General features: G+C 38.1%; 1 long non-coding RNA gene and 1 pseudogene across 1 annotated transcript; both read right to left on the bottom strand.

Annotated features, from left to right (window-relative positions):
* Positions 1–32,261: 32,261 nt before the first annotated feature.
* On the bottom strand, positions 32,262–69,644 carry LOC129525457 (uncharacterized). The gene is made up of 3 exons (XR_008669768.2): positions 69,571–69,644; positions 63,174–63,355; positions 32,262–32,467 (listed from the first exon to the last, which is right to left on the bottom strand). It is a non-coding gene; the product is annotated as an uncharacterized lncRNA (long non-coding RNA).
* LOC109025357 (origin recognition complex subunit 3-like) lies at positions 52,327–54,559 on the bottom strand (annotated as a pseudogene).
* Positions 69,645–72,089: the final 2,445 nt, after the last annotated feature.

The raw sequence follows: 72,089 nt of genomic DNA, 5'->3' as shown, positions 1-72,089 counted from the left end.
GTGAGAATGATAGTAGTACTGACTTCATAGTATTGTAGTGAAGATTAAATGAATGAATATATGTAAAATGCTTAGTATAGTGCCTGACACATAGTAAGCACTATATTAGTGTTACTTATTATTAACCTTATTATTCATGAAAGATTAGTGATCATTATAAATAATAGTTACATTAGTAGAGTACTTACCATGTGCCAGCTAATATGCTAGCAGTTTCTGTTAAATCCCCTCGGTAGCCCTTGAGGCAGGAATTATTGTTATACCACGTTTACAGCTGAGGAAGCAAGGCTTAGAGAGGTAAATAACTGTGCAGAGGCACACCCGTAGCACATGAATCCCGATCCTGGCTAGTGGACTAACACCAGAATCTATGCGTATGAGTGGAGCAAGGTGGAGATGGGATAAAATGTCAGCCATTTGCTGCATTCATAGCCTCTACCTCCCTCCAGAGACTACAGTGGTTTTTTTGTTTGTTTGTTTGTTTGTTTTCTTTTGAGATGGAGTCTTCCTCTGTCTCCCAGGCTACAGTGCAGTGGCGCGATCTCGGCTCACTGCAACCTCCACCTCTTGGGTTCAAGCGATTCTCCTGTCTCAGCCTCCTGAGTAGCTGGGATGACAGGCACCCGCCACCACACCTGGCTAATTTTTGTATTTTTAGTAGAGACAGGGTTTCACCGTGTTGGCCAGGCTGGTCTCGAACTCCTGACATCAGGTGATCCGCCTGCCTTGGCCTCCCAAAGTGCTAGATTACAGGCCTGAGCCACTGCGCCCAGCCGAGACTACAGTCTTCATCCCGAGTCAAGTTCATTGCATCCTGAGTCCAGCTCCCTATACCTGAAGAATTTCTATGTGTCTATATGTTGTCTCAGGGGTCATCCAGGAGGCTTTTCATCCAGGAAGCATTCCCTAATCTGCTTAGACCTAAGTTAGTTGGATCTCCAGAACACAATTCTTCCCTTCTTTACAGCACTAATTCCAGGGCTCTTGATTGTCCCCTTATTTGCCTTTCTCCTTCTCCAAATTTTGAGATCCTGCCAGGCTAGAATCAGATTTCATTCATCCTTGTTTTTCTGGCACTGAGCTCAGAGTCAGGCATAGGTGAGAAGTATGATAAACTTTATTATACAAATGAATTACTTACTTAATCTTTATGATGACACCAGAAGGTAGGTTTTATTTTGCCTACTTATATATAAAGAAACAGAGTCCTAGGTGGGTTAAAAAAACTCAACTAAACTCACACAGTTAATAGTCACTTTTCAGTGGAACTAAGACCATCTCCCAACAGCATTATATTTATCTTTGGGCTAAGGTGAAAAAAATACATATCTTAAGGTGGATTAGATACGTATCTAGAAGGCTGCAGCCCTATCTCTCCTCCATGATTGAATTATACCGTAAGTTTTCTGAGCTCTGAACACTCAGAAAACCCTGAGGAGCAGTATGTGGTCAGAGACCACACAGACAGTAGAATGGGAATGTTTTTGATAAAGGCATCAAGTAAATTCAGAAAGGGTTCACCATAATTTAAAATATAAATCTTTTCTCAAATTCACTCATCACAAAGTATCCATTATAAATCTGAATGTTCTCTTACCTTCAGGGAATGGTCCAGCATAAAAATAAAATTGCCATAGAGAATTGGGTTTCAAACGGCTGACAATGGTGTCATATTTGCTGACCTGAAACAGCTAGAGGCAGGAAGAGTAAAAACCTCGGTCTTACTGAGCTCTGTGGGTCCCATCCAGGGAAACGAAATGCCAAGAACATATTCTAAACACGGATGTATGTTCATCAATAAAAGACAAGGTTAAGTGCCAAGAACTAAGTAAAGACCGGGGTGGTACCAGTGCAAAGAAGGCCCTCAGTGTTCACAGGTAATGATGGAAGAGTTCCCCAACTCATCCACCTTGATGGAACCTTGCGTGTGTATTGGGGAGTGTTAATATACAAGGCCTTTTGGGAGTACTTTAAGGTACAAGCTGGAACACACAGAACAAACAGGGCACCGAATTAAGATGTTTCAAATGCTGTTTTCTTTAATCCTCACAATATTCCTATGACAGGTGCATTATTTTCATTTTACAAATAAGGAAGTTGAGTCTCAGAGACGTCACCAGCTTGTACACAATGAAGCAAGAATATGGTCCCATCTGTGCCCTACCTATATCCTCATTGTCCTAAAACAACAAATAAGTAAACCAATAAAACTAAGAGTCCTAGCTTTGAGAGGGCTAAACCCCCTAAAAACGACCAAAGGTTTTCAAATGTGGAGTAGGTGCTTCCCACAGAGAGCAGTTTCAGCAGCAGTGGGACCTAGTTTGGGCTGTCAGGATAAAATTCACTTCACTCTGGTCTCTGTTGTCTCTGTCTCTCTGTCTCTCCCAACCCTTCTACTCCTCTCCACAAAGAGCACATTTTTCAGTTTGCCAAAGATAACTTCTCACTTTCTATAACTGGAAAAGAAAAAGACTGAATATGAGTAAGTGAAGCTTTTTAAATGCAAGATTATTAAATACTAGCTTTTTAAAATGAGGTATTGATGCTATGTTAATATGTCGTTTCTCATAATGGCTTGATGATGGCACTAATTCAAGTTGCTTCCTGTTGAGGACTAAGTTTATCAATCAGCCAAAAAGCAGCTATTTCTAGAGTATGTCGAAGTCGTTAAGCTGAATGTAATGTTTAGAGCCATGGTGGTTTGGAATGAGGGGCCTCCTGGGAGTTCTAGAAAGACAGGTAGTCAGAAGACCTGGCCTTGAGTCCTAGTTCCTCTCCTGAAGAATTCAAACCTAAAATTTGGAATGGATAAGATAAAGGATATAAAAAGTGTGTTGTAAACTAAAAAGTGAAGGGAATTTATGGAGCGATTATGTTGCAGCTCTCAGTGGCCCAAGTCATGGCCACTGATAAAATGAACCTTATTCTGTAAATCAATTGACCTCCCCATTGGTGAAAGATAGTTTTTCATAAAAATCATTAAGTTCCTTCTTTTTCCAGCTGATAGTTTCATGTACATTTTTAAAAGTCAGACTACCTCTACCTAATCTGCAATATTCACTCATTCCTTTTTTCTTTCCATCCTAAATCTACCTCACAAAATGCAGAGCTGTATTATTAACAAGGTTAATTATAGGACTAGAGTGGGTGAGCTCCACAGAATAGAAGTGAATGGAATGGTTAATCATGTTAGCTCCAAGTTTGCATTATTGATGCATTTCACTGTCCTCCTAGTCACACCCTGTGTCAACTGAGCCCTGATGTGGATAGGTGGGGCTGGAGAAGTGGAAAGATAGGGAGAAATTGAGGGAGAAAGAGAATGGGGTAGGGCTGGAGTGAGTAAGATAAAGTTCTTAACTTGTAAGTAGCTGCTCACAGATTGGAGAAGACAACATAGTTGCCCAGAATAAAATAAAATAAGTGGCTCCAAAAATAAAACAAGTCCTGCACTACTCTAAGCAATCTGCTTCTCTTTCTGAAACCGGTGTAATAGCCCATCCCTGGGCATCCCTTCCAGCGCATATCCTGCCTTGGCCAAAAGGTCAGATCATTGTTTTGTTTCAGTACTATTTTCAACAGGAAACAAGCGCCATGTCAAAATTAGATAATTCAAGGCGAGTTTAATAAGGAAAATATTTAAAATTATGGGGAGGAATACTGTGCAGCATCCCAGGCTAAGGACAGCCAAGATGTTACTATCCTTAATCCTGGAGTAAGGAGGAAGAGAAACATTACTGGGACCAGGCAGGAGAAAGCAGCGTTGGTGTAAAGATCCTATTAGAAGGATCAGTAATGTTGGTGGAAAGATAAGACCTGTCCAAGATGGCCTGTAGGAAGAGAGCCTGAGAATAAGTAACACAACTTCTCTCTCTCTCTCCCTTATTTCCTGCCAGGGCATCCATGGGCAAAACTAACCAGAAACCAGGGCATAGTGGAGACTGGTGGGTAGCCAACAAAGGCCAGTCACCTGGGCAGAGAGCAAAGTGGAAAGGGATAGAGTGAGTCTGCAAGGACAAGCAAAAGATATCTAGGACAGACATTTATGCTGGAAACACGAAGAAATGAAATTGTTTCCACTCTAGGGGGAGCTTCAATGAAGAGTTTGAAGAAAAGAAAGCCATAAAAGGGCTCCCAACCCTGAGAATGTTGGTAGGAATTTATTTCCATTTTTCTGTTCCCTCATCAGCCCTTTCCTGAGGGCCTCGTCTTTGACAAGCAGACTTGAGCCCTAAGAACCCTGGACAGTGGGGATGTGTAACAAGACACAATCCTTACTGTCTATGAACTCAATCTGATTCCATCAAAACACACGTCAGTAGTGAACTACAATACACAAAGCCCCCAGATCTGTGTTTCAACTGAAACTTCTTCTCAAGTATCTGAACACCAAGCTCATAAAGCACAATTAGATCTGTCCATCTTTGCATGTATTTCAATGGTAACTGGTTTGGACAGCAGCCTATGTTCATTAGGCTTAGAAACTTTCCATGTCAGTTAATTTGATTAATATCAGAGAAAACTCAATTAGATGTGTCAACTTTTTGCATATGACATTTAATATCTATTAAAATGATGTCACCTCCATCAGCCAGGGGCCCTTATTTTCAGTTTCTTCACACTGTCAACTTGAGAATGCTAAACACCCAAAACACCAGAAATGAAAAATGCATTCCTGTCATTCTTTCTCCACATTTCTTAAAGCCAGTCTAACATAATGACTTGAAAACAGTTTTCATGTTGATTTGTTCCTTACTCCCATTTTCCTAGAGAACCATACTTGAAAGAAGAATATACAAAGCTGAAGGCTAATTTTCCAAATAGTACTAAAGGGAAAGACAAGAAAGGAGAAGATTCATAGGTAGGGAGAATAATTCGGTTAGAAGGTTTTTGTGGGGCATATTCATATATCTGACTCTCATTTCCAAACTACTATACAACTTCTAAGGTAAAATGAGCCTGTAAACTCCACACACACACACACACACACACACACACACACACACACAATGATTGCAGAACTTAATCAAATAAAAAAATGTAAAACTCTATGTACTAGTGGAATCTCTCCATAATAGAAGCTTTACAGCTCTAGATGAATTTACTATAGGATATGTACTACACATGGAAATGTAACAGCATCATTTCAAAGCAGAAATGTTTATAAATCTTTGTATTTAATGTCTGTGTTTACTTTGCTATTCCACAATGAGTTCTAATTCTTGTGCCTATTCCACAATTTAAATTCTATTAGAAAACTCAAATAATTGGCTCTTAAGAAAGTATGTATCAGATTCATTTGGAAGATTTTTTTTCAAAATACACACACTTAAATCCTGATACAGTAAATTGAGGTGGGCACTTAGAGTCTCTATTTTGAAACATATACACAGGTAATTTTAATGGACACTGCCAGATAAGAAAGAATGCACTAGAATGTCCCCACATATTCCATGCTAAAATACCGCCTAATATTCCATGCTATTTCATACTTCTGGGCATATTTTTTCATGCTCTTTGTGAATATGTTTCCATTGAATGTTTGCCTGGCAAATATCTAATATTTTCCTGAAGTCTAAAAACTTTTTTGAGTAGTTTTCTAACAGCAAAAGACAATTTACTACTCCATCCTCTGCATTTTTCCATACTTTTAATATTTCTACTATCTTTTCATTTTGTTATGTGAGTGTTACTTTTCTTTCTACCAACCTGTCTATGAGTTTCTTGAAGGCAGGAAATGAGTCCTATCTTTGTAACCCAAGAGACAATGTCTAGTACATGCTTAATAAATGCTTCTTGAATACGGTTGAATTGAGCGAGTACTGACTATATTTAGATTATCTATTTCTTCTTTGGCTTGGTTACTCATAGTTAATCTCCATTCAAGGATTATTTATGTAATGCTTATGAATTTAGAATTATTTATGAATTTATGTGGTTCAGTCTAATTATAGCAATATATTATTAAAAGAAAAAGAAAGCAAGAAGTCCCCCAACCAAAAGCAAAACTCATTCTAATTTTACTAACATCTACAAGACAGTAAATGAAATTCAGTTGAACCAATGGCATGACTTGCAGATTTTTTTCTCCTCTCACTATCTCATACTTGCTGCCATCTGAGCCTTTTTTTCCTCCCCATCCTTCACTTTCCCTGGCACCCTAACCAACTGGGGTCATCTCTTTTCCTTCCTTTCCTCCTTTTTTTACTACCACTGGTTCTCTCTCTGTTCCTTTGCTCCTCTCAAATTTAAGAAGCCAGATGTCATCCTTGCCCTCAGCGTTGTCTTTCCAAAAACTGAGACAGTACCTCTGTGGTCTCTATTCCATACTTTGGTCTGTGACTTTGGACAAACTAATAATTCTCCCTTTGCCTGATTTTTCATAAAGAGATAGTCCTCTGAGACTTTTCATTTTCGAGGCTTGTTTATAATTTCAAAATTTTTTAAATGTTCAAATAGGGTTATAAAATTTGTGACATATTTTGAATATTTATGTTTTATGAATGAAGCCATTTAAGACAGAAATGTAAATGGGTTCCAAGGATGATTGTAGAATTCATAAAAATCCTCATTCGTGCAGTGTGTTCTGACAGTAGCACACACGTTGAATGTCACTTTTTTAAAAAAATACATCTGGTGTATTGTACATCCCTGTGTCTGAATGTCTAATGTCATCTAGAGAGAACATCAAAAAGCCTTCATTTTGAGATCATTTGCAGAAGAACAACTCACACCAAATTTTCCTCATGACCCTAACTCACTGCTGCTAATAAAGATCATGGAGGAAAATACATGTGAAAACATTTTGTGTCAAATCTGGATTCAAATCGTGGCTCTTTGACTTATTAGTTTTTTTTTTTGTTTTTTTTTTTTTTTTTGTCTTTAGCTGAGGATTGAGCTTTCACTTCCAAAGAGGGTTCTCTTACCTTTGAAAAGATAGAGTTACGTTTTCATTCCCTGAAGGATTACTGTTTCCAAAGAAAAAAGCATGGATGGAATACTGACAGGAGTGCCTGACCAGAACAAGAAAGTAAATACCAGAGGGTCATCTGAAAAGGCCTGGAGTCAGATGACTTATTTCCAGTGACAGACAGGTTACTCACTGGCTATATGACTTCAGACAAGTTACTTAGCCTCTCTGAGACTCGTTTTTCTCATCTGTTAAGTGAGCATTATAAAAGAATGCATTTCACATGGCTGTTATGAGGATTAAGTGGGAGGTTATGCATGAGCTTATTAACTCAGTAGCTGTGTAGATTAAATATTGAAAGAGAGAGAGAGAGTGTATGTATGTATATTTAACACCATCTGTGGATCTGCCCTTGCTTGGAGACCTGGCACACTTAGAACGAGTGAAAGAATGATAAAAGGGTTAGGGAAGGGTTTGGCAGTGACAACCAATTGAGGATTAGCTAGACAAGACTCCAGTATTACCATATGAGTTGTACTGTAAGGTGTTCAGTAAGGACGATAATGATGTCACCTTTGTCTGTTTACTAGTATAACCCAAGCACCTGAAAGAGTGCCTAGCACATATTAGTGCTCAATATTTTCTGAATTCCCCAATGCTAACTAATGTGCCATCTTGCATACAGGTCTTCAATGAATGTTGCAGAATCAAAGAATAATAGTAGCTGTAACTAACACTTACCAAGCTTTTATTATGTATAGTTTCCTCTTCTAAGCTCTTTATGTGTATAATCTCTTTTAGTTTTTACATTCACACTGTGAGGTAGGCAGCTTTATTATTCCCATTTTGTAGATAAAAGAAATTAGATACAGTTAAGTCACTTACATATTTACACCGTTAAAAACTGGTGAGGCCAGGAGTTGACCTCAGCTACTGGGAACCAGAAGAAATGGGACTTGGAAATTCTGTCCAGCCTCTCTTCTTCTAGTTTAAAGCTTAATAATATCTATAAAAAAAAGTAACGATTTTGAAATAGGAATAAGGTTCAATTTGCTCATCTACAATTAGAGATCATAACACTTATCCTCCCTATCAAAAAGAATTATTTTGAACATCAATTAAGTTAATGTGAACTACTATAAAATATATTATATTTTGCATTCTCTATACTGTAATATAACTAAAAGAACATCGAGTTGGGAGCTCACAGACATTCAAATGTTGGCCCTTTTTATTAGTCTTATGGCCTTGGGCAAGTCATTCTGCATTGCCTTTCTTATCTGTAAAATAAGAAAAATTATATGACTTTTGGGGTTACGATAATCACAAATGAGTTTAAAATGTGAAATAAGCCAAAAAACCATTGCTAAGCACATATAGGGTAGGCAAGAACTAAATGCCATCTCTTTTTATGTGGAGTGGTTTGATGGTCGGTGCCAATGATTAATTAATCAGTGAATGCTTTAGTTTTTTTTTTTAATGTAACAGGACTGTGATTAACATTTCTTGAGTACCTATTAGGTGCACATCTCATATAGAAAAACTCAAGAAATATGGCTCCTTTACATTTTGACTCCCCACTCCTTTTTTAAACCACTTTATTTATATATGATTGACATATAAAAAGCTGTACATATATAATTTATACATCTGGAAAAGTTTGGAGATAAATATTTGCCTGTGAAATCATTACCATCATTAGGGCATAAGTATATCCATTACCTCCACAAGTTTCCTCTTGCCTGCTTTATTATAATTATTGTTTTTGTTGTTTGTTTTTGGGGTAAGAACACTTTAACATAAGACCCTCTTGGCATATTTTAAGTATGCAATACAATATTGTTAGCTATAGACACTTTACTGTATACTAGACCTCCAGAATTTATATCTTGCATAACTGAACCTTTATATCCTTTAACCATTACTTCCCCACATTCTCCTGTCCCCAGCCACTGACAATGGTATTCTACTCTCCGCCTCTATGAATTTGACTATTTTAGATTCTATATATGAGTTTATATATCTGTTTTTGTCTTACATTATTTTACATAATGCCCTCCAGGTTCACCCATATTGTAGTAAATGATAGAATTTTCTTCTACTTCAAGGTCAGTTAATATTTCATTGTGTGTTTATACCACGACTTCTTTATCCATTCAGCCATCAGTGGATATTTAGGTTATTTTCATATCTTGGCTATTGTGAGTAGTGCTGCAATGAACAGGAACGTGCATATACGTCTTCAATATCCTAACTTTAATTTCTTTGTACATATACCCAGAGATGAGACTGCTGGATCATACGATAGCTCTATGTTTAATTTTTTGAGGAACCTTCATTCTATTTTCCGTAATGACTGTACCAATTTACATTCCTACCAACAGTGTACAAAGTTTCTCTTTTCTCCACATCTTCATCAACACTTATTATCTTTCATTTTTTTAGTAATAGCCATCCTAGCATGTATGAGGTGATATCTCGTTATGGTTTTGATTTGTATTTCCCTAATGATTAGTAATGTTGAGCATTTCTTTCTGTATTTGTTGGCCATTTGTACATCATCTTTTCAGAAATGTCTGTTCAGGTCCCTAGTCCATTTTTTAATTGAATGATTTAATGTTTGTGTGTGTGTGTGTGTGATGTGTATGTGTGCATATTTTGCTGTTCAATTATATGAGTTTCTTGTATATTTTGGATTTTAAAGCATTGATGAAAGAATAAATCAGACACAAATAAATGGAAAGATATCCGATGTTAATGAATTGGAAGATTCCATATTGTTAAAATGTCCATACTACCCAAAGCAATCCATAGATTGAATGAAATTGTCATCAAAATTTCAATGGCATTTTTTACAGGAGTAGAAAAAAATTAAAATTAATATTGACCGTAAAAGACTCTGAACAGCCAAAGCAGTCTTCAGCAAGAAGAATAAAGATGAAAGCATCACACTACCTGATTTCAAAATATACTACAAAGGTATAGTAATCAAAACTGTAAGCTACTAATATAAAAACTGACACATAGACTAATGGAATAGAAAGGAGAACCCTGAAATAAGCCCCAGTAGATACAGTCAACTAATTTTCAAAAAAGAGTGTCAAGAATACAAAATAGGAGAAGATAGTCTCTTAATAAATGGTGCCAGGAAAAGTGCACATCCACCTGTAAAAGAATGAAATTAGGCCTTTTACTTACACCATACACAAAAATCAACTCAAAATGTATTACAGACTTAAATGTAAAATCTGAAATCATAAAACTTCTGGAAGTAAACATGGGGAAAATACCCTTGATATTGGTCCCAGAAATGCTTTTTTTAAAATACGGCACCAATAGCACAGGCAACAAAAGCAAAAGATAAACAACTGGTATTATATCAAACTAAACAGTTTCTGCACAGCAAAGAAAAGGATCATAAAATGAAGAGGCACCCTACAGAATGGGAGAAAAATTTTGTAAGCCACACATCTAATAAGGGGTTAATACTTACTTCCTTAGGATACCTTGGAAGACCTGTCTCTTCTGCCTCCTCAGTGTAGTATGCTCCCTGTGACCTCATCTAAGCAGCCCTCTGATTGCTTTCTGCCTCATGATTTGTAAAAGCAGCATATGCTTCCAGACTTCTGTTTTAATGAATATTTATGGCATAACTCACAGTGGTGTGAGGCACACAATAGCTCCTTTTTGCATTGTTAAAAGATCTTGAATTTTGTGTACAGTAGGGGCAGTATTAGTGTCTATTTTCCCTGGTTGCCATTAAGAAAACGTACACTGTAAAGTTTAGTGGAGTGAGACTCCAGGGACTGATTCACTCAACACAGAAACACCTTTGCGAAGGCTTGTTTTTGTCTTTCAGTTTCACATTTTGCTCCAAGAAAGTGCTGATCCCATTTGACTTAAATATTAACTTTAGAACATTTTAGCAACTCATTAAATCTTTTTCTCACTTCACTTGCAGGTGGAGTTCATTATAATCAAACTAAAGGGAGTCCTACACTAAATACACACACACACTAACACTCTCCTTGCAAGAAGCATGTGATAGAATTTGTATTCTGTGTGTAGACTACTGGTTCTCAAAACAGGGAAATTTTCCCTTCCTCAACCCCAGGGACATTTCGTGATGTCTGGACATTTTTGGCCATTACAATTCAGAGAGTGCTACTGGAATACAATGGGTAAAGGCCGGTGATGGTACTAAAAACCCTCCAATGCATAGGAATATCCTTTACAACAGAGTACTATTCAGCCCCATTTGTCAATAGTGCTAACGTTGAGAAAAACTGGTATAGACTAAAGAGAAATTGTTTTATCAATGACACTGCTTCTAAGGCTATGTATGGGCCACCCCTGAAGAAAACTATTGTCAACCCTCCACCAATTTATTTTGTAACCACGAGGAGCCAATGACTGATGTTTAATGTTTTTTTAATACATAGAGGACTAAGTTTGAATGCTAGTGCCACCATATTTTAGCTATGTGACCTTGGATAGGTAATTCACTTGTCTGATCCTCAGTTTTCTCACTTGCAAAATGACTTAAACACTTTTTCTTTAATGATAATACCTACCTTGGAGGTCTGTTACACAGATTGAATGAAATAATGTATTTATAGCTGTAAAAGTATCTGGTACATAGTAGGTTTCCAACAATTACAATTACTATGTCTTTATAATTATTATATAAACTGAAAAGATCACTGAGACCTTTAATAAAATTGCCCTACTCACTGCATGTATTAAGTCCCCATAAAGACTCAGGGATGCTCTCTACAAGTGGACAACATGCAAGCACAGAGTATTATATTAGCACCCCAAAGGGGCACATAACCTTACTAAGAGTAGGAGAAAGACTTTCTTAAGGCAAAGATGCTTGAGCTTAAATTTTTATGATTCTAAGTGAGTCATCCAATATAGTCTTAAAAAATCTCTTCACTTATTCTACTTTCTCACTGATCTCAGTCATTTATTCCTTCAACAAACTGTTACCATTAGCAATTGCACTGATGGTTTAATTAAAATTTGAACATTCCATCCAGTTTCAGCCACCTGCTGTCTTTTATATCCACTCATATTTCAAAAGCACAGAGTGTTTCTTTTTTTTTTTTTTTAAGTTGGCCATATCTGTTGTGCTTGGGAAAAGAAGCCCAGAAAGGCTGTGATGATAGAGCTTGGTGAATGTCCATTGATCAAGGTTTATGGTACATATGTGACTTTCACAACCCAGAAAGTATAGGGCCAGAAAGGTATCTTTAATTGCAGCAGTTACAGGGAAATATCTACTTGAAGGTATTAACCATTAGTGGCACAAGGTCAATTATCTCATTACTTATGAATCTATTTGGGTTCCTTTTTAGCAACTGAATAGATATTTAGATCAATGTATTCTTAGCCTGTAGTTTCCAATTCTTTATAAAAATTGTTGAACTAACATTGGAGTGGTGACTTATTTTAAAATGGAAAATGGTATCTCATTGATGTGGTCACTAAATAATGATATTCCTGATTTACATCTATTTTAGAAAATTAAAAGAAGAGATGAGAATTCAAACTGCCACAGAACACAAAAGTGTTTGGCAAGATTAAGTTTGGTAATGACTCCAGGGTTTCTCACTAAAGTTGGAGTTATTACTGCTATGCCTTCCTTGACTTGTATTCAGCTATGGATTTGTGGAAGACACATTCATTGTATATATATATCTGTTTCTCATGCTTTCCTGTGAATTCCTTAGGGGCAGAAACAGAATTTTAATCATCATTGTGTATCCCATGTTTGACACTATGCCTGACATACAACAGGCATTCGATAACTATTTATTGAAAAAATGATATGTTTATGGACCTATATTAAAACCCAGGACACTGAAGACACTGTCATTCTTTATCCAGACTCCTCTTCAGGACTGAGGGACTTACTCCCTTAGAATACTGGGAGTGTGGCTGGCAGATGGCCCCCACATTCCAACTTCCCACAGGGATTGCCTGGGTTCAAGAGAGTCACCTCTCCCAAGGCCCTGACCCCTTCCCTGGGCAGCTGTATCCAGTGGTGGGTCCACATATGGGTACAACAATCTGGCCCTCCTGACTTAATAGGGGCAATTCTGAAGGGCTATCCCAATTTCAGATCTCTTGGTGGAGAAGGTAGGCCTTTGTTTTGAAGCATGGCAGGCTTCTCCCTCTCCTTCATAGGGCTCCCTTCCTTTCCTTTTCATGGATATTGATCCCCAGGGTATTCCTTAAAACACCTCCTGCAGGCTAATATCCACCTAAGAGTCTTCATCCAGCAGAACACTCAACAGGCAACAGGGTAAGAGCCAATTCAACAATGCAAATAAACACATATTGATTAACTCATATACACAGTCACTTTCCACCCCCTATCTCGCTTAATCCTGGTAACCCCCTGTGGTGTTAGGTATTGCTGTTCTTATCTCACAGAGGAGAAACGTCTGCTATGAAATATTAAGTGACTTTGTCAAAGGTCACAACGTTAAAAAAGGGGATCTTTGGGACTTAAATTACGTTTTTTCTGACACCAAAACACCAAGCCATTGTACTTTTGACTATAATGTTTGATGTTAAATGCACTGAGAGTTCTCTTTTTTGACTAACAGAATAATAGAAACCTGAAGTTACTTAATGAGTTTCACATCTTTAGGGTAATGTGTAATATTCCTCCCAACAAGTAAGCTTATTATAACAGAGTTGTGTAAAGTAAGCTGCATGTAAGTGCACATGACTGACCTGCACTTCAGAGAGTATTTACCGTGTGGAAATGTATATTTCAATACTTGCAAAGGTTCCTTGACCCAGAAATTTGACAAAGAGATTTGTTCATTCATCCAACAAGAATTTGTGAGCATCCACAATTTTTCAGTCACAATTCTAAGCAGTAATGACTAAATATGCAGTAAGATGAACAAGGCCCTCTGCTGTCATGGGCCTTACTGTCTGGTGATGCAACAGATAATAGATTAGCAACCATATTATTAAAGGTAGTTAAAGAATATGATACATGCTACAAAAAAAAAATAGAGTATCGTAACAGACAGAAACTGAAGGCGAGAAGCAAATACTTTATAAGGATGCTCAGGGGTGGCCTCTCTGGGGAGATTCTATTTAAGAAAAGTACTGAGAAATAAGAACAAACTGTCCCTTTGGAGAGCCTGGAGAAAGGGTTGCAGACATGAAAAACAAGTGCAAATACCTTGAGAAAAGGAAGAAATGTGGCCTGTGAGTGTGACCAGAGTACACACTTTGTACCCTTACTCTTTAATTTTTTTTGTCTTTTTGTTGGTATATAGTAGATATACACATTTTGAGGGTATATGTGATAGTTTAATACATTCATATAATTTATAAAATCAAATAGTGTAATCAGGATATCTATCCTCATAAATATTTGTCTTCTCTTCATGCTAGAAATATTTGAATGATTCTCTCCTAGCTATTTTGAAATAAACTATAGTCACCCTACTGATCTATCAAACACTAGGTCTCATTTCTTCTGTCACACTGTACTTTTGTACCGATTAGTCAACTTATTTTTATTGCTCCTTCCCCGCCTCTGGTAACCATGAATCCACTGTCTTCAAGAGGCCCACTTTTTTAGTTCTCACATGTGAGTGACAACATTCAATAATTATCTTGCTGTTCTTGGCTTATTTCACTTAATATAATGATCTCCAGTTCCATCATTTTACTGCAAATGGCAGGATTTCATTCTTTATGATGGCTGAAAAACATTCCATTGTGTACATATACCACATTTTATTAATCCATTTATTCATCGATGAGCATTTAGGGTTGACTTCATATTTTGGCTCTTGTGATTAGTGCTGCATGAGGGTGCAAGTATCTCTTCCATGTATTGATTTCTTTTCTTTTGGATATATATCCAGCAGTGGAATGGCTGGATCATATGATGATTCCATTGTTAGCTTTTTGAGGGACCTCCATATAGTTCTTCACAGCGGCTTTGCTAATCTATATTTCCACCAACAATGCAGAAGAGTTCCCCTTTCTCTACATTCTTGGCAGCATGCATTATTTCCTATCTTTTTCATAAAAGCCATTCTAACTGGGATGAGAAGACACCTCATTGCAGTTTTGATCTGCATTACTCTGATGATCAGTGGTGTTGACAATTTTTTTTTCTTTTTTTTCTGAGATGAAGCCTCGCTCTGTCACCCAAAGTTTGTCAGGTTGGAGTGCAGTGATGTTATCTCTGCTCTTTGCAGCCTCCACCCCTCAGACTCAAGCTATCCTCCTGCCTCAACCTCTCGAGTAGCTGGGACTACAGGCATATGCCACCACACCTGGCTAATTTTTTTATTTTTAGTAGAGATGGGGTTTTGCCATGTTGGCCAGGCTGGTCTTGAACTCCTGACCTCGGGGGATCCACCCACCTTGGCTTCCCAAATTGCTGGGATTACAGGCATGAGCCACCGCACCCAGCCTGACCATTTTTTAATGTATAATATATGTTGGCCATTTGTATATCTTCTTTTGAGAAATGTCTATTGAGATCTTTTGCCCATTTTTAATCTGATTGTTTTATTTATTTATTTATTGCTATTAAGTAGTGTGGGCTCTTTATATATTCTAGATATTAATCCCTTGTCAGACAGTTTGCAAGTATTTTCTCCTGTTCTATGTATTGTTCTTTCACTTCATTGATTGTTTCTTTGGCTGTACAGAAGCTTTTTAGCTTGATAAAATATCATTTGTCTATTTTTGCTTTGATTGTCTGTGTTTTTGAGGTTTTACACAAATATCTTTGTCCAGACCAGTTTCTTGTAGCATTTCCTCAATGTTTTCTTTTCGTAGTTTCATAGTTTCAGGTCTTAGATTTAAGTTTTTAATTTATTTTGTTTTTATTTTTGTGTATAGTGAGAGATAAGCAAGTTGTTTCATTCTTCTTCATATGGTTATTCAGTTTTCCCAGCACCATTTATTGAAGAGACTGTTCTTTTCTCAATGTATGTTCTTGGTGCCTTTGTCAAAAATGAGGTTCTGTAAATGTGTGGATCTGAGTTTTCTTCTGTTCCATTGGTCTATGTGTCTGCTTTTATGCCGGTACCATGCTGATTTGGTTACTATAGCTTTGTAGCATATTTTGAAGTCAGGTGTGTGATGTATCCAGCTGTGTTCATTTTGCTCAGGGTTGATTTGACTATTTATTCTCTTCTTTGGCTTTATTCACAACAGTTATCCCATCTGGCATTATGTATTTATTTGTTTATTATCCATTTTCCTCACTGAAGTGTAAGTGCCTTTAGGCAGGGACATTTTTATTCACTGCTGGAGAAGAGTGTCTGTCACAGAAGTGTTACTCAATCATATGCTGAAGGAATACACAGAAAAGAGGCCCATGAATTGGGGTCCTCAGTGAGCGAGGTGAAGAGCGGGTCATGGTAGGCAATAGGCAGAGTATAGATTATGTTGGTGTGTAAATCACACTATTAAGTTGGACTTTATTCTAAAGGTCATCTTGAAGGGTTTTATGTGGCACAGTGATTCAATATAAATTATGGTTTCAAAACACTAGCTACTTTGTAAGAAGATAAATAAAATAAATCAGGTACTTTGTACATAGCACATGGAAGATGAGCAAGAGTGAAAACAGGAAAACAAGTTAGGAAGTTCTTAAAGTAATGCAGCAAGAGAGGAGGAGAGCATGGACTAGAAAAGTGGCTAAAAGGAAGACAAAGAGGATTGGAGGGGCTTGGGGTCTATTTCAGAGACAACAACAGGACCTCATGATGGACTGAGTTGGAGACGGGGAGGAAAGAAAGAGAGAAACTAAGAATTATCCTTTAGTTTTTGGCCTGAACAACCTAATAAATTATAATCTTGTTTATCAGACAAGACTGAAGGAACAATCATTTTGTATGAGGAAGTGAAAAGCTCTGTTTTAACCTTTGGGATTTTAGGGACTATCAGATATTTAAATGAAGATGGTCTATAGGCCTTGAACATAAAAGCCTGGAAGAGAAAGAGATCTGGGATTCAGTTATATATGCATGTGTGATTACTAAACCTGTAGATGGTACTTAAAATCATGGAACCAAATGAGATTATTTAGAGAACGAGGTAAAGAAGGCCTAGACTCATTCTCACAAACTCAAATGGAGTAAATACCCAGGTGACTATTTCAGCCTCTTCTCTAAGCAGGTGACTTAAGCAGATGTGGAAGACAACTTAATGGGTGATCCAAACGCCAAAGGTTCACAACAAAAAGTAGAGAACCACTGACCTACATTAACACGTGAAGGAATAAGAGCTGGCTAGGGAGGATAAGGACATGAGAAAGGTATTGGACAATTTAGAAAAATTATAGGACCAAAAGGTTAGAGGCCAAAAGATTAGCATGGCAGGCACATCTATGCCATGATGTCACTTTGGTGGTTTGTTCTTTCTCTCTGTTGATGTAAGCACTCAGGTTTACGTCAATTGCAAGTCTTTATTAATTAATATCGATAAATGTCTGTGCCTACAAGATCCTTTAAGTGCCTGATAGTAAGTACTCAAAACTACCAAAGGGCTTTCTATCTCTTTGTTTGCCTAGCATCAAAATCTTCCCTGACCCTACTCTCTGTCCTGATATGAATGTTCTGTACCCTGTTGCCATTTCTAGCAAGTTCTCCTGATTGAGTTTCCATGCTTTTCTATGGGAGCGAGCATGGCACACTCCTCTTTGTGGGAAGAACAACTTCGTTGAGGTTCTAGCTGCAAAATAGTCCCCAGCATGCAATACCATGTTATTTCCCGTGTAGTGTAATTTACTACTCTTTGTGTATTAGCATCTCCAGGACAACCCTATTTAATCTCTTTAGTCTACATATCACCTGACACAGCAAACAGCTGGGTAGGTGCTAAATAAGTACTTGTCGAGTCATTAAAGGATTTATGCTTTTGTCTCACACATCTACCTCCACCTCACACATTAACTTAAAAAGAGCTAAAGGTGATTTTTGAAGAAATCCAAACAAAGTGTGAGCTATAAATTAAAAAATATTCATCCCCTTAACAATACTATAGACATTCATATTGTTTTCCATGTTTTTTCTTTGAATAATCTAAAAAATGTAATTGTAATGTATGACTCATCTATATGTTAACACTATTTGACCTTACAAAACAGTGCATTCTTTGAATATGTCTAGACCTACTACTGATAATTCACTCCATTTATTTATATAGGATTATTAAATAAATATTTTTAAAAACAGACACTTTATAAACATCTTAGTCCCTTTGAAGGTTATAATTGTTAATCATTGATCATTCCTTCTGGCAGGAAATCCAGGATGCTGGTACATGGCATAGAAAGTAAGCTACTCGGGTAATTCAATGTCTAAGGAATTAAGGCTAAGATCTATCCCTGTCTCTGCCCCTACTACAGAGCTCAACTAATAGCAGTTGCTTAATAAGTATTTCTAAGTGAATGAATGGAGAGACAGTCTCATAAGAGCTTCAGGTCCTGCTAGCAGTGAGAGAGAATGTAGAGCTGAGAATCCAGGTATATCTGTGTGGGAGTGTGTGCATGTGTGTCATCAGGAGGAGGATGGCACCAAATCAAAGGGAACAGAAGGTACTGTCATAGCCAAGAATAAGAAAGCAGATTGGTTCCACATTTTGGCTATTATGAATAATGCTGCAATGAATATGGAAATGCTAGTATTTCTTCAATATACTAATTTCACTTCCTTTGAATACCTACATATCGAGAAGTGGGATTTCTGGATCTTATGGTAGTTCTATTTTTCATTTTTTAAGGAGCTTCCGTATTGTTTTCTACAGTGGCTGTACTAATTTACATTACCACTGCTGGTGCACAGTTTTCTTTCTCTCCACATCCTCATCAATACTTGTTTTTTTTTTTTTTTGTCTTTTTAAATAATAGCTATTCTCACTCGTGTGACATGATATTTCATTGTGGTTTAATTTTATTTTCCTAATGATTAGTAATATTGAGCATTTTTCATATACCTGTTGATCACTTTTAAGTCTTCTTTTGAAAAATTCTATTCATGTTCTTCGCCCACTTTTTGTTCAGGTTATTTGTTTTCTTGCTATTGAGTTGTTTGAGTTCCTTATAAATTTTGGATATTAATCCTTTATTAGGTGTATGGTTTACAAATATTCTCCCCCAATCTGTAGGTTGTCTCATCACTGGGTTGATTATTTCCTTTGCTGTGCAGAAGCTTTTTAGTTTCATGCAATCCCGTTTGTCTAATTTTGCTGTTGTTACCCGTGTTTTGGGGGTCATGTGCAAGAAATCATTGCCCAGGCTGGGCATGGTGGCTCACACCTGTAATCCCAGCACTTTGGGAGGCCAAAATGGGTGGATCACCTGAGGTCAGGAGTTCAAGACCAGCCTGACCAACATGGCGAAACCTTGACTCTACTAAAAATGCAAACATTAGCTGAGTGTGGTGGTGTGCACCTCTAGTCCCAGCTACTTGGGAGGCTGAGACAGGAGAATCACTTGAATTGGGGAGGCAGAGGTTGCAGTAAGCTGAGATCACACCACTGCACTCCACCTGAGCAACAGAGCGAGACTCCTTCTCAAAATAAATAAATAAATAAATAAATAAATAAATAAATAAATAAATAAATAAATAAATCATTGCCCAGACCAAAATTATGGAAATTTTCCCCTATGTTTTCTTCTAGTAATTTTACAGTTTCAGGTCTTATCTTTAAATCTTTACTCAATTTTGAGTTGATCTGTGTATATGGTGTGAGATAAGGATCCAACTTCATCCTTTTGTATGTGGATATCCACTTTTCCCAACACGTGTACTGAAGAGACTATCCTTTCCCTGTTGTGTAAGTTTTTGGTACCTTTGAAAAAGGTCAATTGACCATGAATGTGTACATTAATTTCTGAGCTCTCTATTCTGTTTCTTTGGTCCATATGTCTGATTTTATGCCAATAATATGTTGTTTTAATTATTATAGCCTTGTAGTATATTTCCAAATAGAAGTTTCCAATAATGGATGAATGAATAAAGAAAATGTGGTGTATTTATATACAATGAAATACTATTCTGCCTTAACAAAAGGGAATTATGTCATTTGCAACAATATGGATAAACCTGGAGAACATTATTAGAACCTGGCTAAGTGAAATAAGCCAGGCACAGAAAGACAAATACTGCATTATCTCACTTATAGCTGGAATCTTTAAAAAGTTGAACTCAGAAGTAGAAAGTGGAATGATGGTCTAGGAAAGTGATGATCAAAAAGTAGAAAGTTTCAGTTAGAATGAGTAAGTCCTGAGTATCTATTGTACAATATAGTAACTATAGTTAATAATACTATATTTATTTTACGTATTTTATAATACATATATTTAAAAATTGCTAAGAGAGTAGATCTTAAATGTTCTCACCACAAAAAAATGCATACGTAAGGTGATGGATATGTTAACTAGCTCAATTTAATCATTTTGTAATACATACATGTATCAAAATATCACATCGTATACCAAAATTGCATAGAATTTTTATTGGTCTATTATGCCTTAACAGACAAATAAGCTGAGACTGGGAGAGAAAACATCAGGAAAAAAAAATGAGAAGGCAGTACCTTAAGAGATTGGGAGAAGGAAACCCAGGGATTAGAGAAATTCTGCTTGAGTAGCTGATACTGGGTTGAAAATTAAAAACGTACTTTGAATTGAACATAGAAGTACTTACATCAAGTCTAGACAAGTGAGGCTACGTAGAGTTTAATCACCAGGTTAGACACCTCAGAATATTGGGGTATAATTTTTCTTTTGTGATAATAAGAATTATGCTATGTAGTTGTTTAAAAGTTGTATTAGACCAGTGATGATAGGTGGTTCCTCCAATAAATTAATAGTGTTCATTCAGCAGCAACATTTATTGAGTATTCACTATGGAGTTGGCACTAGCATTGGCACAGGGGGTAATGTTATGCACAAAAGGAAAGTCTCCTGTCCTTATGGAGTTTCTATTCTAGGGATATGGTTGGTTTGTTGAAAATATGAAGCTCCCAGGCTACCTGACTTACACATGAAGAAAAAAGCATATTATTATATATTTGTGCTACTAAATATTAAACTTTTGACAAATTTTTGTTTAATATTGGCAATGATATCTATTGACCACTGTCTGCAATTCTGTGTGACATAGGAGTGCTAGAGATTTAAATTTCAGAAATGATTCATATCCTGGAAGACCAGAAGTAAGGGCTAGATATTTTGTAAACTGAAAATTTAAGCACACAGCCAACATATATAGTAGACATTCAATGTCAGTTTACCTCCTTTTATCTTCTATTGCATTTTTTCCATATAAACTTATGAGGACTGCTGTTCTATTTAAAAGAGAAAAATTAAAACACCCATATACAAGCACTGTGAGAAATAAGTTAAAAATATGTATTAACAGGATTTATTCAAGTGGATAACCTAGTTCAACCCTACTTTAAAGAAAGGCAAAAGGGAGAAAGAGATCCTCTTCAGACATGATTAACTGTCAATCATTTTTCTGTTAGTGGCTCAGGGGCAAAGGGAAGTGCAATAGTTTTGATCCTGCTGATTAAATCAAGAGCACATAGGTTTGAAGGGCAAGGATGGAAGATTAAGTTAAATCACAGAAATTCAAGAAGAGGAAATAACAATTAAGCTGATCAGCCTATCTTCTGCCAGGGAAAGGGAACATTTTGAAAATACTACCTTTTCACCAGCATGGTGTTAACAATCCAATTTTGTAAGTCCCTTTCAATTCATTCATTCAACAGGTATTTATTAAGCGCGAAGTATGCAGGAGAAACTGTTCTAGGCCCTGGGAATGCAGCCATGAGCAGTCAGGCATAGTTTCTATCTTCATGTAGCTTATAATATAGTTTAGGGAACAGACATTAAACAAATACATACATAAAGTTTCAGTAGTGATACCTCTTAGAAGAAATAAAATCTAAGTTCAGAAGTCCCGCAGAGATTTTTGTCAAAATCTTTTGGTCAAGCAAGTTATTAAGGCCAGAGAAGATTCAAGGGGAGGATAAATAGATTGGGACTCCACCTTTTAAAAGGATGAATAGCAAGAATTTAGAGTGTTCTCTAATGTACCGCAGATACCTTTAGAGGTTATAAGCAGAGGAGTGATGAGGTCTCACATTTTAAAAGGATCACTCTTATATGAATATAATCAACTGGGGAGAGAAAGGTGCAAAGGTGAAAACAGAAGGATCAATTGTCCACACTTAATCCTAATTTACTTCCAAGTTTTAGACATCTTGACTCTCATTAGCAGAGTTATGGAGAAGATGAGTAATATGACTGATAGCACTTGGCTCAGGATTACATATCACTGATTTTTCATGTGGGATACAACACATGATACAATTTCATTCACTTGTTCACCAAATATTTTATGAATACCTGTTATGTGCTAGGCACTGCAGACACCAACGGGCAGACAGAGCCCTTATCTTCAAGAAACTTGCCATCTATGGGAGAAAGAGACAAATAACTTGCAAATTACAGCATGCTTTGTAAACAGTGTAGTGTTCGTAAAATTTTTGGTTTCTCAATGTTCCTTGTAAAATTTCAACCTGATTATCACTCTTTTCCAAAATATAAAAATCCACCCTTTTCCACAATATTGGATAGTTACTCTCCAGATTCTCTGTATAGATTGTAGCCTTGAAATTACTTTTTTTTACTGACATTTATAAAAACTCTAATTAGCAAACTAGTGATTTGTCTGAAGTGTATGGTATTTTTCCACCCCTAAAGGAGTCATGTGGAGGGAACTGAACCACTAGAAGCCTATATTTTATTTTGACCGTATCAGACTAGAACCTCTCCTGAACTGCACTTAAGTTGCACATTTATAGCTTCTTCACTTAATAAAATTATTAATTCTTTAAGGTCCATCTAAACATGACACCTCCTCCGCAAAGCCTTCCTTGATCCTCCTCAAACTCCCACAATAGATTGTTTACATTTCTGTTTGGCATGTATTCAATTACCCCTTTTTATATAATCAACGTCAATCATTAATAAAGTAAAGGGGTCGTAAAACTATAATTTTTAAGCATCTGCTATGTGTCACGCACTAGGGAAAGTGAAGTTCATACACTTCTCTTAGAGATAGGTAGTATTACACCAATTTTGTAGATAAAGAAAATGAGGTTCAGAGACTTTAAATGATTTTACCTAGAATTACAAAGTTAGCAATTGATTATAAGATCCACATTTCAAACTCAGTTCAGTTTGGCCCTTGTAGTGCATTGAATACTTGCCCTCAAAAATTCATGTTCGCTCACAAACTTAGAACATGACCTTATTTGCAGATGCAATTAGGAAGAAAATTCAGATAAAATCATACTGGTTTAGGACAAGTTGAAAATCCAGTGAGAATTTCCTTATAAAGGTCTGAAAAGAGTGCGCAGAAAGAAACAGAGGAAAGAGGCCGTGTGAAGATGAAGGCAGAGACTGGAGTTGTACTGCCATAACCAAGGGAACTCCAGGAGCCGCCAGAAGCTGGAAATGACAAGGAATGATTTTCCTCTAGAGACTTCAGAAGGATTATGACCCTGCTGGCACCTTGATTTCGTATGTCTGGCTTCCAGTATGGTGAGAGAACAAATTTCCATTGCTTAGAGCCACCCAATTTGTGATATTTTGTTAGGGTAGCCCTAGTAAACTAATACAGCCTTAAAACCATCTTCCTTTCCTTTTATTTACACTTCTTTTCACTTCAGGAATCTAATTTGCCCTAGGACTTTAGGGTTATCTTTAACCTTTCACTTTGAACTTGCAACAGTGCCACCTCACCCCACCAACTGCTTCCAGAATAAAACAAAAAAGGTAGCAATGAGAGTGGGAAATATTTCAGTATGAATTTTGTTACAAGCTGCAACATTCGACTTAAGCTAGGATATTTAGAAGGGAGAATTTACTGGCTCATCACCAAATGGAAGAAGAGTAGGAATGTAGGAATAACTCCGATATGACAGGGACCTGGGTCTGGAACTCCACCAAGTTCCTCTCTTTATCCTCCATCTCTACTTTCCTCAGCAGCTTGAGGGACAGCAACATCCCGCCACGTTAAATCACCATGAAGACAGAGGCTTTTTTCTTATTTCCAGCATGAAAATTCTTGGGGAAGGTTTGTGATTGGCCCATCCTAGATCAATCGTTCACATGTGTATCAAGGAGGTAGCATTCTGAGATTCACTATTTCCACTAGGACCACATGATTTTAGTAGACAGAAGGAACATTTTCCCAAGAAGTAGGATGCTGTTATCCAAAGAGAGGTATGTAATTGAAGCAGATATGGACACAGATATCTATATAGATAATGTCCATGTAAATGATATCAACTACATCTGTTATTAAGACTTTTGCTTGCAAAAAGTGAAAAATAGTGAAGCCAAAATATAGACGTATTGAATATACATTTCTAGAAGCCACTCAATACCTGTGTCAATAAAGATGTTAGAATCTATTATAAGCCTTCTTTTCAAAAGGGCCAGTGGCTGGCAAGAACTCTTTTGAATAGATGTGTAAATGCAAGCAGTAAAACTTTCATTATCCAGATTATATCACAAGGACTTGCGTGGGAGGCAAGAGCGGTTCCAATAAATAACAGCGATGTGATCTTTTCCCCAAATATCGCAGATTGCAGTATCGTCAGAGCTAACTTCCTCTCTGCTTGCAAAGAAAGCACTGAGCTTAACAAAAGAGAAGAATGAGGAGAAGGAAGAATTGTTTCCTAGCAATCTCTGATTCTCATAGCATCAGGCAGGCTGGTGGGGGCATAAGACAGAATCAAAGGGCCAAGTAGTCCAATTTCCTTGGAAGGCCACTCAAGTCTTCCTTTTGCCAAACTGAGGACAAATCCCCAAACATTTATTCCTTAAGTGGATTTTGTCATTTATTAGGAAGATGGTTTGTGTCTAGAATCCAACCAACCTTAGAAAGGTCCTTCCTCTGACACACAAATAGAGATCCCCCGAGACTGAAAAGAAGTGGTCACAGATAGCAAACACTCTCTAGGAACAGAATTGACATCAGGCTCAACGTGTAAGAGCCAACTCATGAGTCCACTCCCGAGTAAGCCTTCGTTTGTGGTTGCGTAGCACTTTGTAATATCCCCAATATAATACATCTCAAAACATAACTGCCTATTTGTGTTCTTCCCCACTAGGATGAGTTTCTTTAAGTTAGAGATCTTTCCTTCTTTATGTTTACGTCCTTGGTGTCTAGCATCATGCTTTGTCCATTGTAGTTTCAGTAAAAGCTTATTAATTTGTTTCAGTAAAAAGTAGAAAGAGGCAGGGAAGTGAGAAGAGATGGAGGGAGGAAGTTAAGCTAATTTTTCCATTTACTACTGCAAGAGGAAAATACGTAAGCAGAGAAAGAGGATTAATAGAAAATGATTGTGTATCTTGTTCCAAACACTTTGATAAGCAGTTTACTTTTTTTGCCTCATTTAATCCTTTCCAAAGTACCTCTATTTCCTGAATTCTTTGTATGATAAGGCATAATATTAATATATATTCCACTGGAGTACGTACCATTATCTCCACTTTGCAGATGAGAAAACTGAGGCTCTGAGAAATTAAGGTCAGGAAATAGGAACTGTTTTTTCTGTGTCAGTCCACTACAGATTTTAGACAATGTATAAAACTAAATAAAAAGTACCATAAATATTAATTAATGGCTACATAGTATGCCATGGTGTATATGTGCCACATTTTCTTTATCCAGTCCATCACTGCACATGTATACCCATGTAACAAACCTGCACATTCTGCACATGTATCCCCAAAACTTAAAGTTATATATATATGTGTGTGTATATATAATATATATAATTATATATATAATTTTATGTGTCATATAATCACATATATAATTTTATATATATATAAATGGGACAAGGGAGGTGTCTTTTTAGTTAGAAGCCAGCCTGGGCTTCCTGTCCACCTCTGGCAGACCTGAAGGCCCTGCTCTTTACCCATCACCACACTTTGTCCTGGGGAGCAATATACACAACAATCCCAAAATGGTGATGGCATGATGACAGAATGAAAGCATAAAAAGAGGATGCCGGGAGGGGGTGGTTTCTGGTATTGTTGATATCTACTTGGGTGTTTAAATGATTTTCAATAATCTAGGACTTGGTTTGATTCATATGTGGATAGATTATCACAAAAAGGAATGTTAGAGCATCAATCCAATGGGAGAAGCCATACGCTGAGCCCCATTTCTATCCTCCAGTGTAATAAAATAATTTGCCATTCTGTAAACATTACATAATTACTGTTGTATTTGGATGAATGGGTCCGAGGCCACTGAAAGTTTCCTGGCTTCTGCCAAGTGGTCTCAATGCTGCTGCTTTTTCACCTGAGTATCTTTGTCAAGTCCAAAGAACCACCTCCAGACCAAAGTCTTGCCAATGACAGCCTTCATTTGTGGCAATACTGGTTTTTACAACTTAACATGTATATAAATGTATTTGTGTAATGTATAAAATATTATATATAAACATATCTATGTACGTGTATATACACATGCATATATAAAACTTTATACACACACAAACACACACACACACACATTTTTCCTCTTAACTTCAGGACTTTCTTTGACTGTCTGTTCTAGACCATCCTGTGGGTTTTGGGATCATGGGGAGCCCCTCCACTTCAAAGGCCTAAAACTCCTGTCTCTTTCTAGCCTCCTTCCAGCTCTGAGACTCCAGCACTCCCATTATATCCATTCCCATTCTTTTAGTTAACAACTCTACACCTAATTCTAAACTTATTCCTTAGATTCATGCTGAAGGGCTGAGAAATTTCTGAAAAGCTGGCTTCTAACTGTACTATATATAAACTTCTTAAGTTCTGTTTTTGACATTTCATTAAGATAGGTAGTGGGTGGTTGCCTCATATGTAACAATCTCATCCACTTATTTTTATGTACATTTCTACAGGTCTTTCATTTCATGGAATAAGGTGAATATTGTGGTAAAGATGATAATACTAGTGATCAAAACAAGTAAAAATATAAAAGTTATTGAACTTTTACTCTGTGCCAGGCACTGCACTAGGTGCATTTAATATTTTATGTCACTCAATCCTCCAGAAATCTTGTGAAGTGGTAATTATTATTCTCATTTTAATGACAAAATCTGAGGTTCTGAAAAAGTTAAGTTACTTGTGTGTGCTGATTTGGTCTTAAAAGAGCAGTGGAGTTTAATCTATGTGATCTAATTCTAAGTGTCAAATTTCTCCACTATCCCCACAATTGTCTCTTAGCTTCTTTATATTTTATGAGGTCTTCCTACTTAGAGGCTATAAATAGAGTAAAGGTCTTATATCTTTCCATTGCTAATAGGAGCCACAAGAACAAAATGATGAGCTTTGCTGAGGTAAGGACCATGTCTTGGTCACTGAGCACTTACTGTATGGTGATAGAGGACATGACACTAAGCAAAAAGTCCACATCCCTGCCATCCTTAGTCTTACTCTCTAGTTGGGGAGATGTATTAATTGACAAATGTAATGCGTGCGGGGCTTAAAACCTAAATGACGGGTTGATAGGTGCAACAAACCACCATGGCACATGTATACTTATGTAACAAACCTGCATGTTCTGCACATGTATCCCAGAACTTAAAATAAAAAAAAAATTACAAAAAGGAATAAGTACTATAAGGCAGGGATCCTGATGAAATGGAAGGGCCAGAGACATAGATGGATTCGTGAAAGTAAGTGTTCAAACATAGGGACAATAGATGAGGTGAGAACTGGGTGGTTTTAAGAACTGAGCAAGACCAATTCTTAATGAACTGGCTGGAATTCAGCAAGCTAATTGAAGAGTGTCTCAAGATTAGACAGGAGCTAGGCAGGGGCCAGCCCACCTCAGGCTCTAGGAGAGTGGATTTAATCCCAGTACCTTTCAGGAGCCATCATCATATTTTAAACAAAGATGGACGTGATCTATGTTTTTGAAAGACCGCTGTATTGAAGACAGATGGGGTCTGGGGACTGGCAAAGTGGAGGCAGGGAAGCAAGTTAGGAGGGTGCAATGATTCAGGTGAGATGATAGCAGCTTCTGCTAATGCAATGGTAAAAACAGTGGGCAAGTCTGTCTTGTTTGCCCCTGTATTCTTAGCAGCTAACATTGGGAACATGCTCTGTAAGTGTTTGGTACATAAATAAATAAGTTCATGATGCATTTTAAGGTCTCATTAAGCCTATCGGCTCTCATCTCACCATGTATCTTTATAATTAGGCTGGTTGACCATATCAAATCAGTTTGTTTTTTTTTTTGACAGAGTCTCGCTCTTGTCACCCAGGCTGGAGTGCAGTGGTGTGATCTTGGCTCACTGCAACCTCTGCCTCCCGGGTTCAAGCGATTCTCCTGCCTCAGCCTCCTGAGTAGCTGGGATTACAGGCGCCTGCCACCACACCCGCGTCTGGCTAATTTTTGTACTTTTAGTAGAGACGGGGTTTTGCCATGTTGGCCAGGCTTGTCTTGAACTCCTGGCCTCAGCAGTTATTATTACTATCATTACCACTATTATAATTGAACACATTAGGTGTTGATTTTATGTGGGACACTGAGCCAAGCATGGTATATATATTATTCGGATTAATCACCCAATAGCTATGTTTTAAGACATTTTATCCCTATTTTACAGATGAGGAAACCATAGCTAAGGATAGATTAAGAGCAAAAATTTATTCAGTCAAATATATCAATCAGTAAGTTAGTGAATATTTTAATTAAAAGAGTTTTTTTAAGGGGACTAATTATGAAAGAATAGACAGAATATAGGGGAACTATCAAAGACAGTCTTACAAACCTGAGGGTTAGCAGAAGAGAGCTGTTATCACCGTAGTTCTGAAAGCTTGAGGGAATGGATGGGAGGATACTAGAGCCTGGAATGAGAGAAAGGCATGTAGAGCCCATCCTGGAAGGAACAGTAACACTTGATCAAGGGACATGGCCAGCCCTGGTGGTTTTTTCTGGGGAAATATTCTGACCTTACTCTTTTTTCTTCCACTGTTCCCTTCTTCAGGCTCCCCTTTGGCTGAGCTCAGTGGAACCAGAGGGCATAGGAGCCCTAATAATATAGCCCTTAGGGGCCTTCTCCTTAGGGCAGAAAGCAGAGTGGGAAAGGATGGATGGCAGACATGAAGAGGCAAATGGAAGTTATCTAGTATATAGACCAATATTTATTAAGAACACACCATATATCAAGCACAGGGCTAGGCCTTGGTGAGACAGTAAGCCTTTCCAGCCCCTGTCCTCAACAAACTTTTTTATAGAATGATAAATCATATGACAGAGGTAACAGAGGATGCTTTATAAGCAGAAGGAGGGCCTCTAGCCCAGCCATGGCAAGGGCAGAGGAGGGATAGGAAAGGTCAGGGAAGGCTTCCTGATGTCAACTCTATGAAAACATACAGTCAATAATCAGTGGAACCCAAATACTAAGCCAGGAAGTGTAATTCTAAAACCAGGGTTATATTCATTACCGTAATTTCTTCCCCTCCCTCCCACCCCACCTTCTCCCTCAGCAATCTGGGCTAATAGATAATGTGCACAAAACACATATAGACACAACTACATTTGTGGAACAAATGACTTTCTACCTGAGGTATAAAATCAGCTTCTAAAGTAAGGGAAAGCCACGTCCACTTATTTTATGAACACTAAAATTTTCCCATATTCCCACTAATATAAGCACAAATGTTTTTAGGGGGCATGCAGTGGGAAGGAAATGCCACCATGTTATCTAAAGGACACGGGTTCAAATCCTAGCTGTGCCACTTCCTAGCTTTATAATCACAGGCAAATCAATTAACCTCCCTGTTCTTATCAAAGATTATTGTAAAGGATGAGAAAACACTCTGTAACCTTCAAAGTTTATTATATGTAGGGATAAAAAATTAATATTGAAGGATTTTTTCCCTTTTGAAATTCCTGAAAGGTCCAAATTTTAATGTCTCAATTCCTTTTATTTTACCACAAAACCACCTGAGCCCTAAACATCGATCATTTGATTCTTTGAGACCTAGGATATTTCTGTGATTAGAAATTTTACAGTGAAAAATTCTGCTGCAAGCCTGAAGGGTTGTTTCCAAGGGTCAGTTTTCTTGAAAAGATTTGTTCAATTAACCTGCAAGTAGCTGCTCACCTATGGGTAAATTCCAGGAAAAAAAAAAAGATATGAGTATATGTATATAAACTTCTAACATTGTGGTTGGGTGGTCTGGTCTAAGAGGAAAGGCCAAGCGCTGCAGATGGCAGATGAATGTTGGAGCTCCGTGCCTGAATTTGTTAGCTGCCTTCTCTTCTCTGCAACAGCCACCTTTACCAAGGGGATAGGGCTGAGCAGAGAAGACCCTTTGTCTCAGAACTGCTCCTCACCCACTTTCTTCCCAGCATTTCTTCTCCACGTCTTGCCTCCTTATCAACACCTGTCTTGCTTGACCTCAGATTAACAAGCAGGCTTTAGTTCTTATCCCAGTATTGCTGGAATTTGTCATCATTTCAGTACTTTTCCATTGTACTTGGCAACATCTAGCCTCCTTGTTGTCCAGTTTCATGCTCTAGCCCTGACCTCATGATAAGGATTTCATACTTCAGTTTCAGCCCTGAGTACCTTCACCTCTTTCCCACTGTATGATAAGGACAAGGCACTGAATATGTGACCATGGTACATCCCCAAACCTCCCTGAGACTTTTTCTCCCCAAGGTGGAAGTTAAATTCCTTCTTTATGTGAGACTCTGTGAGTCTGGATTTGCAATCATCTTCCTTGTTGCCAGACACTATATGGTTGTTTTTCTAATATATAGAGAATGGAGAGCTGGCACTGATCCCAACTGACAAGAATGCTATCCACCTTATGCCCTGTACCTGTTGTCATGGAGTAAAGCTCTGTTTCTAACCCAATGACAGAAATACCCCATTTATAACTGGGCCAAACTAATGCTTATTCGTTTATTTCATTTGAATGAGATGCTTGTTTTGAAACCAGGAAGGCAAAATGCAGGTAATAAAAAAAAAAACCCAGCGACTGCTGTTTTACATTTTTTACTGTATCCTCTTCCTGCAAAGTCAAAAGTGCATTACAAAGTAATATCATGCTGAGCTCAGACATATGCAAACGTCTCTAGATATCTTGTCTCAATAAAGTTTATAGAATGCATTCCCAAAGGTCTGACAACAAAACAGAATAAATCGCAAGGCTCATAAAAACATAATGCATGCCTTTTTTTTTTCTGCTTACATAAACACAAGCAGATGCAATGAGGAAGGGAGTGACTGGGCTTGAGAGTTGGCCCCTTCTCACAATGGCCTCTTTTATCATTAGCCCCAATGCAGAATGAATTATCTCTGAGAGACACAATCATGGAGACATAAGGAAAGAGGGAGGGTGTGAACACAAATGGTGTAGATCTTTCAATCATTCTTTGGTTCATTCATAAATTACCTGGTCAATTTATTATTCAACCTTTCAGCCAAGTTTTATTGACTACCCACTCTGTGCCAAACATACTGTTAGGCACTCTGAATACAGAAGAAAACCAGACAGTCCCTGTTCTCAAAGAATTCAGTCTTGTAATAAAGAAGCATGTGGAGAAAAACTAACCACAATTAAGTGCTATAATTGGAATAGCATTGCTTTACATTTTCAATACACTGATCAGATATTCATATTTGGGTTAACTCAAAAATAGTTATTCCCAATTTGGCAAGCCAGAATGTATTATCGAATTTAAGAATAGCAAAGTCTAACATGTCTGAGACACAATTGCTTATATTTATTGAGCACTTGCATTGTGCCAAGCTCTGTTCAAAGCACTTTATAGTGTTAACTCTGCAGCAAGCCTAATGATTAGGTACTGTTATTTCCAAATTTACAAATGACGATGCCAAACCTGAGAGAGGTTAAGTGACTTGTGCAAAGTCACATGGCCTCTAAGTGGCAGAGCCAGGATTTGAACCTTGGTAATTTTGCTCCAGAAACTGCAGTATTAGCCACTTTACCCCACTGCATCTCATGTATGTGCTAAGCAACATCCCGAGTGTGTAGGTATTATTTTCCCCTGTGTTGGCTAGTCACTGGGCTGATAAGGGGAGAAGCAAGAATTTGTAGGGCGGCTTTCACAGGGGAAAACATTGTCATCCTTTATATTGAACATCAGGGACCACTCCGAGATGGAGAGAGAAACCTCATTTATTCACTTACCTGGATTCTTTTTCTTAGGTTGACTTCTAGAAAGAACTCACACTGAGGCAGAAATGTCATATAGCTTTATTATGTTAGCAATTTCACATCATGTTATATCAGGATCTTCCTGTATTAATATTGCTTTTTTCCAAAAGATAACATTACTGCTTGTTTCCATCAAACTTAACTCTGTGTTTCCTGTAAATACAGCTTCTGGGCTGGTTGCAGTCATGCACAAACATGGCAGTCTCCACATGCAGGAAGCCGTGGCCTCTATTCCCCACAAACTGAATCCCACTTATAGGATCGTAGTGCTCCTAAATTGGAAGAAAAATAAAAAGAGAGCTAAAGGAGCATTTGCCAATATTTGTATGCAATGAAAGGGAATTATTGTGCCCTGAGAAACCGCAAGGTACCAGGTGTAAGTACTTTACCTACATTTCCTTATTTAATACTGAGTATTACTTCAAAGAGTACATTACACATACTCATTTGACAAATAAATGCATAAACTACTATCAAGAAAAGTGGAAAGAGTTGCCTAATGCCACACAGCTAGTAACAGAGCTAGTGGTCTAGGGGACTGCAAGGCCTGTACTTTGTCCATAACACTCTATAACTTAAATCCAAGTAACTTTAGCCAAGTCTAATTTCCTTTAAACTCCAGAGTGCAAGCTCATTGCCATATGCTTCAGGCTTAAAGAATTAGCACCCCACCATGATGACCAATGGGCCAATGCTGCAGAGTGTCGTTCCAATATTGCTTGGCATAGGGAAGCAATGAGGTGTTGGAGTAAAGATGCGCTTTGCTCTTCCCCTCCAAAACTACTCCACTCCGACAAAAGAATTGAGTATAGAAGCCTAATTAGCTCAGCATGCAATTCTATCTACATTCCCCATTTTTCTGTAGGCTTCTAAGAGAGCTCTGTGGGAGCAAAATGCACACTGGGAAAAATCAAAACCAGCACCTGAAAGGCCTCACCACATGGAATCCTGGTGCCAGGGAATACCTCTGATAACCCAATCAACTGATGCCTTTTATTGGGTGTGATTATAATTTTTCACCCTAATTATTAATTTCACGTGTCAAGCAGAAACAGAGAAGTAAAGGGGGAGTTAAACAAAGGCAAAGGTGGTTACGTAAATTATGTTGACTCTCTGAAATAAATTTACAGTATCTTCCAGGTTCATAAAGAAGGGGAAAGGGAAAAGAAAGGGATAGCATATGTTATGTCTACCTTAGACTCCATCCCATCTTAGGCTAGAAGGCACGTATTTCTACAAGCTGCTGGAAGGTTTTACTGGGGCTCATCGACATACAACTGCTATTATCATCAGTAATTAAACCATTACAATGGTGGGCAGTGTGATTTTTCATGGGAGTTTTAATTTGCATATTCAATGCGATTCCCAGGCTTCTGAAAGTATTTAATGTTGAATTACAGGGTAGTTGTGAAAGTCTCAACAGGCTGGTTGAAGCTGTTCACTGTGTGCCTGAAAAGATGCCTTGACATAATGTTGGTTTTAGGGCTCCTACCCCTCTTTCTAGAAAGGCAAATGCACATATGCTTTGATTGTGCATAGACACACTGGTGAAAGTTCCTACATACAGAATCAGCCATATAAAGGGTGGTTGGAAAAAAAGTTTTCCTAAGGAAAGGAGAAAGGGGAAAAACTGAAATGGTTCCTCACCTGCTATGCATCAAGCTGTGTGGGCTTTGGCATTTGCCATACCCAAACTCAAATGCTAGCTACAGCTGTTCCCAATATTCTTGGTCCAGATATTTAAAGTTTGTGTTAGTTTTACTGTATTAAAATATATTCATATTTTAAGTTTATTTTGCAATATGTCTTGGAAAAGAAAATGTATAAGAAATATTAGAAAAAGACCAATAAATGTATATTCTATTCATTTCTTTATGGATGTAATTTATTTCTCAATAAAATACCAGGATAATTTTAACACCATTTATGAAAGAAGAAACCAGGTTTCCTCCGGACATTTGACTAACTTTCCCAAGCCTGGATAATCAAAGTTCTTTTTATAGTTTAGACAGGGACATTCCTAGGGTGGGTAAGAGCTTCGGGCTAATAATTTCTGTGGAACCCCTGTCTGGATAAACATATTGAGTCACTGAATTCCTGTGCCCACATAATTCCTGCAGCCCTACCTCTTGAAATCCCACTTGATGATGTCGTTAGTGGCGGCAAAAGCAATAGAGAGACCTTCCTTGTTGTCTTCATCAGGCCACCATGAAGATGAAACATGAAAAGAATAACCAGGAGGGTTCCAGAGACAGTAAAATCTGTATAATGTAAGGTATTCTGTCACTGTAATTTGTCACATCTCCTCTAAATAGCTGGATAAGGTCTTTTCTTTCTTCAGCACGATGCTTGCCAATTTGCGGTTGGTACAGGCCTCCACAGAACAGAGACAGAGGGTGAGGAGTCTCAGGCACCACTTCCCAAAGTGTGATCTGGATGACACTAGGCTTGTCAAATGTTCTATTAATATTAAGTTAAACAAAAATATAAAGGATTGGTGGTGAAATGTTTAGTTTATCAATATGTACATTAGCACATTTAAAACTACAAATACATTTATTTCAAATATATTTGAAATATATATAGCTTTTCAAATATATTTGTATTTTAAGTTTATTTTGCAACATGTCTTGAAAAATATATATGTAAGAAACATTAGAAAATGAACTGAAAACCTTTTCAAATAAAGAAACCATTACATGAGTGTTTTGAGCCGTAGATCCTCTTGTTTGTGGAATAACTGTTATGTGTCAGAGGAACACTGTTACTTAAATGGTTAGGCCTGGGCTTGTGCCCCATCAACACCACACTGGTGTTGAACAAATACTCAGAATGCAAACCTGTTGTTTACCTAGTTTTAATATAATATGTTTTTAACTTTTAATATAATAATAATATGGTTGGGTTTATGTCTACCATTTTATTTATTTCATTTTTTCCATCTATTTTTAATTTTTCTTTTTTCTATCTTCTGTCTTCTGTTGTATTAATTAAATATTATTTTAGAACTTTATTTTAATTTATTGACTTATTACCTATTTTTTTTTTAGTGGTTGTTCTAGGGATTAAAGGATACATCCTTAACCTCATACTGTCTACTTAGAGTTAAAATTGTACCAGATTATTTAAGGACCTTGTAATTCTACTTAACACCTCCACTTTCCGTATGCTAGAGTTGTCATATGTATTGTGTCTATGTATATTGTAAACTTCACAACCCAATTTATATCATTTTTTTCTTTAAACAGTCATATATATTTTAGAGGAAATATAGTCTTTTATATTTACCCACATTTTACCATTTCCAGTGTTTTTTATTCCTTCTTGGGTTTTCCATCTGTTGTAATCTTATTTCTGTCTTAATAAACTCCCTCCAGCATTTTCTGTGGTATAGGTCTGCTGGAGGCAAATCCCGTCCATTTCCATTTATCTAATACATCTTTATTCTCAGCCTGCTTTTGAAGAGGCCATAGTTGTCGTTTGCTAGATACTGCTTTTTGGTCTCCCTTGACCTCCAGCATTGTGCCTCAAACACTGTGGTTCACATATTGTACAGACTCTGGATTCTGTTATGTTTCTTTGAATATATTTACTTGACGTTCATTTATTTCTTTGACAAACAATTAACTTGACTGAACTCAAACTCCAAACTTTGGCCTTCCTCTGGTATGCATCAACTGAAATCTCTGTTTTCTTCTTTTACTCATTTGAGATGCTTGGATCTACCTTGTACCTGCATAGTTCAAAGATTAAACAGAGATTTGGGCACATTTTATGTATAGAACCTAGCCTTCCTGTTCATTGGCTTTCTCCTTTCTTGGATTTTCTCCTTCACTTTTACACTATTGCTATCACAATAACCCTTCTCTTCTGGTTCTTCAAGTCACTAAAATGATATGTTTTCCAACTGAGTTTTACCTACCGGGTATGACGCCCACAGGGCCTGTTCTTAGACAAAAGCCATCAAAGATGGCTCGAGAATAAATACCTCCCTCACCATATCTGACTCCTGTTATTTTCTGTCATATGCCTTCAGGTTTTTCTTTTCCAGAGTTTCCTTTCCAGAGTTTCCACTTTCTTTTCCAGAGTTCCAGAGCTGTTATCTAATAACATTGGTCTGATGGTTATCATCAGTTGGAACTACTCCTGCCAAGATTTTAATGTGTATACTTATTCCTACATACATCTTATTGTGACTCCCATGTAGGGCGCACTTTACAGTGGAATGAACATTTGAAAGCACAAAGGAAAGAACAAGAAGAGTCTGAGTGGAGGAGAAAGGGATGTTTTTAATCTTGGCGAGATCGAGGCGTATGTGCATGTGCATGGCCATAGGCCACTGCAATGAAGTGGGTAGAACTCTGGACCAGGAATCCACGGGAAGCAAGGACAACATGGTTACAGCCAAGACATCTGGAACAGCAGAGGTTCCTTTGATATAGGGTGGCCAGAGTGTGATGTGGAGAGGTTTGGAAGACAAGTTTTATTACACAGACGGTGTTTCAGATTGTGCAGAGATTTTAACCTCATCTTAAGGAGTTGTACTTATATTCATAAACTCATTGATGAGTTTAAAGCTGAGAAATAACACAATCTCATGAGCATTCTAGTGAGTTCGCTTTGACAGCTATGCAGAATGAGAGAGGAAAAAGGAGAGTAAGACCAAAGACAAAGAGGCCAGCTAGGAGGTTTCTGCTATATTCAAACAAAAGGCAAACTGATGAAGTTCTAGCATAGATATTTATAATGTGACAGGAAAGCTCAAGATAGAGATAGTAATTTTAACTGAAAGAATCCGGAAGTAATTCATGATAAAGACAGCATTCAAGTTACAATTGAATTTTCTGGTGTTACGGACTAAATACTCTCCCCAAAATTAATAGATGGAATCCTTAACCCCCAACGTGATTGTACTTGAATATAGTGACTTTAAGTAGGTAAATAAGGTTAAATGAGATCATAAGGGTTGGGCTCTAATTCAATAGGACTGATGTCCTTAAAAAAAAAGAGGAAGAGATACTGGGGACATGTTGCACACCGAGAAAAAGTTCATTTGAGTACACAGCGAGAAGGCAGGTGTATAGAAGCCGAGGAGACTGGCCTCAGAAGAAACCAACCTGGTTGGTGCCATGATCTTGGACTTATAGCCTCCAGAACTGAGAAAATTAATTTTCTTGGTTTAAGATACCCAGTAAACTGGTATTTTGTTGTGGCAACCCCAACAAAGTAAAACATGAGGGTAGTTCTTAACGTTTAGCCATTCATCCATTTGTAAACACTTCCATGCCTTTGATAATTCTTAATTGAAATCAATTATTTACCAGAAAACGTGCTACATGCTGAGCACATAAATGAACACGACATAGTAAATAACATATAAATAATCTCCACTTCCTTCCTTGTCATTTTTCTGGCTCTCCTTTCTGGTTTCATTCTTCTTCTTCCTCCTCATACTATCAGCGATAATAGCACTAGTATTTATGCTGTCCGTGCAGTGATGATAATCATTAGCACTGGTCAGGAGCACCATCCAAGTGGAGGAAACCTGGTTTAATTACCCCCAACCTGCAGTGCCCAGTAGCTGCCTCAATCTGTACATTTCTGATAGCTGTTTTGGAAAATGATCAAAGTTGTCTGTTGAAATAACAACTCACAGGAAGATAGTACAATGCCAAAGCAATATTATTATTGCTACTTTTCAGAAAAATGTATGTGTTGCGGATGTTTATGAGCATTTGTAATCACCAGCCATTTCTGTTGTGGTCACTGCAGGCAGTCTTAACTTGAAAGCCATAGAAAATACAACGAACCAAAGATAGCATTTCTTTATTCCAACCCCTGGCTGTCTTACCAGCTAGGATATTTTCAGAGCGTGTATATCCCTATCAGTGCTATTTAAATACATTGGAAATTTTTGGTGTCCATGATTTTTCTTTTCAGTGACTTATCCTCAGTGAATGTAGCTAAGGGATCAAATTCACTCACCAAGCAATTCTGTTATAAACAACCTGTTTCAGGGGGGCAGCCTATTGCAATGTTCAGAGAATGGACTTTCTAATTAGGTAGATGTGGGTTAATACCTATTGGTCTTACATGTTCAGTAGTAAGTTCACTCTTTTGAGCATTGATTTTTCTCATCTATACTATGAGGATTAATGGCATACTGTTTGTAAAGCATGATGCCTAGTACACGGTAGGTGACTCAAAATTATTATAACCCTTCTTCCTGCTTATCTACAAGCAATGTCACTAGGTTCCTAGCATGTCCTGTGGTTAAGTCGGCTTGAATTATGACAAGATTAGCTGAAGGGAATTTTCTCACCAGTCTGATCACTAAAAGACCCAGGGGGCTGAGGTTGGCTCCATTCAGCAGATACGTGTTGTGTTCTTTATAAAGGCACCAACCCCTTGAAGGCACCTCAAACCTCATTCTCACCCAGAGAATTTGATATTCATGCTGCTACATCAAAAGGTTGGGGCAGCTATTATGTATTAAAATGTGTCATTTTAAATTGCTTTTTTTTGCTAGCACTAGCAATATAGATATTGAAATTTCTTCAGAAAGTGCTTATCTCATCAAGAGTAAAATTATAGTATATGAAATACTAATTACAGTATTATGAAGAAGGTTGAACTCTTCTGTGACATTCTGTTAGGAGAATACTAATTTTCTCTCTTTCTTAAGACAGATAGAGCCACCCATTATAAGAAATGTGATCCCCCATCACTTTCTCTATCCCCCAGTGCCATTTTCACAGAACAGCAGGATAATCGCTCTAACACTTAGTCTCGGTCTAAGTCATCTGCACCATTCTATCTGCTCCCAAGGGAGTACCAGAAATTGAAACCAAATATGCCCCAAACTGAATGCAAATGCAGTGAGAAATATATTAGAAAGGGAGCTCTAACCAGTCTCATACATAGACTATTTATATGAATGTATTCATATACATGCATTTAAAATTAAATGAGTTAATATTTGCAAAACACTGTAACTTTGCCTGTCACATAGTAAATGCACACAAAATATTAGTTGCTATTATTTTATCATGATGATGATTTCGTGTAATTCGTGATTACCTAACACATACTTCCTTTATTCCCGTTTGCCAATATAAATGACTTGTCAGAGATCTGACAGCTAGCAAGTTAGGGAAATAAAGCTTGAATTTCAATCCCTTGAACATATTTCTTTATTTGGTCATCCCTTTACTTAACCAATATTGAGTGCCTGCTATGTGCCAGCCACTGTTCCAGTGCTGGACACATACAGATATATAGGACTTGGTGCTTCTTCCTGTGGAGCTCCCTTTCTAAAAGAAAAGATGGGCCAGCAACCAGCTGCTGCAATGCCATCTGGTCAGAGCTGCAGCTGGCAGCCTCTAGTCCCAGCCATTGGGGAGGCTGAAGTGGGAAGATTGCTTGAGCCCGGGAGGTGGAAGTTGCAGTGAGCCATGATCAAACTACTGCACTCCAGCCTCGGCAACAGAATGAGACCCAGTCTCCAAAAAAAAAAAAAAAAAAGAAGAAGTATAGGAGCACAGCCACAGCCACAACATCCCTGCTCTCCTGCTTCACGGGGTAGGTGAGGACAACAGAAGGAGGAGCCCTTCCCTCTCTAGGCTAGGTCTACTTATCTGGACCCATTGTATTGTCTACTTGTATTCTATTATCTACTTGTCTAGATCCATTGTATTGTCTGAAAAACAAGGGTATTGAAGTGGTTGATATATGTGGCCTTCCTTAAGTCAAAATTTTCTATTTCAACAAAGAGTTACCTGCCCAATACAATGCTTTTTTTTTTTCCAAGCAGTTCTGAAAAGTCTGAGCAGAGATATCTTACAAATTGAAGTATAGGCCAGGTGCCATGGCTCATGCCTGTAATCCCAGCACTTTGGAGGCCAAGACAGGTGGATCACTTGATCTCAGGTGTTTGAGACCAGCCTGTGCAACATTGCAAAACCCCATCTCTACCAAAAATACAAAAAATTACCCAGGCATGGTGGCACAAGCCTGTAGTTCCAGCCACTGGGGAGGCTGAGGTGGGAAGATTGCTTGAACCCTAGAGGTGGAGGTTGCAGTGAGCCAAGATTGAACCACTGCACTCTAGCCTGGGCAACAGAATGAGACCCTGTCTCGAAAAAAAAAAAAAAATGAGATACCATCTCACACCAGTTAGAATGGCAATCATTAAAAAGTCAGGAAACAACAGGTGCTGGAGAGGATGTGGAGAAATAGGAACACTTTTACACTGTTGGTGGGACTGTAAACTAGTTCAACCATTGTGGAAATCAGTGTGGCGATTCCTCAGGGATCTAGAACTAGAAATACCATTTGACCCAGCCATCCCATTGCTGGGTATATACCTAAAGGACTATAAATCATGCTGCTATAAAGACACATGCACACCTATGTTTATTGCGGCACTATTCACAATAGCAAAGACTTGGAACCAACCCAAATGTCCAACAATGATAGACTAGATTAAGAAAATGTGGCATATATACACCATGGAATACTATGCAGCTGTAAAAAATGATGAGTTCATGTCCTTTGTAGGGACATGGATCAAATTGGAAATCATCATTCTCAGTAAACTATCGCAAGGACAAAAAACCAAACACCGCACGTTCTCACTCATAGACGGGAATTCAACAATGAGAACACATGGACACAGGAAGGGGAACATCACACTCTGGGGACTGTTGTGGGGTGGGGGGAGGGGGGAGGGATAGCATTAGGAGATATACCTAATGCTAAATGATGAGTTAGTGTGTGCAGCACACCAGCATGGCACGTGTATACATATGTAACTAACCTGCACATTGTGCACATGTACCCTAAAACTTAAAGTATAATAATAAAAAACAAATTGTAGGGGGCTGATTTATTGTTGCCTAAAGTAAAGTTTCCAACCTCATTCACATCATGATGCACATAGATGATGATGACACCAGCATGGGACACTTGAGTAAGGGGCCAGGCTCTACCTCCCCTGCATACTTAAAGGACTCAGGAGATCAATATCTTGGCACATCAGTTGCTCATTTGGGCCACACCCTTGTGGCTGCTGGACCCCAGTTGGAGAATATTGGGTTTAAGGATGATAGGAGGAAGAAACCCAGTTCTAAGGGATGGCGTAACCAGGTGGTTGAGAGCAGTTTCAAGCCTGGAAAACAGTATCAGCTCTGCTTCTTACTGTTGTGTGAACTGAAACAGGTTATTAACAGAGCACCTCTTTGGTGCTCCATGTCTTTATCTCCACAAAGAGAGTGGTAATTTGTCTCACAAAGCTGTTGCAAGAACAGAACGAGTTGAGTGATTAAAGCTGGTGCACAGTAAGTGCTCAGTAAATGGCAGTTTTCTTCACTGTTCTTCTCTCCCAGATACAAGCATGGCCAGGTATTTTCTTGGACCACTTTCAAGCTCTCACTTTATTTTGACTTATAGCAGTATTATTATTTTTGAGCATTCAGTCGTCTTCTGATATTCTAAAAATTAAATAATCCAAAAAGGAGAAACTATTCTGACACATACCCAGGATAAGCTGTAACAATTAGAAATTTCAGGTTTTTCAATTCAATAAACTTTACCAACTTACTTCCCATTGCACAGAAGTTGCAATTGTGGAAGATTTATTTAAACTCAAAAATGCTCAATGGGCTATGCTATCATTGCTTCTGTGCATATAATCCACGGCTCGTGTAGTGTGAACAGGCTGAAGGAAACTCTAGTTTAATGACCAAGTTTTATAATGATGTATTTTTTGCTTCTCAAATATGGAACATTTTTATTTTAATTTTTCTGAATTCACTTTTATTATTATAAAATTGCTACATCAACATGATTTAAGAAGTTAAGTACTACTGGGAGGATGAAAAGTGGGGAGAAAAAAAGTTATACCTTGCTTCACCTTTCCCCCAACTTTTAGACTTGCACATATTTGAACTATGCACCTTTTTGTGTGTTTCCACTGTTAATGACCACTATATAAGCAAATTACTTATACTACCATTTCTTGATTTTTTTTCATTTTAGACACTTTTTTACTTCTTTTTTCATAGATGAGGTTTTTACTCTCATCCATATACATTTTCCCTTTTCCATCTTCCAAATTGTCACAGTTTTTGATTAAATCAAGTCAAAGATTTGATAAAAATACAATGAGTAGAAAAATAGATGCTGTTCACTTCTATTTCGAATTATATATATCTATTTTATTTTTATGTTACTCTAAGTTCTGGAGTACATGTGCTGAACGTGCAGGTTTGTTACATAGGTATACATGTCCCATGGAGGTTTGCTGAAACTATCAACCCGTTGTCTAGGTTTTAAGCTCTGCATGCATTAGGTATTTGTCTTAATGCTCTCCCCCACCCTTTCCCCCAACCCCTGGACAGGCCCCAGTGTGTGGTGTTCCCCTCCTTGTGTCCATGTGTTCTCATTGTTCAGCTCCCATTTATGAGTGAGAACATGCAGTGTTTGGTTTTCTGTTCCTGTATTAGTTTGCTGAGGATGATGCTTTCCAGCTTCATCCATGCCCCTGCAAAGGACAAGAATTTATTTTTTTATTTGTTTTTTTTTCGTGACGGAGTCCCACTCTGTCACCCAGGCTGGAGTGCAGTGGCACGATCTCGGCTCACTGCAAACACTACCCGGATTCAAGTGATTCTCCTGCCTCAGCCTACCGAGTAGCTGGGATTACAGGCACCCACCACCATGCCTGACTAATTTTTGTATTTTTAGTAGAGACGGGGTTTCACCATGTTGACCAGGCTGGTCTTGAACTCCTGGCCTCAGGTGATCCACCCGCCTCAGCCTCCCAAAATGCTGGGTTTACAGAACTCATTCTGTTTCATGGCTGCATAGTATTCCATGGTTTATATGTGTCACATTTTCTTTATCCAGTCTATAACTGATGTCCATTTGGGTTGGTTCCAAGTCTTTGCTATCATAAATAGTGCTGCAATAAACATACATGTGCATGTGTCTTTATAGTAGAATAATTTATAATCCTTTGGGTATAAATTATTTTTATTTATGGGTTTTCTATATATTTATCACCAATTCTTCAGAAATACTTCAACAATTTTTTTACATTACCACATCTTTTAAATATAAATAACCTATGATTTTCTTTTCCTCTATGGTCGCCCTTCTTTAGAGCTCTCTGTTTTCCTGATTCAGTATAACTGATCATATTCTCATCATCTTAAATCTTCTTATTACCCCACTTCTGGGGGAGATACCTTATTTCCTGAATCATACACATGCTTCTTTATTTAGTTCTGTATTTTTCTGAAGTATACCCTCTAATTACTGGAGGATGCTTGTAGTTATTAAATAGCTTGCTGAGAAATTTATTTTAATTATATTCTTATGTCTGACTGAAAGTTTGATACTAGACATCCAGGTTAAAAATAATGTTTCTTCAGAAGTTTGAAAACATTTCTCTATTAATTTTTAGAGTTTATTATTGCTGTTGAAAATCCAATTCCATTTTCATTCCTGATCCTCAGTAGGTGCTATGGTTTGAATATATCACCTTCAAAATTCAGGTGTTGCCAATGTGATAGTATTAAGAGTTGGGGCCTATAAGAAATAATTAGGCCACAAGAGCTCCTCTCTCATGAATGAGATTAGATGCTTTTGAGTCTGATGGAGATCAGCCATTTTTGCCCTTCTGCCTTCTGCCATGTGAAGATACAACGTCCCTCCCTGCCAGAAGATGCAGTGTTCAAGGCACCATTTTGAAAGCAGAGACTAGGCCTTCACCGGATGAGGAATCTGCTGGTGTCTTGGTCTTGAACTTCCCAGCCTCAAGAACTGTGAGAAATAAATGTCTGTACTTCATAAATTACCCAGTTTTGAGTATTTTGTTATAGCAGCACAAAATGGACGAAGACAGTAGATGGAAGCTTTTAAGGCTCTTCTTTTTATTCCCAATGACCTTCACATGAATATTTCTCCATCTATTGAGATGGGCCCTCTGGGCCCACAGTCTGGAGACTTCTTTTTTTGCTTTTTTGACAACGTATTCTATTACTTCTTTTCTAATTTATTGGTCTCCATTGACAAAGAAAAAAATAAACAAGTAAGGACATTTATTGTATTCACGTTATAGCAATAGGAAGAGCACCCTAGATCCCAAGATCAGAGAGTCTTGGCAGGGTGTTCTTGCCTTCTACTTATATAGTGAAGAATAGACAAGCTATAGATGAGCTGATTTATAGCTGGCACTGTTTTTGCAATCAGCAGAAGACTCAGTCAGTCAGTCAAACTAGAAATATTTATCTCTATGTCTAGTTAGTTGCAGAAAAACAAACTTCTCCTCTCTGTTACACATCTATTTGTTGGATGTTAGAGCTCCTCAAATGATCTCACTTTCTTATTTCCTATGCTGTCTTTCCACATTTGCTTTTTAGTTCAAATTTTGGAAAAAACAATTGGAATCTTATTTTTAAACATTTTTTCATATAAGCAATCATAATTTTAATTTACTGATTTTTAAAAATTTTCTTCAGTTACACCTTTTTTATCATATCTTGTACTTATTTTAAGATTTCAGCCTTATCTTTTATCTGTCTAAATATATTATAGTTTTATTTGAAATTTTAATTCTATTTTGCTTAGAGTTCCTTTCCCTTTCCTCTCTCTCTCTCTCTCTCCCACTTTCTCTCCACCCCCCCCACCTTTCTCCTCAAATTAAAGATATTCCTTCATTAAATGCTACTTCATATTTAAATATGAGTCAGTAAAAAGCAAATTAGAGATTCCCTGTGTGGGAGGATGGCAATTGGGGAACAGTTGGCCTTAACTTCTCTGCCTCACTTTAGAGAAATGAGATGACAAACAGGTTTTTTTGTTTTGTTTTGTTTTGTTTTGCTTTTTGCCTGTTTTTTACCCATTATCTGCCCCCAACCCAATTGGAGAACCTCCATATGTCATTATCTGTGTGTCATATCCCTGAACTCTCTCTTTTATTTTTTCCAGAGAGGAATCTTCCAGTCTCTAGCTTTGAAGATAACTGCCTTATTCCTTGCATTTAAGAGCAGGGAGAGAAAGGAAGCTGAGAGCGCTACCATTACCATACAAAATGGAGACATTCACTTCATCTCCCTATGTTTTTGGTCCCACATCTGACCTTCATCCTTCCCTGTGCCTGGTGCACTCAAGTCCAGAACCTCTAAGGTTCAGTTCCTTAGCATACAAACCTCTGGTCTCCTGGGATTGGAGGAACAGAGAGAGAAGAGAATAGGAATGAAATAATGTCTGACCACGGGAATACAGAAGACAGAGGGGATATGAAGAAAAACTACTCTACACACAGTAGTTTCATTTCCATCCCTCCTTCACTGACACCTTCCCAGGTGCCGTAAGCTGCAAGTCTTTCCTTGGCTCCTAGGGAGGATCCTCTGATTTCTCCTTGAAATATCCTTCTCCAGGTTTAGAGGGTATAATGACCCCTGCTCTGCTATGCCAGTTATTACTCCTTCATCCACTTTCAAATTTCTAAAAGTTCATAGAAATCTCTTGTCTGCTCTTGTCTCCTCGTTTTTCTCTTTGTAATGTTGCTTTTTTAGCTACTAAAAATTTCCTTTAATTTTATTTTAATAGAGTTTGGGGAGAGAGAAAAAATAAATGAGTATAGTCATTCCATTCTGTTATAACCAAATTCAAATGTGACATTTATTATCTACTTATTTTTGCTTTTTCACTTTTAAAGACACCTTTAGTAGTCATTGAGTGACTACCATAATAATAAAATTATAAGAACAACATTAATAACTTTCATTCTTAAAGTAATATAATATTTTAGAATTTTAAAAGCTCTTTGGCATTTAATCCTCCATGTGGAGTGGATGTTTTTATCCTTATATTACATGAGATAATTGAGGTTAATAGAGTTTAAATAATATGTGTATGGCTGCATAATTAGTTGATAAAGGGCCTAAAACCGGAACTCAAAATTCCAGACCTTACTCTGGTACTATTTTGAAGACATTATAAAGCATTTTGCTAAATACTTGCATGAAGTGTAAGCATAAAAAAGTACAAACAAGAAGACCTAAATTTTGCCCTCAAAAAGCTCTTAATGTAAGAAGAAAAGTATAGTAGCCCCCTTATCTACAATTTCACTTACAGTGGTTTCAGTTACCCATGGTCAACCATGGTCCAAAAATAGCTGAGGACAGTACAGTAAGATACTTTGATAGACAGACTGGGAGAGACCACATTCACATAACTTTTATTGCAGTATATTGTTGTGTTTGTTCTACCTTATTGTTAGCTATTTTTGTTAATTTCTTACTGTGCCTAATTTATAAATTAAACTTTATCATAGGTGTGTATATATGGGAAAAATGTATAAATAGGATTTAGTACTATTGATGGTTTCAGGCATTCCCTGGGGTTCTTGGAACATACCCCCTGGGGGAATAAGCAGGGACTACTATATATGATATTTTAACTTTAATATAAAAAATAATAAAATAAGCCCTTCAACATTAATAGGCTGTGCCTCTAAGATGCTTAGAGATTGAAAGAGAAGGGAGATTGGTCTAATTAGAAAGACCTAGTTAAAAAAAGTGAGTGTTTGAGCTTTGACCATAAAGAATGGGTACAATTTTGATAAGCAGATAGAAGAAAGGGCTTTCCTGGATGGGAGGAGAAAATACACAAGTAACTGGTGGGGGCAATCCCCAGCCTATCACCTGAACTAGTGAGCTGGTTGCCTGTTGCAGGATGAGTGGACAAATGGGATTAGAAAGGGAATTTAGAGAAATATCATGGAAATCATGGATGTCTTGCTAACGAATTTAGAACTATTTGATTTCAGAAAAAGGAAGTAAATGGAGTGACATAAAAATATCATTGCTTTTTCTGTTTTTCTAGCAATTATTTTTTCCTAAATTTCACACTTTCTAAATGCAAATTCAATCTTAATGAGAAAGAACTAGCAGTCTTGTCTCTGAAGTTGGTTTCTTGCACTTAGAGTTGTGAGAAATGTGAATAGACTGAGAAGTTAGGGGTGGAAGAGGCTTTAACTACTACTAAGTCCATCACCCTCGCTCACATGCACAGATTTCACAGATAAGGAAACTGAGGCTCAGGAAGACTATAAGCTATAATTGCTTTCATGTTTATCACAATATGTAATTTTCATTTCTGCCCACATGATGACAATAATAACCTATTTTATAATACAATATAATCCTTACTTTCTAACCATTAGGATTAAGTTTCTGAAAAATGTCATGGAGGAATGGTTTGTATTTCAAGAATTAAGACATTATGGAAAAAAAGACTTAGTAGCAAGGAGATCAGGAGTAAAACCTAGGAAAGGTTTAATTTTTATGTTTACTGAAATATAACAGTAAAAGCAGAACACTCAATATAGATAGCACTAATGATATTTTATGCATGCTAAATTAGAATGGCCTCTGTGCAATTAATTTTCATTTACTAACTTTTGGAAGTTTCAGGGTTTCAACTCCCTTGCAGCCTCTAGGTTAGCCTTGTACATTTGTTTTATGAGCATGATGAAGGGCAAGAGGCATTTGGTTTTGTGACTTTCCTTCACATAAATGGTAATGTCTTTCTGTTTTTATGATTACGATATTTCAAAATTTCGAAAACACATAGGAACTATGAATATTTGAGATGGAAAAAGTTCTGGGTGATTGGTAAGCAGCTGGGCATACTTCAGACACCAAGGTTGTATTCTGAGCTTGGCTACTGAGAAGTTCAGGTCAAAGTTTTCATACTTAGCCTTAGGGCTCTCTCTCTCTCAGCACACAGAGGCTTCTACTTTTTTTTTTTTTTAATCTTGCCCAAAGCTTTATTACAAAAAACAAACAAACAAGCAAAAACACTTCAGTTCCACCTCTATGTTGACTCTTTTGATATTCCCAATCCTTATTTGACTCTCCTCTAATTAGCCTTGAGAGTAGAGTCACTAAATTTCCAAGTACTCAACTCAAACTTTTATAGTTGTTGTAAAGGTATACAAATGCAAATTCTTTACAGAAAATCTTTGTGGAAGGAAAGTTGCCATTGGAATGGATATTCCAATCGTAACTCCCCATATGCTAGCAATTCAAATATTTCTGAGGCACTGGAATAAGAGCCCCAGTGCATTATTTACTTGAAAAGCATCCACTCCACCCCTTTCAGCAGATTGAGATCAAGCTTAGAAGACAAAAGCCTTGGAAATTATTTCAGTTTCCGTAGGTGAGAAACTCATCCAGGTTGAAGACACATGCTTGGTACAGAAAAGACACTTGGGGTCAGGGGAAAGTGGCCACACAACTAATCTCAGTAGGTTGATCTTTAGCCTAGTTTGCTTAGGAACAAAGCTGTACCACTGACCCAGGAAAAAACAAAAACAAAAACAAAAACAAAAAAACATGTCTCTAGAGTCTCTGTAAAAATAGCATATTGTAGGCAGTCAGTAAGTATGTGCTGCTCAGGAGATGATAGGACACTTTTTTTTTTTTTTTTTTTTTGACGGAGTTTTCTCTCTTGTTGCCCAGGCTGGAGTGCAATGGTGCAGTCTTGGCTCACTGCAAACTCCGCCTCCCAGGTTCAAGCAATTCTCCTGTCTCAGCCTCCCGAGTAGCTGGGATTACAGGTGCCCGCCACCACACCCAGCTAATTTTTGTATTTCTAATAGAAACAAGGTTTCACCACATTGGCCAGGCTGGTCTCGAACTCCAGGACACCTTTTTTGACTGTTTATGAAGAAAGAAGAAGCAGCAGCTATAAATGCTGCTACCTGCTGAAGCATTTTCTGAGAAAGATAAACCCTGGGAATTTTAAGGGGAAGAAAGTTAATAGGCAGTTTAGGGACATGTATCTACTTATTTACACCCTTCCCACAACACATCTGTTTTTGAATCAGAAAAGAATAATTTGAACACAATCATCAATGTTAAGAGTTTTGGAAGATGTTTCAAATCTGTGATCTCACTGAACCAAATCACAGGCGTTCTTAGTAAGATAGAGCCAATATTATGATTCCCTTTAGGTAGAAGGAGAAAATGAGGCTCAAAAAAGGAAAGGAACACATTCAGATGCATATACACAATGTGAACCCCCATACGTGTGTGCACATGAGCACACTTGCACACAGTAAGTCCATTATTCTGCCATCTCAACAGTAAAATATGGCCATGGCATAAGACACTGGGCCACTCTCCAGAGCAAGCCACAGGCTGGTGTTCCATTTCCTGAGATGCCTTTGCGTAATGTGAGACAGAGGGTCTAAACAAGGTACAAGCCAGGATTTTGAGAAATAAGCAAGAAGTCTTTCCTTTACCACAGTTTACATTTTTAAAATTTTACTAGTACTTTTATTGAGTTATAATTTTCATAGAGTGAAAGGCACAGAACTTAAAAACATAGTCCCATGATTTTTGACAAATTAATTTATACGCATAACCCAGAGCCCTATCAAGACACATGACATTTCTATCAAGCCAGAAAGTCTCCTTGTGGCCCTTCCCAGTCAATACTCCCACCTCCACTGGCTTTCCTTTTAATGACTGGGTACTTCTAAACAGCCAAGATAACATTTTTTATTATTGTTCATAGCAGGTAAACAACTCTGGGAAATTCATCATCAGTTTCTAAAAGTAATCTGTAAACCACATCCAAATATTTTTCTCTTAGGTAAGTTACCCGAACCTATTTATTTTAAAGATATTAAACTCTTTCCCATAATCATTTTTCTAGTCTGCTAAGTATAATGCCTTAATTGAAAATACGTAGTATGGTTTCATACGAGAGACACTCATTGTACATGCTTATTAAATAAACATGCTATTTAACTATCTCATCCACCCTTAACATTGACTCTTACTTTGTAAATATATAATGCATTATATGTTGTATTTCTATGCCACTGATGGCTTTGTTAAATTTTTAAAAATTATTATTAATTTGATTTGGGGTTAACTCTTTATTGCTCAGATCCTACTTTCTCAGTGGTGTTTTTAGAAAACGTCTAGCAGAAAAGGTGGATAAATGTATTCTTTGGTCAATAAATGACTACCACTTTGAGATAGATTTTCTTCATAGGAAAAAACTCGTTAAGAAATAGAATCAGTGAATGCATTCTTACTGAAAATTGTTAAATTGTTTCTTAAGCATGACTCTTGAGCATTAGTTCAAATGAAAGCATAGATTTTGAAAGATATTTGATCAGAGGATCAACTAAATTCTGAAATATTCAATTTCATTGTCTTTCTTTACCTTTAATTGCATTACAGATGTCTTATAAATGTGTGATTAAAATATGAAAAAGTATGTCAGTAAGTAAAAATTCATCACCTCAGCCAGAAGTGAAGAGTATGTATCACCAGCCAGAGGCTATCATCACCACTTCCAAAGACAATGAGCCTCATTGAACTATAAGCCATTCCAGCAATTATAGCTGTTTCACTCACTGTTGTGCTCTGAGAATCTAGTTCAGTGCTTGGCACATACAAGCGCTCAACATATGTTGAAGAAATAACAAAATAAGTGTGGACAAAAACTGGTCCTCATCTGTCCTTAGTCCATTCAAGTTGCTATAACAAAAATACCATAGACTGGGTAGCTTAAACAACAAGCATGTAGCAAACATTTATTTATCACAGTTCTAGAGGCTGAGAGGTCTAAAATCAAGGCACTACAGATTCAGCTTCTGGTGAGAGCCAACTTCCTGGTTCATTGATGGCAATCTTCTCTCTGTGTCTTCATGCAGCAGAAGAAATGAGGAAACTCTCTGGGGTCTCTTTTGTAAGGGCACCAATCCCATTTATGTGGTCTCCACTCTCATGACCTAAACACCACCCAAAGGTCTCAGCTTCCTATACTGTCACATTGGAGGTTAGGATTTTAACATGTAAATTTTGGGGGCATATAACATCAGTCCATAGCATCATGCAACATTATACCTCTGTTATCTAGCATACCTGCCACATGAAAGCTACTCAATATCTTATTGAATAGAATTAGCCACACTTAAATGGTAAGGGACTGAGAAGGCATGGTAAATGTATCTGAAGCCACATCTCAGAAAGAAAGATGTTTTAAAATCATTTTGTTCAAGGCAGTGACTTAGTACTTTGCAGGTCAGTGAACAGTCAGTATGTACTATGACATATGTTGGATTTGGAAGCTTACTCTGTCACCTATTAACCATGTGACAGGGGCAAGTGTTTTAGCCTTTGGAGACTCATATAATGTAAGTCTGTGAAATGGGATTAAAATAACTCACTGAGATATGAAGATTAACTGGGAACTTTCATGGGAAGGTTTCTGCACAATGCTTGGCACAAAGTGGTTGGGACACTCTCTTCTTCCCTTCATCTGAAGGAGTAGCTTTCCTTAAAATGTGGAATACTCGTGAGATTATGAAAAAAAGAGTGAGGCTGAACTTAGCGCCTTCCACCTTGATTGATTTTCTGTCTGTGACTTCTAGTTCTATTTTCTTACAGACAAATGTGAGTTATTAGCACTGCTATTAGCACTGCTGAGCTGTTGCCACCATGCTAGAGCAGACTGGACTCACTCTGAATGTGTTGTTAAAAGCTCTGCCAGCTGAGTGCATCCTGGGTTTCCTTCACAAACCATAGAGTTTCTGACTATGGGATCTCACAAGCACAGTATTAATCTCAAGCCCTAGCCTGAAGTTTTGGTCATGCCAATAAGAGATTTGGCAGGACCATCACTGAAATAAAAGATTAAGTTGAAATAATATGCAGTAATCCAACCTAAGCCACTGACTAAAAGAAGAATCCATCTCTGATAAAGAACTGGCTATTTTATAATCAGCAAAGGGACCTTAACCATGTTCATTCTGAAAATATTCTTCAGGTACTGATAAGTCAAAGGGAATACTTTTTTAAAAAATTTATACTCCTGGATAAAGGAATTCATTACATTTGTATACTATAAGTTCAAGAATGATTTACTCACAATTTAGTAATGACTTTGTGGAAAGTACAGTAAAATGTGTGAGCAGTTTTAGTTATATATACTATTTGTTGGACTCTAAAGTATTCCACAGTTGTTTTGATATATGCCTGTTTGGAGTTAGCAATGTACTTTTCTGGATAAACATCACATAAGGATTACACATTTATCTTCTCACCAAAACAGCCTCCTCTACTCCTCTAGCGTATGTAAATATGACTGGTCACCTTTTTCTCTTAAGCTAAATCTGATAGTTCTGGCTTTGATCATTTGCTTTCTAGCAGCCTCCCCATGTTAGCCTTGCCACATGGTCAGTCTTCTGTTTGGTAGGTTTTATAAATCCTAAAAGTTCTAGTTCAAAAACAGTTCTAATAAACCAAGCATAGATAATTTCATTCATTTCTTCTGAGGATGTAGAATTTGCATCCATTTTTTCAGCAGCTGTCAAAATTGTTGCAAAAGCCTGTGAATAGTCCACAAGGTTGATTAGCCTGCGACACTCTAGGTACAATTTGTATGCTATGCCGATGTCTGGGGTGATATTTGGAATGCACCCTTCTTCCCTTTTCAGTGCTTCATTCTTTAGATAATAGTAAGGATTGTTGAGTGCAGTATGGAGGGCAATTCACGGAGCAGCATTAAATGCCTACGAAGGGCATGGGCGGCGCTGAAGCACACCACCTCATAGAGGCTGTGTCTCAGGAGGCAGAAGGTATTCTCTCACAAGACAGTCATGAAGTTCACAACGTTTTCTCTGAGTACTTCAAATTTGGTTTGCTTTTTACTTCTGCTTAACTCCTTCATTTCCAGTAAAGACTTCTGAAGATGATAGAGGTCTGCCTTCTGAAGCCCCTTTGGCTATGAACCAGAAGCATCTTCTACCTCTTTGGTTTCATCGAAGCTCTGAAACTGGGCCAGGAACTCCTGTATTCTCTTAGCTGTGCTGCCAAGGTGCTTTTCACAAGAAGATTTAAAAACCTCGAAACATTTCTCAAGTATGGTCATCAGTTCATCCTTTGCCAACATCTTCAGCAGCTGCAGGACTGATGCATACTCCTCTGATTTCCGGATGTTCTTTTCTAAACATGTGCGGTACAACTCTCTGATCTGCCGACCTAGTGGATACTTGGGAAGAGAAGAGGTGAACTTATGAACACATGTCAAAACCAGAAAGTAATTCATATGATAAACATGCAGGTTTTCTAGTAATAATTGCCTTTCCTCCTTCAAACATCTCTCACTGGTCAAGAGTGCAACTTGCTTTTCTGAAGCTTGCTTTTCCACATATCTCCTAAAAGATGGAAGACGTCAGATGTTTTCACATTGATTATTTGATAAAAAATTTATTCTTCTTTTGACTTATGGAAGATTACAGCACAGGACACTTAAGGGCTGGGAACAGAAATGCTCTAATAAAGACAGTTGAAGCCTTTTATAAAGCTTTGAATCGAGAAATCATGTTACAAAAAGATGTTGGTCAGAACCTGCAATACTTTTTCATTTATTTTAAAGGGAAGCTGAGTTGTAAGAAGTAGCTTATTGAGTACCATAGTCAGATGCTCCTTGCAAGACAAAAATTGAAACAGTACTATGCACAACAGAGATGATACTGCATGAGGAAACAATCGGTGGTTGATAATAGATGTGGCGATTCCCACAATGAGTATTAGTGCAAATTCATGCAGATGTTGACTGCTGATAATTACGAAATCTTGCAGTACTTTTGTGGCAAAGCTTTCCATATCCTTTAAGGTAGCCAAAACAGGAGGAGACTGCCATTGGCTAGAAGTAGTCCTCTTTTTGCTTGGCATTTTTGGGTCTGTCTTCTGTGTGACAGTCATGTACCAGCTGGAAAGTGAATCCATTAAATAATGTGTATTTCTCTGGGTGACCTGAACGCTTTCCCCCTCTTCGGATTTTAGATGTACACAGCAGTTCATTAATTATGAGACCAACTTTTGCAAAAAATGTTTCATATCTGGACAGTCTTTAGTTTGCGATGAGACTACATATGGTGTGACTTTATTCTGAAGGGCCTCTGTTAGACTTCTGAATGTTAAATCATGATCTGTGACTTTCACACCAAGAACAAGAGCAGCAGTTGGAATTTCTCTGAGTTTTATTTGACAGCCCAAGTCTCTTGAATTCTTCTGGAATCCAGAATGAGATTTTTGCAGAAATTCAGTTAGATTGTCAAACAAGTTTTTATTTAATTCCTCTTGTAGTGGCTCATTTTCAGATTTCATTTGCTGCCATATCAACTAAGTTCCAAATTGAAGCTTACTGTCCTTAGGCTCATTTTTCCCTTTGTTAAAATAGTCCTCCATTGGCACAGAGATCTTTCTCTTTTTGGAGTTTGGCTTAAAAACAAAGCAGCCCTTAGACACTGAGGAGGTGGCCATGGTCTTACTGGCTCTGTGGATACCAGATGAACCGGGAATACCTTTTGACTGTGATCCTGAGGGGAGAGTGGAAGAGTACAGGTTGAAGAGAGTACTGCAATTTCAGAACACTAGTGGATTCTATTGTCCTTTTGCGATTAGACTTATTTCAGGGTCATAACAGGTATTTTCCTGATGGTACCTGATAGGACACTTTAAGTACATATATGAGGGCACTAGCATTTTGAGCTGCATGGCCTGGTCTTACTGACCTCTTTTAGCCCAGTATCTTTAGTAAAGATACTTGCCTCTTCCATCACATCCTTCCATATAGCCCACTTCCCAGTTACACCAGTGCACACCTGATGGCTTAGAAACCAAGTCCATCTAATACATATACTCTCAGCTCATATACACCCTTTTTCTTTGTATTCCTACCTTTGCATGTACTAGTTTATAATTCAGAATATTCTCACCATCTTTTTTTCCTGGGGATATCTCTCACTTCCTTTGAGACTCTTGGCTCTTCCTCTGACCTCCCATAAGACACTCAGCTTATAGCTTTATAATAGATTTAGCTTGTTCTGTCTTCCTATGTAGAATTTTTACATGGCTGAATGTACACAATGGATAAAGAAATGAATCATAATAGATATTCAACAAATATTTGTGAAATACATTAGGTTTTTTTTTTTAATTAAGTACCAATCCGGGGCGTAAATTAGCATAATTTGTGGGTGCTAGGAGGGGGAAAGGATAGTAAAGATACAGCTAAGGTAAGAAGATTGACTACATACCTCTCTCTAACTTCATGGGGTGGAGACTTTCTTCTTTGAAGTTTTTTTGAGACGGAGTCTCGCTCTGTTGCCCAGGTTTGAGTCAGTGGTGCAATCTCAGCTCACTGCAGCCTCTGCCTCCTGGGTTCAAGCAATTCTGCCTCAGCTTCCCGAGTATCTGGGATTATAGGTGCCCACAACCATGCCTGGCTAATTTTTGTATTTTTGGTAGAGACAGGGTTTCACCACATTGGTTAGGCTGGTCTTGAACTCCTGACCTAAGGTGATCCGATGGCTTTGGCCTCCCAAAGTGCTGGGATTACAGGTGTGAGCCACCACGCCTGGCCCTGAAGTTTTAACATATAATAAAAATCAAGATGAACACTGACCTTGTACTAAATATCTTCTATCAACCTCTTATGAAATAGCAGTCACATGGCCAGTTAGTTTATCTCATTCTAAGCCCCTACTTAAATTGTAAATGGTAATTCATATGCATTTGCCTGGTGTTTTATGATTTCCTAAGTGCATGTATATCTATGATCATGGAAGTTTATATAATGTTAACTGCACAGACTTCAATATTTGCTTGAATTCTAATCCTGGCTGTATCATGTATTGACTTATAACCTTGGGCAAGTCTATTAACTTCCCTGAAACTCTGTTTCCTTGATCACAAAATGCAAATAGAACATTTCTTATAGGGCTGCTGTGTTTATGAGTGGATCTCTAATACACACTACATATGTTGCATTTATTTTTGATTCACGGGAAGCACTGAAAAATGTTAACAATAATGTGGATAGTGATCTTTTTTGAATTTTACATACAAGTCTGTGAAACAAGAAGAGATTTTATTGTCCTCCACTTAGTAGGTAGAAAAATTGAGACTGTTATCATTAAACTTCTAGTGCGTAAGTAACTTTCCCAAGGACCCAATTACAACATAAAGGTAGAAATTCTATCCCAGGTTTTCAGATTCAGAATTCAGCATTTTTCCACTGTAATAGATTCCCTACAACCTAAAATACTGTCTCATTGTTCTTTCTTTGGTTTACTGCTCTTTGTAGACTTGGCTTAAATTTGTGAAAGGCAAGTGTGAGGGAAAAGAGGGATTTGTGTTTAAATGAAATGCGGGTATGAAAAAAAAGTGAATTTAGCCATTCATCCCTACTGAGCACGTCTGAAGAAAAGCAATTTTCCTGTTCTCTGCAAACCATTCCCAGTTACCATGAACAGTCAGTGAAAAAAAAATATATTGGTTCCATTACTTTATTAAGCATCTTTTGAAAGGATATCAAAAGAACTTCATTTATAAAATCTTGTAAAGGTATGAAAACATTACCAACTACAAAGGTAAATGGTTGAAATGAAATGGGAACTGATCTTTTTTGACAAGAATTCCTAGTTTGATAACCCTGGCTGTTTTTCCCTTAAATGTACCTTCCAAGGATTTGGCATTAATCAAACCACATTTTAAATATACTGTTACATTAAGTAATGCACATTTGTCCTCAGAGATAATGCTGAGTCTTTTTTACTCTTTATCAAAGCACATTTTAATTGACTGGGAAATTAAGAAATACCTTCCTTGCATATAATATGAAGAAATATGTTCGCAAAAATAAATATTATAAAAAGAGGTTTATACCAAAAGCATATAGCTAGATCTAGTTGCAGAGCTATACAACTTGGCTCTGTTTGAGACTACATCTAGTTTAATGTAACTTGGATCAATTTTAGCAACTAGAAAGCACTGTAGAGAAGACATCAGGATTTTATACACACACACACATTGTGTATATACAGATATATATACATATATATTTGAAGAGAAGCAATTTTCAAATATATTTCAAATATATGTATTGCAACAATGTTTACCCTCTTGACCAGGAACATTAGGTTGCATCTGTATATTAAAACATGACATGGAAGTAGCTCCTGTCTGTAAACCGTCCTCAATCTGTTAAGCCCTATTGATCTCAGAGAGGTGATGGAGAAAAGAGAAGTCATCCCTCATTCTAAGACTTTTACTAAAAAGGCTCCATATCCAGGGCATGGTACTATATATCATAATTTTGTTTTTAAAAAAGAGAGAAATGGCAAAAATAAAACTCTGCTCTTCTTTTAAAGATCAGAAATTCTAATCAGTTGCATTGAAAATTAAATAATAAATAAGAAACAATAGCATCAATGATTTATATCTGTATCATGCTTTACCTTTTTCAAAGAGTATTTATATCCACTGTTTCAAGTGGTCCTCTCACCAACACTGTTAAGCAGGATTTAAATCAACACTACTCTTCTAAGATATGACTAATGAAGTAGATACTACTATTAGTTCCATTTTACAGATACATTTTACAGAACATTTTTTAAAATGAGTTTCTGAGAGGTCAAATGATGTGCCCAAAGTTATGCTAATAAGTGGTCCAGCTTAAACGTGAATCCATTCAACTTGAATCAGAGCATGGTATTGACTTCATTTGACAGTGAGATTGTTGAATCCCACTGCGCTCATTGGCAGGGAAAGCCTAGAAGTCAGCAAAAGTCATTTCTCTTGTAAGTCAAAATGGCATAGCCAGATTTTGACACTTTTCAAATTAAATGCTTTTCTGTGTTACCATTTCTTATTGTTATTTTCTTTACCACACAGCACCCAGTATAGAATAGCATACAGTACACTTAGTTAACTATCCATCTCTCTCTTGAAACTTGAGTTACACACACAATTCAGGGCAAGGGCCCAACAGTTTATCATGTGTTCCCATTACAAGATTTTAAATAGTAATTTCTGATTCTCTTTCCAGCCTTAAGATGGCATCCAGCCAGAAGCAGAGTGTTCCTCTACCTTCAGTAGACAGTTTACAACCTGAACCCCTCCAGGCATTAGTCCTTGCTCTGACTTGAGCAACAGCTCACACTCAGAATTCTGAGTTGGATGCCTATTTTTAAAGCTGAGGACACCTCTTCCTGAGTTTTCCTACCTTTCAGCAGGAGCAAGGTGTATTAGTCTGTTCTCACGTTGCTAATAAACACATACCTGACACTGGATAATTTATAAGGGAAAGAGGTTTAATGGATTCACAGTTCCCCATGGCTGGGGAGGCCTCACAATCAGGCGGAAGGCAAATGAGGAGCAAAGTCACATCTTACATGGTGGCAGGCAAGAGAGCTTGTGCAGGGGAACTCCCATTTATAAAATCATCAGATCTCGTGAGATTTATTCACTACCACAAGAACAGTCTGGGGGGAAACGCTTCAGTGGTTCAGTCATCTCCACCTGGCCCAATCTTTGACACATGAAGATTATTACAATTCAAGGTGAGATTTGAGTGGGCACCCAGCCAAACTATATCACAAGGTAACTTCTCTCTGCCTCCTTATTGACTCTTCTCCATAGCAATCTGCACCTGTTAATCACTTCAAGAATGAACATCTTACCATTATTCATGTTGCCTTTGGAATTATACAAGTTGGTTATCTTGCTGGTGGCACTGTGGTGGAAGTGTTCTGATAACAGGCACCTTTTCACACTAGGTAGTGTTCTAGGTAATGTGAATCTCATGGCTGTTACACAAATAGGTAAACGGAGGTGCCAACTTCCACTGTGTGCTTTAATCATTCAAACTGCAGCCCATTCCTGACATTGGGCACTTGGGCTGTCTCTTCCTGATACATTCATCTCCGTGTTTTTCATTTCATTCCCTTTTTCTCCTGATCTAATATCTCTATCTAGTCATGAAATTTACTTTCTCACAGTCCGCTGATATCTATAACTTATCTCTAATGCAAATTACAGTCACTTTTCATCCCTTAACTCTGCTGATTTCTTCATCCACTTGCTTAGCAAATATTCAAAGGTTCAAAATGATTTGACTTTTTAAAAATTAGTAAACTTTATTTTTAGAGAATTTTTAGGTTCACAGCAAAACTGAGCAGAAGGTACAGTGATTTCCCGTATATCACCTAACCCCCATTGTACATGGCCTCTTCCTCTATGGATGCCCTGCACCACAGGAATATGTTTGTTACACTCAATGAAGCTACATTGACACATCGTTACAACCTGAGGTCCATAGTTTACATTAGGGTTCACTCCTGGTCTTGTACATTCTATGGGTTTTGACAAATATATGATGACATGTATGTGCCATGGTAATATTGTATAGAATAGTTTCATTGCCCTAAAAATCCTCTGTTCTCTGCCTATTCATCCCTCCCTCCTTCTTAATCCCTGCCAGCCACTGATCTTTTTACTGTCTCCAGAGATTCGCCTCTTCCCGAGTGTCCTACGGGTGAAATAAACAGTATGTAGCCTTTTCAGATTTGCTCCTTTCACTTAATAACAGGCATTTAAGGTTCTCTCTGTCTTTTCATGACTCAATAGCTGATTTTTATTAGTGAATTTTGAATGAATTCCATTGTCTGGATCTACCACAGTCTATGTATCCATTCATCTACTGAAGGACATCTTGGTTGTTTCCAAGTTTGGCAGTTATGAGTAAAATTTTTTTTAAAAAAAAAACATCAGATAGGGGCCTGACACTCTGCTAGGTACTGTTACATAGACTCTCTTAATGATTCTCAGGCTCCTCAAGATGGTTAACTATTTGGAGAAGCTAAGGCTCGGAGAAGTTAAGTGACATGACCCAAATCTCCAAGTTGGTGAATATAATTGTCAGGACTCAAACTCCATGTGTTTTAACATGGAGTCCACAATTTCATCAGCTGCCTAGGGGAGCAGATTATTACCTCCCTGCCACTCTCCCTTGCTAATGGTAGACATTGCTGGTTAGCTACAACATATTTGCTTGTGAAGCCTAATTCAATACAAGCTGTCAATATTAATCAATTATCATTGGCATACATGATGAAACCTAACTGGCATCCTTGACCTGGCCATGAAAGAGTGTCACATATCTCCTTAGAGCATAAGCATTCAATCTTTGACAACATTTCGGCTGACACCAATGAAGTATGGATTTTATTATTAATATAATGGCCTAATTCAGGAAGAAGCTATATACCCGTATGGTCCTTTTAATAACTTTATGGTACATTAGTAATAATGCCTTAATTCTGTTAAATTATTGAAATTCAGTTCTTACTAGCCTTCACTCCTATCTTCATGACTATGCCTAGCTACAGGCAGAATGTTCTAATATTGGGCCTTTTCCCTTTACGTAAGAATGCTTCCCACATATGCAAGGAAGAGTCGAGCTTCAGTTACCAATGCATGTAGGAGAAAGTGCCCATTATCATTAGGATTATAGACCAGTAGAAAGACCTCGGAAAGCACACACATTCTAGACTGTTGTGTGTTGACACTTTTTTACCTTTCCTTGAGGCTCTCAGTATATCAGTGCCAACTAATTTTATATTTTCTGCTTTTAATATATGACTCCAATCATGTCACTTACTGGGAAGGATTACAGTTTTGATGTCTGGGTTTATTGAAATCTCAGAAATTTCTATTGGAGGCCCAGTGTTTTCTACACCATGCAACAATTTACTACAAAATTAGCTGCTTAAAACGTTATACATTTACTATCTCATAGTTATGGATCAGGAGGACTACAGGAACAGCTTAACTGTGACCTCTGCTCAGGGACCTACAAGACTACAATCAAGCTATTAGCCAGGCTTCATTGTTATTCACAGACTTGAATAGGGAAGAATCTGCTTCAAGCCTACTCAGGTTGTTGGCAGAATTGCAAGTGAGTCTGTCATGAGAGAGTTTTATATGATATAACTTAGTCAAGGGAGCAATATTTCATAATATTTTTATGTTCTATTGGTTAGGAGCAATTCACAGGTTCTGTTCACTCAAGGGGAGAGGATCACACAAAGACCTGAATATCTAGAAGAAGGGAGCATGGGACCACCTCAGTCTGTCTACCCCAAGAAAGTAGCTTAGGGTGATAGGAAGAGAATCAGTGAGACTCCAAAATATGAAATATTATTTAGAGAAACCTAGAATAGATCTTGATGACAACATGACCCAGAATGCCTGGGGAAAAGCGAGGTGTATGTGCATTCCCATGAATGCCCACTAGGTGCCAGCTACCATTCCAAGAAGGAGAATTCAAAGACAAGAACATTCTTCTCTCAGGATGACATTGTCTAGACAGGAAAATAAATAAGTAAGCACAATAAATAGCAAAGCAGGATGTGGTAAGTATGTGATAAATGCTATGATAAAAGTAGGTAAAATTACTATAGAAGCAAAGAGGAGGGGGATGTGATAGGCTGACAACAACCATAATGAAAGGCTGCCTAGAATAGGTAATATTGGGCTATGTTTTTAATAACAGAAAGAAGGTAGATCACCATATAAAGTAGGTGTGTGTGAGTGTCTGCATGTGTGCATTTCTCATATGGAACAGACAAATGTAAAATAACTAAATACAGAAGGAGTAACATGAGATGAACAAACTTGTGAAATAATTGGATACCTTCAATAGAAATCTATGATCAACATGGCTCAAATACAGAGTGCTCTAGGGGGTGGAAGGTAAGGTTAGAAAGGTCAGTGACAGCTTAGTGAAGAACAGCCCTGCTGGAATATGCCAGGCCGTTGGGTCCAGACTTTATTTTCAGAGAGTGGGAAATCCTTAAAACATTTCACCAGATAAGATGTATATTGTATGTATTAAATTCCCGTTCCTCCAGAAAGTTTTCTTCTAAAACTTATCTGAAGGAAATAGCTTGAATAAGTGCACAAGAAATTTGATATAAGAATGTTTCTGATTTTTTTTCTTACAAAAATGTGAGAAGTTGAAAACAATTGCATAGGAGGGCTTTAAAATACAGTATGCTATATCCATTGGATGGACTATTATATAGATCTTGTGATGACATGGAAAGATATCTGTAATATGTCGTTAAATAGAGAAAGCAGATTACAGAAAAATATGAAGAGTACAATTTTAGCAGTCTAACCACATGTAATTTTAGATGCATTAAAAATATGGAATGATAACATTCAAATCATTCGACATCCTCAGAAATTATATCCTTTTCATATGTTTCTGTTTGGTTTGAAGTTTTTACAATGAGCAAAAGCAATATAGGCATACCCATTTTGAAAAAGAATTTTATATCAGAAACATCACTGTAGCATATTGTAGGGATTGATATGGAAGAGTTTGTTAGTTGGAACAAAAATTGAAGGCACTGTAACAAAGATACACAAATTACAGTGTTTCTGACAGATACATTGATTTCCCTCTTGTGTAACAACTCAAGTAACATCCAGCTCTGTGTCCACAAATCCACCAGGGACCCAAGTTGACAGGGCAGGTGTCCTTTCCCCAAAACTGGTGTTCAAGATTTTCCGGTTCTTGCCATTTCCAGAAAATGGGAAGGAAAAGGGAGAAAAGAGTCCAGGACAAGATTCTTTTGTTGAAATGACTTGGACCCTGTACACATCACTTCCTCTTATGTCTTATTACTGAGTTATAGAATTAACTGAGGGTTGGAGGAAGGGTTGACAATCAGCAATCTGCCACAAGGAGCAAAAAAAACTCTAAATAGGGGAGATTGTTTTGCAGCTTGATGTAATCATCAAGCTAAAAGATGAGTTTCTGCTTTTGTCATTATTACTTATCTTTAAATGAGCCTCCGGTGCATATAATTGGATTAATTGTATTCCTTGTTTCAAAATATGTGTTGATCATTGGTTTATACAAGTTTCTTACTTGCTTTTTTATTATAAAATAAATTGCTGCCCTAAATAAAAATGAAATTGGTTGGGTTTTGCCACATAATAAATCATTCAAAAATCAGTGGCTTCAAACAACAATGATTTACTGGTTCATGATTTTGTGGGCTGGCAGTTCACCTGGGCTCACCTGGGTCATTCCTCTGGTCTGGGCAGGTTTGGCTGGATAGTCTGAGATAGCCTCATTCACAGTTGTCTGCAAGTTGTTGTGGACCATTGGTTAATAGTCAGCTGGGGTTCCAGAGGTGGTGGGTCCAGGTTTTTCTACCAGGCTAGCTCAAGTGTGTTCACATGACAATGACTGTAGTGTTTCTAGGAATAGCAAGAGAGAGCTAGCTCAATGTGCAAGCACATTCCAAGTCAGTGTCTATCATGTTTGCTCTTACCCCTTGGTCAAAGCAAGTCGTTTTCCAGGCCCATAGCCAGTGTGGGAGAAGAATATCAAAGGTGTGGATACACAGAGGCATGGACACCTTAAAGCCATTACTACAGCAACCTACATAATGGAAATCCTGTATCTACACGTGCGGTCCTCCCTCACGCTAATAGCTCTTACTATATTGTACATAATCATAAGTTCTCCACTTGACTGTTGTATAATATTCCACTGAATTAATATACCATATTTTATTTATCCTATGACCTGGGGATGGTATTTGGGTCATAAACAATTTTTTTGCTACTATAGACAGTACCACTATGAACATTCTTGAACATGTCTTCTCTTACACATATAAAAATGTTTTTCCTTCGGTATATCTGGGGGTGAGATCATGAATATCAAATGTTGTGAAGTAATGCCAAATTATTTTCCAAAGTGGTTATACCAACTTACATTCTCACCAGCAAAGTATACAAGATCCTATTGATCCACAATTCTCCATAACTGACCATAATATTGAAAGGCTTCTTAAGTTTTACAATGAGATGGGTATAAAGTCATACCTCACTGTGACGTTGATGACAGCGATCACATAAACTGCCCTTGGTCCCGACCCTTAACAGCAAGACGCTAGAGCCTGCTTGATTTCCTGTTCCCAATCATCCTCCATCTCAACTCCAGCTTCTCTTGTTTCTCTGACACCCTCTATGATTTAAAGCCCACAAGGCCCCATAACTGCCGCCAGTATAGCTACAACATAAAGTTCCTTCCAAATCTGAAATTCTTCTTTTCAAAATTTCTTCTCTTTCAAAACTTTCTTTCTCTGGCCAAACAACAGGAGGTTTGGAATTGGACAAGCCTGGTATGAATTGCACCTCCTGTACTTAACTAGCTATGCAACCTTTAACAATTTACTTAAAAACATTTCTATGCTCCAGCTTTCTCCTTTGTAAAATAAACATAACAGTTCTATTTTGTTGTGAGCACTATACGTGGTGACATATATAAAGAGACATGCAACAAACAGGTGCTCAAATTTGGAAGTACTACTGACGACTGGGCAACCCTCCTGCTGGGTTCTTGGTTGAAGGAACCAGCCTACTGCCCCATCAAAATTAGATAGACTAGCCTTGCCTGAGGTTAAATAGCTATTTCAGTATTCATTCATGTCAAATAAAATTGTGATTTCACTGTGGCCCACAAAACGATAGTCAGATCTAACAAATTCAATCAGCTAATTTTTGGACAAAGTCTCAATGATGATAATGTAGATCATTAATCACTACTCCACCTGCACATGAAATATGACAGATCTCAGTGTCAGGCATTTTCACAACTAGCATTAACACCAAGGAAAATACAGTGATTAAGGTCCTTCAGTGCTGTTTTGCTCCAAGGAAGTGAGGTGGCCCCGGGGGGATATACCAGGAAGTGTGTGCCCCCTGGGGGTCAGGAGACATGTCTTACAAACCCGGCTCTGCTGTGAGCATATTGGGTGATTGTAAAAATATGTTGACTTCTCTAGGTCAGAATTTCCTGAGAACATTGACAAACACACATGTGATAAATGTTTGTTGAGTTGAAGTGAATTGTATCTGAAAAATGCCAATGTTGGACTAAGCCATCCCCAGTATTCCCGAGGAACCCCTACACATTCACACCTCATTTGAAGCAGCAGCTTCTCCTGCATGAAATCTTTTCTGACTGTTCCAGAGTGGCAAGCCCCTATTCAGGAGCACAGAGCCTCCTATTAAAGATCTTTTCAAAGGACTCAACACCATAAAGTGGTCCAATGATGTTTACGGGAGATACAAAGGTGGCTGTAGTTTCCCAAGAATCCACACTTATATTGCAAATGTCCTTTAGAGGCTGGGAATTTATGCATGGCCTGGATCCTATGAATGGCTCATGGTGAGTGAGGCGCAAGCTCCTTTGCTGCATTCCACACCACTCTGCCTGATGTTACATGGATCTGCCTTACGGATGAGTGGCTCTTCTCTGGGATAATCTCATTATTTGAAGTTAAGTCAGACACTGATGCTACAGAAGCCTTGATTTGTGTTTAGAATATTTGTGTTAGAGGAATTGTTTAAAGATTTGTCATTTTAACAGACCAAAACCCAGATAGGCATAAAAGGAACATTAAAGCATAACTATATCTCCTCAATATAGCGCAATGCAATAAGGTTCTGAACCTGTAGCTCAAGACTAAGGTCCTAATTCCAGCTCTTCTACTGATAGCATGTATAATTTTCAGTGAATCGCCCCTGTTTTCTGAGCCTTAGTTTCCTCACTTAGAAAACAAAGATAATAATACCTGTTCCGCCTCTTTTGTGGAAGCATTTGAAACTCAAAGGAGATAATGTATGTGGTGTTGCATTGGAAGTTGTTGTTACCTTGACCCATCTCCATCTGTGTCTGCAGTGGTCCTGGGTCCCCAGTTCATGGGAGCCCTCACTAATCTTTAGCTGATGGGACACTGTCATAGCCATCATCTGGATACTTTGTGTTTACACAGCACTTACTCAGAGGAGCTGAAGGCAATGGGGCTTCTTTTCTGCACAATCCCGAGGGGTACTCTCATCCTATAATAGCTCAGAGCTTGGACATATTTTGTAAGATAATCAGCTGAAACTCTCTTCTGCTTGGTTTCAGCCCATTTGCCCCTGCCACATTCCCTGGGACCAAACTTCTGTCTCCAACAGTGGGGAGAGCAAGACTAATGCCAGATTATCTAATTACAGAAGCTAAGACTATTGCTGCCATACATGATGCAAATATATTTTGATCAGGGTCCTAATACTGATTTCTGGGATGTCACGTTGCATTAGTAATATGCAGCCTTTTCTCCACCGCGTGGCACGGGATGTTCATTGTTCCTTAAGGTGGAACCAGAGAGCAACATTCTGACTGTGATGTGAAGGATACTTTTGTTCCTTTGCAGACATATACCATAGTGATTAAGAATATATATTTTGGATTCTAAGGGATTTGAGATAGAACTCTATCTTTGCTATTTATTAATTAGATGACCTTCCACAAGTCACTAAACTTCAGTTACTTTTTATGTACAATGAGTTAATAATATATACTCTCACAGGACTGTAATGAGTATTAAGTTACCTAATTTATATAAGGTATTTAATACAGTGTTTGGTGCATAGAAAGAGCTCAATCTTAGTATGTATAATTATTACTATATTATCATGTAAGTTACATGATCTCATTCCCAACTTGGGTTTCCATTATATTTAAATCCAGTTTACTTTGTCAGTTAATTGAACAATCACATATATGCCTTCTTGACAGGAAGTCTGATATCATCTCTTAAGTACTATTCTTGTATTCCATGTCTCTGCTATGAATTGTTCAAGAACTTTGGAGTGTATAAAAATCAAGAAAGGGCCAGGCGTGGTGGCTCATGCCTGTAATCCCAGCACTTTGGGAAGCCAAGGCAAGCAGATCACCTGAGGTCAGGATTTTGAGACCAGCCTGGCCAACATGGTGAAACCCCATCCCTACTAAAAATACAGAAATTAGCTGGGCCTGGTGGTGGGCACCTGTAATCCCAGCTACTCGGGAGGCTGAGGCAGGAGGATTGCTTGAACCCAGGAGGCAGAGGTTGCAGTGAGCTGCGATTGCACCATTGCACTCCAGCCTGGGCAACAAGAGTGAGACTCCGTCTCAAAAAAAAAAAAAAAAATCAAGAAAGATAACCAGGCTGGTCACAGTGGCTCATGCCTATAAATCCCAGCATTTTAGGAGGCCAAGGTGGGAAAATCGCTAGAGCCCAGGAGTTTGAGACCAGTCTGGGAAACATAGCAAGACCCCAATTCTTAAAAAATAAAATAAAATAAAATTAGCTGGACATGGTGGCACCCACCTGTAGTTCAATCTGTTCAGAAGGCTGAAGTGGAAGGTTCATTTATGCACAGGAGTTTGAGGCTGCAGTGCCGCTACATTCCAGCCTGGGCAATGGAACAAGACCCCATCTCTGGGGTAAAAAAAGAAAGAACTCACCTGCCATGGCTTCTGGCAGCCAAACTGTGTCACCACTGAAGACTGGTTTTGCACAGCCTGAGATTGCCCAGTGCCATGGAGATGAATGTCCTTGCGAACCCATCTTGGGCTTCTTCGCCCCCCATCACATTGTTACCATTTCCCCTCCTCTGAATTTCAAGGTGGAAGGGCTGACTAGGGGACTAAGGAATTCCCGGGTGTCTCTGTCATCTGGCTTCTAACTGGCTTCAGCCAATGGAAGGCACTGGGAGGAGATTAGAAGAAAGTGAAAGGAACAGTCAGGCTGTTTCTCTCCCTTCCTCTCTGCCTCAGGCTCCTGGATCAGACAACACTTATTTTCTTCATAATTTTCCCTGCTATTTCTGATCTCTGGATCATCCTGCAATCCTCTGCCTGACTCTTTAGCTATACCCCCATCTGCATAACAAATCCTCCACATTAAATTCTCTCTGTCACAAAGACTGGAAGTGGTTTCTGTTTGCCTGGTTAGACCCCTACTGTTATAATTTGCTGGATTCCCTGCTAATACTGTGGGGGCCTCCTATATTTGCTCCAAGGTTATAGCTTTCATTTGCCACATGTAGATGCTCATCTGGATTACATAAACGTGACACTAAGTCAGAGTTCCTGAGACCTGAAGAGCTGCCAGCCTTATGATTGCATAAGTAAGTGATGCCACCAGCCAAGAGCTCTTCTAAGGGACCAGCTAATACTGGTTACTGAAAATGAAATTGTACCTCCTCCTTGACCCGTGCAGTGTTTAATCAGAGATGGTTTAATCACATACCGCTCTATGCTACCACAATTCCCTGTTCATACTTCTGTTGTAGCACTCGACACTTTATCACTGTGTGTGTGTGTGTGTGTGTGTATGTGCATTAGTTTATCAATGCACATCTGGTGGAAAGTGAGCCCCTTGAAAATTGGGATTATATCTGTATCCCATGGATTATCACAATGCCTACCTCAAAAGAGGTATTCATTATATGTTTAATAAAGGAAAAAATAAACAACTGAGTGACATTCATTAACTAATGAGTAGAGGAATGAAAGAATAGATGAATAAATGAATGAAATTCAAGGAAGCAAATGAAAGAGGAAGACAAGGCCATGCAGGATGTCTAAGGAATTCACAGCTTGGAGGTTCCAAGCCTGAGATTGTTGGTGCTCATGCTTTAATATCCCACCCCAGAGGCCTGCATCACAAGTCTATTTGAAAGAACAAATGAGAAATACGAAACCCCTTTTTAAAAGTTATGAGAGCTTTCCGAAATTATAAAACTGCAGTTCAAGTCCTGCTCCCCCAGTCTGCCTTCCCTGCTGGCTCCACCTCACTCAGCTGTCTCTCAAGGAAGGAGAGCAGGGGGCTAGCAGGAGACTGACAACTAGGGATTGCCTACTAAGCCCTTCAGTCCTCACCACAGAGATGGCTGGGGGTGTTCTTCTCCCTACTTTACAGATGATGAGCTGTGCATAGAAAAAGCGACTTTAAAAGAAATTGTCCAAGATTCCCTAACTAGTAAATGGCCCAATTTGGATTTGCTCTCAGATCTCTGCAAAACCCACAGAGTCCTTTTCCTACCCCAGTAGGCTGCCTTTACTGCAATGTGCAGAGATGTGATTTATCTGTGCAGCTCAGGGGAGGGATGTGGCTGGAAGACTAGCTATTGCTAGACAGTGGACACTGCTTTGGAAAACGATGTACTCCATGAAATTGAAAATGGGAAATAATATATATTCCAGAGATTTCTACCAGGTAGCTACTAAAAACCTCAGCAACAGAAGTGTACAGTTTAATCTTTTAACAGTTTAATCCTCTTTTAGGTGGTTTCTTTTTAGGCCAATTGAATTTCCCCTAGAGAAGCTGCCTGTGTTCCACCTGTCACCCCCTGGATTCCACAGCACCTGCCTCAGGAAGGTGCCCTATCTATATCTGTTTCTTCCATTTTTGCCTGTGTTCACAGGGTATTGGTCAGGAGACCATTGCCCAGACCACTGGAAATGCTCTTAATCATTTCTTGGCTCCCACCCTCACTCCCTCTCCTGCTAATTTGTCCACTAGTGCAGATCTTGCAGCAGTCTATGGTGATGGAGAAATCAGCCATCCATTCTATTGCTCCCTTACCCATTCATTCATTTGTTCCATCAAGTCTTCCTACGCCCTGGAGGTACACAGCACCAGTGGAGCAGGCAAACTTGGACACAGATAATTATGATATCACATTCTAAGAATTTTCACAAAGATAACAGGATATGGGAGCACTTGGAGGGAGCAGTTATCCCTGGCAAAGTGGAGGAATGTATTACTGAGGAAAAAATTTTCCAGTTGGTCATAAAAAATGAATTAGAGATGTTCCCATGCAGAAGGAGAGAGAGAATGGATGCACATGGAAGAAAGGTGTTGCAGCCAGATACAAAGGTTGGAGAGAGGATGGGGTCATCCATCTGGAGCCTTCCTCCACCTTGTATGGAGGCAGGAAATGAGCCTGGAGAAAGTAGTTGTAAAGGCAGGTTGAACTCAACCCCATACACAAAGGAGGCCATCAGATTCTAGGCATGATCAGGTGTCTGAAGTGCTACTGAGGATTTCTTTGAAAGGACCTACTGGAAACAGGCATTCCTCTTCCCTATTTCATTTTTCTTTTATCCTGAATTGCTGCTCCCTGCCAGTCACGTGGTACCTATCTTGGAGAGCAGCCAGCCAGGGCAAAATGCCTAACTTCATCCCTGGTGGCTGCAGCATCTTCATTAAATCCAGAAGCCCAAACCATTACATGTTTTAGATACAACAAAGCACAGGGGAAGAGTACAAAAGCTAAGTTGAGTCCTTGCCCTAGTGCTTACAAGCACAAAATTTGTGTCTTCAGTCTCAACTATCCCACTTGAAATGTTCTCACTTCTGTGTTTTTGATCACACTCCCCTACCTACGACAAGAATTCCCTTCTTCCTGCATATTCATCAGGTCCATATAAAAAGTTTTCTAAAAAGAGTAAAGGATGTGATTGTCCCCTTCTTTACACTCTCAGAACACTTTACCCTATGGAAGTCACTTCTGCCTGAAGATGTACTCATGTGTAATAGAAGAGGATAGTCTTGCCTGGAATGCAAACTCCACATACCAGGGTCACCATCTCTACATTTCCTGGATGTAGGTAACACTTGGCTTTCAATAGCTGCATAATTACTGTGCAGTGACGTAAGCACAGACCTAGGATCTAGTCAGGCCTGGTTTCAAATCTTGACTGTAATACTTCCTAAGCACCACTTATCACTAATCAGGTCATTTGACCTCTAATTCTCAAGCAGCATTGGCAGGTTAGAGATCATGGACGTAAAGCTCCCAGCCGATTCTCAGGACATGGTGGAGGCTCCACAAATGGTGTCTGCTAATAAATGTCCCCTTTTTTCCCTTCTCTTCTCTTTGCCACTTGCAACAAGGGAACTTATATTTTCCTGATATACTGGATGACAGTGGGAAGAAAATCTAAAAATCAAAAATCTAAATAAAATAGATGACAGAACTCTTGCAGACCCTTTCATCCCCATGAAAAATGATCACAGGGAACTAAAATACATAATCAAGGGGAGAGATAAATGTCATGCAAAATTTCCATCTCAAAATAAAAGGCGAGCTGCACCGCATTCTTCCCCATAATCACATCGGGGAAACATGTGCAACACTGCATCAAGCCTGGAGTCTATTATGAACCCCTGCAGACACAGAAATTTTGTGAGCTGTAGGTTGCAGAAACCCACAGAGCTGGGAAAGCAGAGGTTTAATGGTATTTTAAATGTTTTGACTATACAGGAGGCAGAATGTGCAGTCTAATCATTTTCAGAATACTTGATGCACTGTAGGCAACCATGAGACTTGCGTACTCCCCAGCAATCTGCACCTAGAATGGGGCAAGTTATAAGGGAAGAGAAGGGAAGGAAAGGGGATGGCAAGTATATGGAGCACCTACTATGTGTGTGGTACGCTCCCTCAGCTACTTCCCTTAATCTTCCCAGTATCCCTGGAAGGTAGGTTTTCTGAGCTACACCTCTGGTCTTAAAAGGTAGCTGATATGAGCTTCTGAGAGTTATGAGAAAAATAATCCTAAATCTCATTTATGTGTGAAAGTTAAATCATTCCATACACCCATGTTCATAGCAGTGGTATTCAAAATAACCAAAGGGTAGAATTAACCCTACTGTCTATCCATGGATGAATGGATAAGCAAAACACAGTACTTACATGCAATAGGCTGCTTTTCAGCCTTAAAAAGGAAGAAAATTCTGACACATGCTATGATATGAATAAATCCTGAGGGCACTATACTAAGTGAAATAAACTGGTCATAAACAATCGAATACTGTATGACTCCACCTATATGAGGTATCTAGAATAGTCAAATTCATATCTCCTATCAAGAGTAGAGTGGTGGTTGTCCAGGGCTAGGGGAGGAGAGAATAGGGAGTTGTTTAATGGATAGAAAGTTTCAGTTTTGCAAAATTAAAGAGTTCTGGAGACTGGTTGCACAACAACACGAATATACCTAACATTACTAAATCATACACTTAAAATTCGTTAAGAGGCTGGGCACAGTGGCTCATGCCTGTAATCCCAGCACTAGAGGGTGACACAGGAGGATTGCTTGGGC

This window comes from Gorilla gorilla, chromosome 9 (genome assembly GCF_029281585.2).
Source record: "Gorilla gorilla gorilla isolate KB3781 chromosome 9, NHGRI_mGorGor1-v2.1_pri, whole genome shotgun sequence".
NCBI classification, from domain to species: Eukaryota; Metazoa; Chordata; class Mammalia; order Primates; family Hominidae; genus Gorilla; species Gorilla gorilla.
Note: the sequence above shows the minus strand (reverse complement) of the source record. Positions and strands in the feature narration are given on the sequence as shown.